Source organism: Colius striatus, chromosome 12 (assembly GCF_028858725.1).
Source record: "Colius striatus isolate bColStr4 chromosome 12, bColStr4.1.hap1, whole genome shotgun sequence".
Lineage (NCBI taxonomy): Eukaryota > Metazoa > Chordata > Aves > Coliiformes > Coliidae > Colius > Colius striatus.
This window is the reverse complement of record NC_084770.1, coordinates 4,022,775-4,083,722: the sequence shown is the minus strand read 5'-3', so window position 1 is coordinate 4,083,722 and position 60,948 is coordinate 4,022,775. Positions and strand designations below refer to the sequence as shown.

Genomic DNA, 60,948 nt, shown 5'->3' with positions numbered 1-60,948 from the left:
AAAAGCAAACACCACAGTACATGTTTCTGGCTTGCCTAATCTCTTCCTGTCCACACTGATTTATTGATTTCAGTTGAAGATTAGCCAACACTGAACTAACTGATTACATTGAGTGTGAATTAGGTTCCATACTCAGTCTGAGGATCTGGAAGTATCACCTTGTTTGAGGATTGCTCAGTTGTATTCAAACTGAAGCGTTTCCTTCACACACACATGCACCATCTCCAATTCATTATGAGATGTCACTTGATATAGCCTAAATCTATGGTGTTCAGTGCCTGGCCTAAGATTATTAAAGTCCATTAAGTCAAGCCTCTATTGATATTGCAGCCCAAATTCCACCTGTTGAAGTCCTAAGAAACTGTAGTCAAAATAGTGGATATACTTATCTGACCTGGTGATCAGTCTGTCTTCTGATCATCTTGTTTGTTTGCTTGTTTATTTCTTTTTTATTTCTTTTTTTGGGAGGGGAGTGATGGTTTTGGCAGGGTTTTTGAGGTTTGGATTTTTTTTTTTCCCCTTACAGATTGCTGCCTAATTGCATATTGTTGACATCATGGTACATGCTCCTTTGCAGAATGATACACTAGGGCTGTTTAAACATATATATGCAACAGAATGTTGAAGCAATTATTTTGATTCTTCTAAGAAGCGAGGAAAAACAATGGACCCATATTTCTAAATTATTCTTCTATTTCTTTCTAGAATGAGGCTGAGATTTAAAATAAACTTGCATAGCAACTCATTCTGATATTATAAGCAACACTAAGTATGTTTCTGAGACATTAGCAGCTGGCAGTGTTGGAAAGTTCTTAATATATAAATATTTCTGGATGTATTTGCCACCAACAATCCTTTGCTATTTCTTCTATATGCTATCTTTTAAAAAGAAACTGAAAAAAATCAAATCCATTGTCTTAATTCTGTGGCAATCCAGCAATTTTGTCATCTAAAGTTTTGTATTGTGTTTATAGAAGAAAGTTGCACATGTATAGCACAATTGCTGTTATACAAGAAAAATACCAGCATCTCTCAGTCATGTATTAGAAAGGATTGGATAAGTCACAAGAAAAAAATGTGTCTTGGACTCACTCTAGGATGGACTTCTTAAAGGCAACTCACAGAATTAGGGAACAAAAATCCATCTGTTCACACTAAATATAAGTTTGGTGAAATTTAAAGTCCAACTTATAACATTTCACATATGTCCAGATCTCAGGATTTTTACCCCCTGTCTCCCCAAACTATTTAACTATATTGCTGTAATTGGTTTCAATAACTCTGTTGTATAATATGGAATGATTGTTTCCTGTAAATGTCACACATCTTTTTTGTTGTAATGCCCATCAATATTCTTGGAACAATTTTTCACACATTTCAAACGTGGTTTGGACATACTCTTTATGAGGGTTACATCTCAGCCTGACAAACATAAGGAAGTTGGATTATAACCTAGAGGGTTTGTTTTATGGGTTTTTTTAATGTGACAGGCAATCACTGTTCTTACTGTGATAGATTCCTTTTACTTGTCAAGCTCTGAGATAGTACACTTTTAATATAAATTATGTGTTTACCTTAAGAAAGCTGCAGATATCATAATCTTAGATCCAGCCCAACATTAGCTTACTGACCTGGAAATAACTGTTGCAGAACAGATAGCAACTTCATCTAAACACTATAAATTTGGTTTTATAAGAAAGCCAACTACCCAATACTGTTGCTCAGTGCTTGTTCCTTAAAAAAGAAATCACTGAAAGATAAAGATATTTAAAAGACTTTTTTTTACACATAAGATACAAACTGCCATTTTATTAGCAACTTTTATTTTTAAATGAAGTCAACACGAGAATCCACCAGTATCCAACAGATACAGGGTCTACATATCAATTTGACTGTTACTCAAAGTTGTAAGCTTCCCTCCTTCATCCTCTTTGACAGATCATGATGGATCATATCCACTTCTCAGGATGATTCAAACATCCAAAATTGTGACTTTCATCATTTGAATATTCTTGACAACATAAAAATGAGTAAAAGACTGTGAGGACAATAGGATGGAGCAATAAGAGCTGGGCTGCTCCCTAAGGCAAAGATAGAGGGTAACCAAGGACAGCCATAATGTTGGCTGGGCAGCAAGCTCACTCACAAGGCACAATTCCATAGCACTCAAAGTGAATGATGACAACAAAGTCCATCAGTGGTCTAGTGATTGTCAGGTAAAAGCAAGGTAACAAGTCAGATTCAAGGACAAGTTGGGAAATACAAACAATAATCGATGAATAGGATTGAGAACAGGTACAGTACCTGTGATATAGCTCAGGCCCAGGTCTAGGCTTAAATAAGGCTTCTGGACTATCGGGTAAGTGGTGGGTATATCTTATAGCTGAATCCATGCTATCTCTTCTAGGACCTACTGATGAAATCACAAACCCCTACCTTCAGCATTTTCTCTCTAACATTCTTTCCCACCTCTAATGAAAACCAAGTTGCAGTACAGAGACACCTCTCAACCACTCTCTTAATTAAGTCTATACCATTATTACAGTTAATTTTGTAAGAATTACAAATAATTACAAAATAATTCATATTTTTATATTGATTACCATTATTATCATTATTACCACTGCATTATTACAGGCTATCTCTTCCTTTCTTTGCCATGACAAGTACTGGTTAGTAACTCGAGCTTGATTTATGGTAACTGTTAGTAACTTACATAAAATAATTTCAAACATCTACTCTAATGGAAGAAAGACATAAGACTAGTTGCAGAGCAACCCTCCCATCAGACTCCACTTCATATAAAAATGTGGCCAAATATCTCAGAACTTCAAACTTCTGCTCTAGTGTGGTTGAAACACAGACAAGGAATCAAACTGTTACTGATCTATCCTCAGAACTTGAAAGACAATATGAAACAAAGTCAGTACTGTACTACACAGCTGGATTTAGGAACATTTGTATTCTGTCTGGAGAATCTTGGAGCACATGCATATCACATAATCACACACAGACTTGGCTTTGTGAACATGTAATAGGCTACTGCTTTGCTCACTTGGCAAATCCAAACTAAGATAAGATTCAAACATAATTGGGGGAACATTGTGTGCAAGAAGAGAGAATATATTCTTAGCCAGAAATTCTTGTCTTTTCAGAGATGGAAATTTAAAACACTGTTTTCAAAGAGATAAAATATTTTGTAGTACCTTTAAAACCCAGGGTTTTGAAATGTAGGCAACATTCCTACTGCTTTATACAGAATTTCTATTTCATTTACTGAGGGAAGAATACAACTTGTGAGACATGTTTTATCATGAAATTGGGATAATCAATGAAATTTCTTCATCACCTTGTCATAGATAAAAATAATATATATATCTTCCCATCACAGTTACTAACAATCTAACTCCAAATCCAGTCAAGACTTGAAAAATTAATCTGTCTAAACCACTTCCAACAGATCTCACTAGTATCACATCACAAAAAATGTTGCTGTTCAAATTCATCCAAGCTGCAATTTCACCAAGGCAAAGGGACTTGCAGCATGATATGAGTGCAACTATTTGAATGTTTTTTGTGTCTAAACATATCAAAAAAGGGTAAAATATTTTCCAAAGTATTTTCAAAGAACTCACGGAAAAGAACACCTTTAATTGGACTGTTATTAGAAAATACTTTAAAGAAAAAATTGAGTTTGTGCTCCCCAGGAGAAAAAATAACAGCTCTGGTAAAGCACAAGTTATTGAGGCTTTGTATCTGGGGTCATGATGTATTCACAGAACTTATATGAGTAAATGTGCTATACAAACTCCAGAACAAGCGAGGTTTTCATTTGTCTGACCTGATGCCCTGCCTCAGAGCCATTAATTGCTTATCATAATCTAATTAAGATGTTCTCAGAGGTCAAGTAAATCAGTATTCTACAAAATCTTGAATAAAACAGATCTTGTAAATTTTCTTTTTTACACCATTGAACATTTTTAAAATCAGCACTGTTTATACTGTAAGTAGGTGCTGTTTCTCACAAGTGCCTCTTCTTGGCAAGGTTATCTCACAGGTTGTTCAGAGGCAGAACATCAGCTACAATCTGATGACCTACCACTTCTTTAAAAAAAACAAACTTTGTGTGTATGTCCATGCCTTCTGGAAGTAATGGAGGGATTGTCAGAAAAATCTGTGAATATGACAGGTCATTTCCATAGCCTACAGAAGATAAAGAAGTCTTCATATATTGAAAATTAAATTTGAATCAATGTTTGTCTCATTAGGATAAACAACATATTAACAATGCTGTACATCCTAAATTTGTCTCAGCAGCTAATCTAACAGTTTCCGTTTTAGTTATGGTTGCTGCACTTCAAAATTAAAGCTCTAGTGGAGCTTTATATCACACAGATAATATGAAAAGTACAACTCAAAAACCAAACCTATGCTGTGCAGCTATGTACCAAAACTTAAAATGCCTTATCTCTTGAAAAAAGCAAAGCTTCCCTTCAACGTTTCCTTTTATTACCAATAATGAAGCTTAGCTCCCTAATGCACACCCAAGTCAGCAAATTCCTTGTCCTGGCTTAGACAAGCTAGAGAATTAACATCTCCTCCAGATGGAAATTAATTATTAAGCCACATTTATCAGGTGAGAGCAGCCATGTGTCTGACTCACTAGGCAACTGCTAGTGGCATGAAAACATTTATATAGCACTCATGCACTTTTAAGATGGTTGGATTTGCTCAGTTGTCCAAATCAGACTGCGTACATTAGACCCAAAAAGCCCAACTTATCACAGAGAATAACATGCTGCTGTGATTCCTCCTTCTACACAGATACCAAGCCTCCTCCAATCAGCACCACACTACTATTAAGCTCCCTAGTTTTGCTTACACCAGCTGTGTAACATCTATGCAGTCACACACTCATCTTTTCTAAATGAGTTGTTGCTCCCTCTGCCTTTTGTTGGAAAACTGCAGGTATTCTGCTTCATTCTGTTTAGGACTAAATTTCTCAAATCTTTGAAAATTTTCACATCAGGAAACTCACTTCTAATCCATGAGGCATTGATTACACACCACTCTCAAAGGAAGCTACGGACAGAAGCCTGTGCTTTAGAGATAGGCTGAAGCAGATTTGTTTGACAGACTTGCAGCTTTCAAAAGAGGGATGCCTTGACAGGGTAACCTACTCATATTTCACAACTTGAGACCCATCTGAGCATACAGTGAGGTGCATACAGTACTTTAAGTCTTACATTTTAGACTCCAGGTACTATAGAAAACCACATCAGGGACTCTCACTTCTTGTTCTCAACCTGATTTTTTTCATGAACTCTAGTAACTTTGCTAATATTGACCTTTAGCTTATGCAGGATTTTACTTTTCTGGTCTCTGTAGTTTATACCCTTGACATATTTATAGGCAGCAATCATATCTTGTCTTAGCTTTTATTTACACAGTCTAAACAGACCAAATCTTTCAAGTGTTCTCCGATATGATAAGCCATCTATTTTCTAGATAACTTGAATGGCTTTTCTGTAAACCTAGTTCAGTTTAAATACACCTGTCTTGAAAACTAACAGCTTAAGACATGCAAAGTGTTCTTCATAGCTCTCACAAGGGCCAACTACAAGAGAATTAATTACTTCTTTGTCTCTTGAGTAAGTATCTGGAAGTTCCCAATTCCAAAATCCAATTTTCAACACATAGGGTTTATACTATCCCTAACAAGTACTTCCAGGTATTAGTATGACCTGTGCTGTCTTTGGTCTTCATGTGCAGTCATCCTGCCTTCTGTTCTTTCTCAGTCTCGCATATACCACTCTCCCAGTCCTCATTCTCGTGCTGTAGATATCCCCATTCCTTTTTTTAAGGATTAGCTGGTCCTCTCTTCCTTTTTCCCTACTTATTACCTTTTTTCCCTGTCCTCTTTTGTTTTACCTTCTGAATATTTCCAAAAATATTCTATAAGCTACAAACTTCAGACAAACAAGCCACTGAGCAAAAAACATAGAAATATATATTCTCAAGGAAAAAAACTGCTCTATTCTCAAGAAAAAGAAGGCCTACACAATGTATCATGTAATTTAACACCGTCTCCCTGCTGGCTTTCTTGGTCAATACATTCCTTCTTAATCCATCAGCAATCTGTCCAATGGTTTCAGACAAACCTCTGACTTGTCTCATTTTGCTTCACCGTTTGTGAAATGGAAGTACTATATTAACATACAGATTGATAGAAGAATATTATTAAAATCACAGCATTTTTTAATTTCTCAGAGTTAGGTGGTCAGGTTTTGCCAGGATGGAGTGGAAATTGTCCAATTATACTTGTACACTATAACACAAATTTGCTTCTACTATTTCAGAAGGCCAAGAATAACATACTCATTCACTTTCAGAATCAGTACACTTGGGAGCTGAAAAACATTCCTTGTAAAGTTGTGCTGTGTTTCCAGGTCCATTATTTAAAATATGCCCAACTGCTTGCTGGCAGCAAATAACCTGATCTCATCATTTATACTGGTGGTATTTATCAGACAAGTCGCATGAGTTATTTATAGGACAATTTTATAGGGAGTTTTATGCCTAAAGTTCTTTTCCCTTCATGGAAAAGCTCTTTGAACATGTTAGTAGAGAGAAAAAGATGCCATATGTGAAAGTATAAGCACTGCCTCCCCCCATTTTGAAGAGTTTATGGAAACAAACTAGGTAAGTACCAGTTTTGTGACATTTTAAGTAAAAAAAAGAAAACCTTAAGGTAACAGTAAAAGCAAGAGTCCAACACAGTAGTTCCAAATAGAAAGACAAATGTGAACTTTATAGATCATATTGAAAAACAGTAGCAGAAATGCTACAACATGGGAAAAACATACCATCCCACCTTCGGCTACCATAGAAGAACAGGAAAAAAATAGCTGTTCCAGAAAAAGTAGGAAAGTTTTTCTATTGATTTTTTCTACACAAAGCCTTTGATGAAACTTAAGAAAAGGTGTTTTCTGTTCAAAGCCTACAAGAGGAAAAGGGCTGCGCACACCACATGGATAGTGTTCTCAGAAAAATTCAGAGCTAGAAAACATAGAAACAAGGGCTCAACTCATCACACATTTTGCTCCTTATTGCAGCTTTGTTGAGTCCTATTACACACCACATTTATATGAAGCAGATAGGAAAGTTAGGTGTAAAATCCAATAGAAAAAGATTTTTATTACTATTCCTAAAGAATCATGAGGTTAAAATGACAGAGGATTCGCTAGGACAGTTAGTGAGGATTTACAACAAAATTATGGGGAAAAAAAAATAGAATCTGACAAAGCTTCAGATGAACAGGACCTTTTGAAAATGGCACCTCAGGCAATTTGGATGCATTTATTTATGTTCTAAGCTATCAAGCATGATGCCATATGGCATTTCCTGTCCACACTTCCCTCTTTCTGATGGATGAAATGGGAAATATCGTGTAAGAGTCCACATCCATCAAACTTTATGGGATCTGCAGTCCAACCAGAAAGTCCAGCCTAGAAAGAAGAAAAAGTAGTGTTGAAATAAAGCTCACAAGAAATGCTGCAAAATAACTTTGAATCAGAGTGCTTCAGACTCCTAAAAAAAATATTTCAGTTCAGGCTTTTAATTGCTTAAATGAAATATCTAAAGTTTTTATTAAAATATACAATTTTTAACCTACAAAGCATCTAATACCATAAATAAAATGTTTCAATAGCTGTACTTGTTCAATAAGCATTCAAAAATAACCATATTTCATTTTTTCATTTGTCACAGTACAAATCATAAGTGCCAGAAGTTAATAGCTCCCAGATCAGGAATTCATCTATACAGACACAAAAGAAAGCAGTCTTTGTCTGATATTTAATCTTCTTTTGAGTTCACCAGGACATGTGCTCATTGGATGGCATCACACAATCTGCAGAAGACCCATCTTCTGTTCTCTTTTAAGCCATCAAGGGAATTGAGAAAAAATTGGACTCAGGACTTGAAACTAAGTATTTGGCGTATGACCCTTCATCTTTTCAGGATCCCTTAGTAAATTCACTAGTAGAGTTTACTACTGATCTTAAAATAATTTAACTGCTTTAATTAGCCTGAATTTACTTACTCTTTCCAGTGTGTTATCTTATGCCAAACATGCACATGATCCTTTCTTATTTTTTGAATGTTAAATTCAACGTGTATCATGTACATAATACTACAGGCTTCTGAAAGTCTCATCTGTCTTTCCCTTTTGGAACAATTCCCACTCATTTATTTCATAGTTTCAACTACTGAATTTTCACTTACCCATGTATTTTTGAAGAAAAAACAAGACACAAATTATCCAATTAGCCATGGTATTCACTTCAGAAATACTCCCAAGGCACCAGTGTTCAAATGCCTCTTTAGTGAGAGTCGTGCTTCAGTAGCTGAGGGTGTGACCTTGTGAAGAAAGACAAGGGAAAAGGAAAGCTAAGGCTACAAGCCTTGCTAAGACTCCACTTTTTGCATGCTGAGGAAACAAGAGCCACTTATTTTCCTCTTCTCAGCGTTTTCTAGGATTGCCATACATGACCTTCCCTCAGGGCCAATACATGCCTCAGGAACAAGGTGAACTGCGCACCCTCCCCACCCCACCGAATAAGGGTGAAAAAAAGAAACAAGACTTTCAAGAAAGACGTTCACAGTAGGAACACCAAGTACCTTGAGGGCCCCAATCATAAGGGCATCACCTCCTCAACTAAGCCCTCACCGCCGGGAACCGAACCACTCCCTCCTCGGCCCGCTTATGAAACAGAGCGCCTGCACCTCTCCAGCCAATGGCGGCCAATGTTTACTTGGGGAGGGGCGGGGGAGGGAGGGGGCTTGTTGCATATTCATGAAGAAGGACTCCGCGCCTCAGGCGCTGCCGCAGCGGCTCCCAGCGGGAGGCGGAGCGAGGCTGCCCGTACCCCCGCGCCCTGCCCCGCCTCGCCCCGCCCCGCCCCGCCTCTCCCCGCCCCGCCTCTCCCCGCCTCTCCCCGCCCCGCCCCGCCTCTCCCCGCCTCTCCCCGCCCCGCCTCGCCCCGCCTCTCCCCGCCCCGCCCCGCCTCTCCCCGCCTCTCCCCGCCCCGCCTCTCCCCGCCCCGCCCCGCCTCTCCCCGCCTCTCCCCGCCCCGCCTCTCCCCGCCTCTCCCCGCCCCGCCTCTCCCCGCCTCTCCCCGCCCCTCCCGGCCCCGCCCCGCCCCGCTCCGCGGCAGGAAGCCGCGCGGTCGCTGTGCGTATTTATGCTGAGCCCTGCGAGAAGCGCTTCGGCTGAGCGCGGGGCCGAAGTGCCCGGCACCCTTCTTTTTCTCCTGGGCGCCAAGCGACGAGAATGAGTCAGAGAGACACACTGGTGCACCTTTTTGCAGGCGGGTATGTGAAATCATTGCCTAGCGGGGCTGCGGGCACGCTACTAGCCCCGGCCCTTCCGTGCGGGCCGTCAGGCGGGGCCGCCCGCCTACTCTTCTTAATTCTCTGGCGAAGTAAGGCATGTGGTAGATGCCGCCCTGCAGGTGCCACTGCCGCCGTAACCCTGGAAAGGGCTTCTGCGGGGTTTTTCTGTTTCCCCTCAGCGGGCCTGCGGGGGTCCTGTCCTTGTGCTGAGCCCACCCGCTCGCCGCGGCCTTGCCCGGAGGGGCGGTCGCGCGTGGCACAGAAGCCGGGGGCCACACCGCGGCCTGGAGCGGCTGTCTGATGATGCCGTTAGGGCGGGAGGGCCGCATAAGGCGCCTCGGAGCGCTGCGAGGATCTGCCGTCCCTCCTCTGTGCCCGAGGGAGTACGGAGGGGCGTGGGGAGCGTCCTCGCGGCAGGCCGCGCCGCTTCCCGCCCAGTGCCGTGTTTCGGCCTGGCCCCGCGGAGCGTCTTGGCTGCCTGGGCAGGGGTCCCTAGGCCTCGTTGGGAGCCTGGGCGCGCTGCGGGGCCTGCCGGGCCCGCCCTGGGTGCTGCGTTTTGCTACAGGCTGAATGCGGATGGTACGTGGGCCCTTGGTGAAAACTGCGGCGAACGTTTACCTTAATAATACCCCTTTCCCTTTGACCGCCCTTCTGGGAGTTTGTCTCTTTTTAAGCATTTACCTGGAGAAACATGGTGAGCTCTCTGTGCATGGTCCCACCACTCCCTTCGTGAGGCTCTCCAAACATGCTTGTTCTCAGCAGTGTACAAGTGGCTATGTGGTAATGCTAGGGTGGAAGGACCACTGTGTCACTTGAATGTGTTTCAGCACTGGTGGGTACTGGATTTAGGTATCAGACTTGACACAGTCTTGCTGCCCATGAAGACAGAACAAATCAGAGGGAAGAATATAGTTAGAAATAAAGATGTGGCCCATGTAGCTGTGGTTAGGTTTGAAGTCACTCTTGTACATTTTGTAGGTGTTAGACTGTCTTCATCATTTTAAGCTTTGTAATGCTGGAGTTTTCACTGTTGCATACCTGATTTAGTGCTTATATGGGTGCTTTTTCACCCTCCTTATTTCTGGCACTCTAGGAGGAGACAGATTATGCAGCAGAAGGCCCAAGATGTGGTAGTGTGTACTCTTTTTCTTCAGGATTCATATTCCTGTAAACATTCAGAAAGAGCAGTAGAAGGAATGCTGCCAATATTGTAGCACTCTTAACTTGATAGCTCTGTGCAGGGGGGACTAGGAAGCAAAATTGTCCATAGAGACAGATATATAAACCTGGAAATTAAGATTGAATGAAGATTGCTCAGTTTCACTTGTTCATTGCTGTTTTTTTTCAGAGAAGTCTGGTCTACAGTTAGCTGCTGGCCAGGTAGGTCAAGAGTTACACTGTGAGGAAAAGACTGAATGGCAATTCCTCATGTGCCAGCTACATTTTTCCTGTAACTTTAGTTCAGCAAAGCTAACAGTGCCTATTTGGTCATATTTAGTAGGAGGAAGGGTCATCTCATGACTGCTTTGCGAACATGGTGGACTACAGATCATCTGAGTGATCTTCAGTCTTCAGTGAAGCTTGAAGAAACAGGAAGGAAGCTTTGTTTTCCCTGAGGTGTCACTGGAGGCAGTATGGAAACAACATGATTCTCTCAGTCTGCTGGCCATTTTATGTAATGTCTAAATTCAATCTTCAGTTCCTGCTCTCTGTAATTGAAACTATAAGTGATGACGTTGCTGTTTTAGTAATGTGGGCGGGGCCATCCTGGGATTTTTTCGGTAGCTGCCTAGGTTGTTTCATAACCAATTCAGCTGTCAGATTGCAATACTTCTGGGACATTACAAGTTTATGTTAGGAGTTAGTTTTATATTCCTAAGACTTGTTTTCCGCTTGTTCCTTTTTTCCTGTTTCTGTATCCTTAGCAGTGCTTATGAGGGAATTACTCAGCAATTACTGCTTGCTTTGTTTTTCTAAAGTAATTTTTACTCAAGTAGTTTCATTAAGAATCCCATCTTTGTTTCTTTACTGTATGTTAATTGTAAATACAGCCAGTTTTTTGTGTAGAAATAATTTAACACTAAAAATAAATAATTTAGTGCTCCTTTTGAAATGGCTTTGATGTAGTTTCTGGCACTGTCATTGAAGTAGTGTTTAGGGTGTTTTGCCTAGAAAAGAAAACCCATCTAAATGGTTGTGCTGTGTACTAGACTATGTATCAACAAAGTACTACCTCACTTACATGCAAACCGCCCACCACTCCAGCCCCCGTGTACTAGTTGGACCTTCTTGACTTTTAAAAATAAGATATTCATTGAAGTTTGATATGTAAAAATAACAGCAATCATGTTTAGAAGTGAGAAATACACAGCATGAGAAGGACATCACATTTTCAGCAAATAAGGCTTAAAGCCCCCATTTTTAATTAAAAGCATTGTTTTTTTCTGTAAGGAATATTTTTAAAAATTAGCAGTTTTAGCTGCTGGAATTTGGAAGCAATTGGTTCCTCACAGTGACTTTGACACATAAAGACACATAGCTTTCTATGCTACATTCAAAACTGCCATTGTGCACTCCAATCTGAAGAGTAACTGCAGAGAGCATAGCTGAATGGATTGATAATGTAGCTGGAGTTCAGTTACATGCTGTGACATGTTTGATATCACTTACTTGACTTGTGTTTTGTCACGATGCCTCTATTTGTCAGGTTCTATTTCCACAAACCATGTAGTTATCACAGCTCCATTTCCAAATAGTATGTGTGAGCAGGAACTAGCTGGATGCCTGTAGTGTTGCATCTTGTTACAGAACTGTGCTTTAGGCAAAACTTGATTTTTATTTTTTTAGGAATCCAATAGTGGATTTTTTTTTTTAATGTATCTTCTGTTTTTCCATCTCCTAGTCAAATAGCAACTGTTGTCAGTGTAGACAGTGTGTTGGTAGATAGTTACTCGAGTACTTTTATTCCAAACCAAGAGGAATCAACTAAAATACTCATCTGAAGCCTACATTTCAATGACAAGACTTCATAATTTAAAGATAAAGAATGTTCAAGTATATAAGTTGCACAGTTATGTTCTAATTACTAGACTACTTAAACAAAAAAATAGTAGGAAGACCTCAATATTTTGCTGTATAGGGAAAATTAATATGTTTTGGACATGCTTGCAATCATAATTAATACAGAAATTTATAAAAGTTATACAAAATTGCTACATCAAATAAAAATTCAGATGTTGGTTACAAAAGTAATTTCCAAGGTCTGCTGATTGATTCTTCATTTCTAGAAAGCTATTGGCAGTATTTCTGTATTATACTGACTTCATCAGGGCAAGATAATTTGTCTGGGCTTTGTTCCCTCAGCAGAAGGAAGGACTATTGGATTAGGAGGCAGACAGCTGCTTTCTTGATTTTTGGAGCTGGACAGTCTCAGATTTACTTCATTATTTCTTTATTCTTGGTGTTTCTTGCAGGAAGTTGTCTGTTTCCTAATTTAATATATCAGGGAGTATGGGGAAGAGTCTCCATGTCCTGGTTATAGAACTGTCTCAAATTGATATGCAATTGAAATCACTCTGACAGAGAGTAAGCCCCTGCGATAGCTGAAAGAGTTAAGACTTAGAAAATATATTTAAGATAAATGTTTGAATTCTTCAGAAAGATCAGACACTTTTGAAATATATGAAGTAAAGGTGAAAGACCCTTGGAATCTTTTATGTAAGATAATATTAGTCAATAATTTAGTAAGTAGTGTGGTGATAGTCCCTTTCAGAAATTACCACTTGAGCCATAACTGAGTTGCCAAACACTTGGACTGTTCTCTACCTTGAAACACATATCTGGCATAACTCTGCATGCTTTTTGGACCAAGTTCCTGTTTTAAGGCATAGAAGAAGATTAGTATTTTCCTGTCCAAACTTAAGGTTATTTTTATATTCAGATACTCTTCTGTGCAGAACAAGACACTGTTTGTTTAAAGTATTAAGAAACTTGGGTTTTGCTCCCTGAGCTTACCAAATTGCGTGAAAACTGCTGTCAGTACTTGAAAAACTGAGGCTAGTGTGTTTCTCATATTTCCTTCTAGATGACTAATATTTTTCCATCTGTTTTTACTTAATACAAGTGGTGTTGTAAATACTCTCTTTCCCAATAGAAGCTATGCTATACGAGTTGGTGTTTGTTTAGGTAATCGAACCCAGCGGTGCTTTTACCACTTGTGCTTTTCCTGTTTTCATCAGGTGAATTTTATTTTTACACTGTTACTTAGAAATAGCAAGTTTGGTTAGTATTTTTAGCTTAAGAATGTTAACTTAGCTTAAACTTTTGAAGTTTAAGCAAAGAAACATAATCAGTGAATAAAGAGGTCAAAGGTTTCTAGCTACTAGTACTTCTGGTCATATTAATGCTAAAGATGGAAAGATGTGTAACATGCAAGTTTAGGAGTATAACAGAAAAAGTTCAGGATTTATGAGATACATTCTTGCTGTTTCTGAAAGCTGTACTTGTTAAAGCCATCTTAATCCCCAAAATATCCCATACTGTAAACTTAATATCCAAACTTATCTGTTGTTGTGAAAGTTACTTGTGTTATAAGACAGCTCTAAGAAATTGCTAACGGATTTGGGACCTGAATTTGAAGGGAGTGGTGAAGAGATTAGAAGGAGTTCTGTTTGCAAGTGACTTAGATTTTTTTTTTTTTTTCTTCTGAAAAAAACCTCAGTTTTCTCAGTTTTCTTGCTGTTTCTCTTGGCACCCTGTATTTGCATGGAACTTTCATTTTCATACAGGAAAGAGAAACAGACAGTAAAGTATATGAATGAATGTTGACCCAAGATAACAAGGTCAAGGGTTATCTTTGAGTCTGAAGCTGTGGTTACAAATACTGTGAAAGGTGAATATGAGACTAGTACTATACAGACTCATCTGTTATTTGTATAAAATACATAATTAACTGAAGGAATTAAAAAATTCTTTCACTGACAGTTTCAGTTCCAGGCCAGTGAACAGTAGCACTGGGAATGTTCATCTGCTTTGGAGCATTTTTAGACAGGGCAGCAGCTTAAGTTGAGCCTCTCATCTATACTGGAACAATCTCTGCTTTTACTTGCAGGTGTGTAAAGTAACAGTAGAAGATACTCAACTACCTTGGACAAAAGCAATGATTGCTTAGCAGATACTCTCAACTTTTAGTAATAAGATAAAGTTTTCTTGTGCAGCCATCCCTGGCTGTAGCCCAGAGTGGTTTTGGGTAGTAAAAATTTCTGAAGTAGTTTACAAAATCCCACCTGTGCTATTGAAGAGAAGAAATCTAATAATTTGATAACTCTAAAAACTTCTTTTCCAAACTGTGCTACTCTAATTTGTATTAAGCCACAAACTAAAAACCTTCCTTTCAATTTGAGCCAGTGAGGAGGGTAGCAGGAGTGGTGGTGGCAGTCTGCTGGCAATTTATAGAACCTCTTTGCTAAGCTGGAGCTGGTGACTGGCTGTTACTGGTCTGGCAGGACTTGGAGCACAAAGAAATAGCTGTCTCTTTCACAGTTTTTCTAGTAATGTGTTAAATAAGCAAGGCCGGAAATATATTTCTGAGTGAAATACACTGTCATTGATGCTGGAGACAACAGCTTGCATGCTTCTTAGAAGTTGCTTATTTGTACAGAGTACATAGTAATTGAAATGTCTGTCTTCTTTGTTTACCTACAAACTGTGTTGACTGACAGCTTCTCTGAAACAATCTTTTTTGTCAGTCAAGTCATTCCAGGGTTTATCTTGAAGTGAAATAGATGAATCAGTGTAGTTCGTGGTTCAGTTCAAACTCAGTGGAATTGTGACTACTGAGCAAGGTCTGTTTCCTCAACATTTGGGGACTACTTTTTTTGTTCACTCCTTCAATTCCAGATGCTTTCTCTGATATGGAGTTTTTTGAGGGCTAGGAGAGCGAGGTATACATTTTGTCAGAAGTAGAAATTGGAGCAATACAGGACCACTTAGCACTATAAAACTTTTCTGGCTTCTTCATTTTTAAGTAGCAATGTAAGATCTTGAAGATAGGGACAGGTGAATTTCTATCCAAATTATCAATAGTTAGTGGAAAATATTAAAAATATTCCGAGGTTCAGTTAAGACATCTTAAACTATTTAAAGGAAAAAAACCACCATACCAAACAAACCACCCAAAAACAAAACAGTAACAAACTGCAAAGAATGCTGATCATTTGAAATTACTTAAGTGACAGCATTTGGTGCAAGTAAGAGGCAAGTGGCATGCTTCTTCCTTATGCATGTCTGGCTGCCATTATATTAGGTGGTTACCACTGAACACCACTTGTTCTTGGCAGACTTGAAAAGAACAAGCATTGAGTAGCTGTGTATCTGCCCTCCTTCCTAGTAATGTAGTAATTCATTACTGAATTAAGTTTTTCTGACCCAACCACAGTGAATGTCTGACAGAAGTGCTGTTGCAGTCAGGCATCCCTTGTGGTGATTTGAGTGTGATGCAGGAGAATGTGCAGGATACAAGCTCCAGGTCCGCATTAATCTTCAACTTTGGAAAACTTTTCCAGTGTGACAGCTGTGGAGTCAATGGCATTAAAGGCTCCAAATTCCAAGCCCTGTTGAAGAATGCAGACCAAGCTTTTTTCCTTCCCGTTTCTTTCCCCTTCCATAGTATTTATCTTATTAATATAAACCATACCATATACTTTCTGTGGCTTGAACAAGTCCTCATGTAACATATCCCCAATCAAATGCAGAACAATCTTAAAGGAAGTAGGCTTGAGGGAATCGGAAACAGGGGTGACAAGAAAAGAAATAAACTCTAAAGCTGGCTTCCTACATTACCTGCACAGACACATTGCCATACAGCAATGTCTGCTGTTGAACTGTAGGAAGTGCAGTAACTTGCAGTCTGTCTTGAAGATGCCCAAGATTTAAAGCTCCATGACAAGTTGTTCAGAGGACTGGCGTACTTGTGGTTCTCGTGTGGTATTCGTGTCTGGAACCTTAACAAGTTACAGGCTCCTACTGCTTCCAACACTGACTAAAATAAATGTTAGCACATCTAGTCTGTCTTCCTGCAACTCGTATTTTAAAAAGTCTTTGTAGCTTACTATTGGAAGAGTAAGGTCGTTCAGAAGTGTTCTAAACCTACTACTCTAAAAGCTGTGTCAGCCTGTTACTTCATGCGTATTTCCTCTTTTAAACTTTGAAGAGAGCAGACTTCAGTTTAATGTTGGGGTTTAGGGTGGGATGAGATACCTTTAGGCTTGGTAATAGGATACCTCTTCTAGGTCACCAGGTTTAAATGGAGCATTAAGTTCAGTATTATAAGTTCAATCAATACAAAGAGATTCATTTATTAGGATGCAGTGCTTTGCTAACAACTTATCATTTTCTGATGTTCTCTATGATAGAAGGGAATCAGTAGACTAAAAGCTTCCTTCCTATGAAGGTTTTTAGGAGGTCTTTGGTCTTAGCTGTTATTCCTAATTTGTACTGAAGTCTCCTTTGCATTTTGGAAGACAATTTTTTCAAAAAAAGTGTAGAAAGGTCTTACAGCTTTTAAAAGGTTTGAGGATATTTGAGCCATTTGATAAAAACCCCCTGATGTCTAAATTGAACATCAGCTGTAGTTATTGTGACAGAGAAGTGAATGCTGGGCAATAGCACAAGTTGTGGTTTTGTATTGGTTGATTTCAGACTGAGTTGTAGCATTTATTAATGCCCTAATTAAAATTTGGATTTAGTTTTATGTTTTGTTGGATTTTTCATTTCACTTTGTATGTGTGTGGTTTGTTTGGATTTATTTGGGTTTTTTGGTTGTAGAGGAATTTTTAAAAGAGTGAATATAATGTCCTGGTCATATTTTTAAGAAATGTGTTCGGCAAAGTTAAGAATACTGATCTCAGAGGTTCAAGGAAAGCACTTTTGTAATTGTCAAATTGTAATTTGGAACTGTCTTTGGAATCATAATTTGGTAGATTTTTATGTCAGATGATATGTGATTGTAGTTAGACAGGGATGTAGATAATAATAATTGGTTACGAACAAGCACCAGAAGAAACCTCAGAGCAGAGCTGTTAAAAAGGCAGAATGTTCTTGGCTGTTTTGAGCTCTAGCAGAGTGGGAGTAACTCCACTGTCAACATAGGTCATGCACGGCTTGCCTTGGCTTGGTCACAGATATGAGTCGAAGAATGAAGCAAAATCTGCATGTCTTCAGCTGATTGGAGACTTAAAGCTCTTTGGTCTTCCCAGATTCTACTCTACAGTATGTAATCTGTCTTGCTGTAACGGGCTGAATTCAGGAAACACTCAGAATCCTATGGTTCTATGGTACAATTACCAAAATACAAATGGAGTTTTGAAGATGAAGTATTTTAATCTTGTTAATTTGCCAGACCACAATTTTTAGCAGTTTTTTTGTGTAGCCCTATGTGTATAGTGCGTAAATCTTTTCTACCCTAAAGATTTTTAGCACCTTGTCTGTGGTTAGGTGTGCACTAAAAACTCAAAAAAAAAAGTTAAAATTTACCATAAGAAGTTAAACATTCAGATACTGAGCTACTTTCCAGAACTGACTTGAACAGCATGTACTCAAGACTGTGCACCTTCACAGCTTTGGGAAACTTCATTTTTGTCTGTTTAAATTTTCACTCCAAGTTGTGGGTTATTAAACTGATTTAACAGTTTGCTTGCCTTCAAGGGCACGTAACTACAGCACTGTCGTGCCTGTTTTCTTCGCTTTTATCATGCAATTTTTCTTCACTTTTTGCAATTTGAGTACGTTAAATATAATGTGAATGATATATGAATGTGTCCTTCAGGGTTTTTTCAGTTGAGAATGTGATAATCCTATTTCTTTTTGCAGGTGTGGAGGTACTGTTGGCGCAATTCTGACATGTCCACTGGAAGTTGTGAAAACACGGTTGCAGTCCTCCTCTGTTACTCTCTACATCTCTGAAGTCCATCTCAACACTGTGGATGGTGCTACTGTCAACCGAGTAACTAGAGTTTCTCCTGGACCTCTCCATTGTTTGAAGTGAGTGTACATGTTGCAAGGTTTTTGGCTTATTTTGGAGAGAGAGGAGGTTGGACAAATCCAAATGAAAGATTCAAACTCTCATGTCTGTCATGATGTTACTATGAGATGACTTTGCATATTTTAATTGTAATTAGTTGCACATTTCACTTTTCTGAAGGTCCTTTTTGCTTGAATTTAGTACCTTGAATTAGCCAGAGCACATACAGTTCACAGCTCCAAACTACATCCCCAAAACTCTCTGGAGACACTGTAACGCTTAAGTGCTGGATTATATTTTCATAGAGGCAAGAAGCCACTGCTAGAAGCCTGTGCTTTAAACCTGTCCTTAAAAACCTTGGTCTTCCCAGGAAGCAAATTCAGACAGAGGCAGAGGTAGTCCGTGATGAACTTCATTGTTAGGATTTGTTTGATTGGTTTTTTTTTACATCTACTTCTTAGACATGTTGTTTGTTTTTCTGTGATACAAGAATGTATGTCTTTTCATGCTTTTGTTCTTTGATTACACTTCTTTTCTTCCAGGTCATATCAAACAACTGAGATGCCAAGTAAATTTCCTGGTTTCAAGCTCTTTAAATACAGTAAATATGAAAAAAATCCCAAGTGACAATAAAAATATATGGGTGCAGGACATAATTGTTCTTGGTTAAGGGACTAGAGCTGTGACTGTTAGTGGGGAAATTAAATGGAATCTCTCTGGCATTCATGCCTTTACTGTCACTTGATATTTTCTGACTCTCAGGTGTCAGGGTTTGGTTGTCTCTTCTCGTACCAAATTCAGGGCAGTGCACCAAGGCTCACCAGGGTGAATCAGACAAATTATGTCAGAATTTCAATTAACTACGTGCTGTGGAATTGCATCTTAAGCATCAACAGAGGTGACTTCAAAGGCATCTCTGGCAGGAAACAAACTCAGAAGAAGTGTACAGGCAACTGCATTCTCTGGCAACAAAAGCAAATTCCCTTATTCTTAAATATCTGTCATGTGTATCATATTGCAGATGCCTTTCATAACTAACCTTGCTGAGTTTAAACCTGGAGTCTTGATAATGGAAATCTGATGGGCCTCCCAATACAGGCTTTCCCATTTGACCTAGGCAGGTCAGCTGAGGCCATATGGAGCATTTGTGCTGCTCTTCCAAGCATGGATTTGCCATTTGCTGCTTTCAATAAACTGCAGACTCTGGGTTCTGCAAAAAGATTGTGTCTTATTTTCAATGTAGGTTCTGGGACTCCTCCAGCTGGTGTCTGTGAATGTAGAAGAGTGTCAGTAACTACCACCATTATATAATCTCGACTGCTGCAAACTCAGTAGCTCTTTGTCACCCTATCAAGTTTTGAGACACTGCAGATGCAGAAGAAACAAATAGACCTGGTAGCTTCACTGCCAAGTTTCTGTTAAAACACTGAGGTTCCTGCTGCTTTGTATACAAGCATATGTTATGTGCAAATATACACATGTAACACATGATATCGTGGTGGTACTGACTTTTTAAATAGTGTTTTAAGTGGATAGAGATCATGCTAATTTGGTTCAGCTGTGCTGTAATCTGAAGTTGTGCCAATGCTGAACTTTGGAATATGATAGGATTTTTTTTTAATAATTCCTTCTGTAAGTGTTAGAAATGCTTTCAGGATGACAGACACATCTAAATAATTTGTATTTCCAAAGTGCTTTTGAGTATGTGTAGTAGGTCTGGGATGGTAGTGATTTTCCACAGCAGTTCTTGCAGTGCTGTGTTTACTGTTGATATCAATATTATGACTACTGCTTGCACGGCATCAGGGCTGTCCCTCCAGCATTCCTTCCCCCACCTTCACCAATGGCTGTGGGTGAGCACAATCTTGGGACAGACCACGGCCAGAACAGCTGACCCAGGCTGACCAAGGAGATATTCCATACCATATGACATCAGCTCGGTAATACAAACTAGGGGAGAGGAGGAGGAAGGGGAGGCAAGATTCATTTCTGGCCTTCCAAAAGCAACCGCTACACGTACCGCAGCCCTGCTTCTCGGGAGGTGGCCGGACATCGCTGCTGATGGGAAGTAGAGAGGAACAGCTTTATCTGCTTTTGCTTTGCTTCCCGCGCGCGCGGCTTTGCTGCTTCTTTATTAAACTACTTTTATCTCAACCCACGAGACTCCCATCTTATTTTCTCCCCTTCCCTGGCTTGCTGAGGAGGTAGAGCAGTGTGGTGAGCACCCGGCATCCAGTCGGGCTCAAACTACCACAGTATGTGTTCAGTACTTCAGTTATTGCTGTGGGGCAGTGCTACCCACATAGTGAAATCGTATCTAATTGTTATGACACAAAGTGAAGATGTTGCTGAACAGATATGCCAGCATTCCTAAATAGTGATGATAACTGTGCAGAAGCACAATTTTATTTTTGCTAACACAGAATCACAGAATGGTAAGGGTTGGAAGGGACCTCTACCCATCATCTAATCCAACCCCCCTGCTCAAGCAGGTGAAAAAACAAAACCAAAATGTAAACTTCCAGTTTGGTTTAGCAGCAGAACTCTGATGAATCAGCTGCTGGAAATCCGAATAGGTTTGTAATCTCTTTCAGTGCTATAGATGGCTTTTACCTGTTTGTTCTGATAGTAAATTTCAAACAAAATACCCATTGATACAAAGGTAGCTTACTTTATTGAGTAATTGACTTGTCATTAACCTGCATGCTTCTTTGAAGAAGAAATATGCAGGAGAGCTATTTGTATGTATTGGCCAGTGTTTCTAAATCAATAACAGTTCTGTTTTGCAAGATCTAGTGAAGTAGTTAATTCTTAACTTTAAATCGGGTTCTAAAGCAATTGCTAGAGCAATTTGCAGTAATGGGTGCAGATAGTCCTTGTTTCTCCCTTCATGTCCTACCATACTTTTAAAAATACCATACCTGATTAGCATCTAGATTGTTGGACAGCTTGGTTTCACTAAACCTGTGCAAGGTACCTGTACCTTGCTGCATAATGGTTTTCAACTCATTTGAAATACCACAGTTACATGGGGATAGGCATTCCAAACACCTCAGTATTAGTTATACCTTATTTTAGGTCTGAATTCACTGCTGGTATCCTTATGTTTTTCTGTGAACTGCACAAAGGTGGAAGGTGACACCCACCCATGCTACCCAAGCAGTCTTTCTAGAACCGTATTTATAGTGGACCTGGTACCATGAGATGTTAGGGCTGTACTGTGGCTGTGACTCTTTGTATGGATTATGTTCTTTTTTTCAGTTAGTCTCCAACTTAAGTGAATTAACTTGGTGAGGAGGTAAGGATTGTCTTTTCTGAATTGAGTCAAGAAGGAAATGCCATTGACTCCACATTCCAGCAACAGCACTTAGGTAGGATCACACAGGCAGTGGTTCAGAACTGATAGAAGGGAACGCGCCCCAGCCTCAAGGAAGGGCCAACTCTCATGTCAGAGGTTTTCATGTCCTGTTACTGCAGTCAAAGCAATCACTGTGTCTTACAGAAAGAATAAGACCAAGAATGGGTTGGTAGTTGAATGGGAGTTGTAGATCTGTGAGCTAGTGGATGCAAGTCATTTATGGCGATGGGGAGGGCAGGGCTTGATCTCTGAAAGGCTGCTTTCCTCTACCCTCTGACATGTAACTTACCGTACTGTTAGGAATCGTGTAGAATTAAACCAGGGTAGCACATGCAAAGCCATGCTGAGATTTCTGTCTTTTTTTGAGAAGAGTAGGTAGTAGACTGCAGAATATATTCTTGGCTGGACATGGTAAGCAGTAGAGCTAACGTATTCCTGAGCGGCTCTCAAAGGCACATGACTTGCTGTAACTGAACCTTTGTAAGTCTTTCTCTCTCCTTTCCTTCTCGCTTGCCCTTTGCCCCATGTCACTCCCACTCAAACAGTTTCCCAAACATTGTGAGCTGAAAGGGCAATGAAAAGAATGTAGAATAGAATGAAGCATTTTTGCCTCCTGAGCAATCTACAAACTACAGGAATGTAAATATTTCCGTGATCAGTATTTTCTTCCTGATAAAAGGACACATCCTTTAACTTCCTGTATGTGTTTCTCAGGTAAGTCTGTACTGATATCGTAAGGCTTTACTTCTGCGTTTAGTTCCTGGATTTCTATGGCATGTCAAGCAATGATGGAATTTTATCTTACATTGATTCTAGGGAATGAATAACTTTTTGTGGTCATCACTGTGTAGTCAGTTATCAAAGTTTTACACAGAATAAGGCTTAAAATGATGTAGTTACGGTGGTAAGTGCATTCCTCAATTTTAATGTGAATGTTAAAGTATTGTCACTTTTTGTTTTCTAGGATGATCTTGCAAAAGGAAGGTCCTCGTTCTCTGTTTAGAGGGCTGGGTCCTAATTTAGTTGGCGTTGCTCCTTCCAGGTAAATACAAACCTGCACAGTAAATAAAATCTTTTTTCATGGAATTTGGTTGCTGTACATTATTTAAGGGATTTAAGGTTTGCTTGAAGCAAATTTTGCATCTGCAGTTGTAAATACTTAATAGCACATAACCTTTGGTTCCTTGATTAGTTTTGTAGTCTGAGAAATTGAGCCACTCGTACTCTGCAGCTCCAACCCCACATTTCTGCACCTACTGTCTCACCATTTCTTGTCCTATATGCTACTATAATAGTATTTACTATTGCATACTATCCCTTATGCAGAGTTTTGCCCGGTTAAGAAGGGAAATGCTTAAGGAGTTGCATGTGTAAACAGGAAGTTTGTACCTTTGAAAATAAAAAGGCAGATTTTGCTTTCAGTTCATCCATTATCTTCAGGAAGCAATTGTGTGGCTAAAACACTAAGCCTTTCTTTCTGACTTCTGGTGAAGCACAGGCTAATGTCCTTCTGCAATAGGAGGCCTGTTCTGAAATTTTAAAAAGGGCAGGATTGGGTAGGATTACACATTTCACAACTGTCTCAAGGAAAACAGATCCAGCAGTGGGCTGAGCTCCAGAAGGTGCTGGGACAGTGTGGGAGAGTGCAGTGGATGAGGGTGTAATTGTGATCTAATTGGCAGTGGTATTGCTGCTGTCAGTTGTTCGGCACAAATACTTGAACTACTTGAGTGGTGTTGGCAGTCAGATTATGTCAGAGTTTGAATTGGTCCTTACATACAAGTGTTAGTCTGAAAATAGACAACCTAAGGAAGAGTATGGAAACAAAACTCTGTAATAACTATGTATTCTTGAGTGAGAGTATAGTTATTTTCTGGGCCATTTTTATTCCTTTCTATTCTGTTTAAGAGTCTTTTTGCAGAGGGAATATATTCCACAAAGGTTTTATTTTCCTTTCACTTAATGCCCTGCTTTTGGTTGTGTGGGTGTTCTTTGGTCTGAGAAGAAGGCATTCCTGTCTTTCAAACCCAGTAGCAGAGTATCTTAACTTTCTTTATTTAATGTCTCTGAATACTTCTGGAAAACTTTATTAAACTGGACTTTCATTCTCAGCATTTGTCGTTCTTCTACTTAGATCTGACAGCTAAGGTGTTGTTCTGTAGATCCTCATCGTAGATCTTAGGATCTGTAGATCCTAACATAATTCAGGAGTTGGAGTACTTTTATTTCAGCAGATATTTTTTAAGGAATTAGGGATACCTGAGGTATTTTGTGATCACTAATTTAGCACTGCTGTGTGGAGAAGCTGAATTAATTCCAGTAGCTTCTTTTGATCCAGACACCTTTGGAGTATCAACACTTATTAATCTGAAGAGCCTCTACTTTTTTATAACAATCTGGTGTGGTCTCAATGTTCAACCTTGATATCACTTTTTTAACAGCAATTTTTATCAGCAATGCATTCTATTTTAAGTTACCATCTTCAGTGAAAAATATCCTCAATTAGATAAAACCTCTATTTCTCTTCAGTAAATTTTATGTTAAATCTTATCATTCTCTTCTGTTCTTGCCACAAGTGAAATAATTAGATTTTTCCCCCCCAGAAATGTCAGCTTGATATAATGTGTGAAGTCTTATAAATAAGCACATCCTTGTTCCCTACTGGCTGACTGTGTCTTCATCCAGTATTTCATTTTAATTAAGCATTAGCTAAGTGGATTTAACAGCAGCTCTTTGTTTAAATAAGCTGTAGAGACGCATGTTTCGTAACACATCCAGTATACTTAACGGAGTTCAGATTCCATTTTAGAAATTACACCCCTAGAGCAAGCACTTTATCTTTTTTATAATAAAGAAAAACGTGTTTTCACAGCTAAAGAGATTAGTGTTCTGTTCATGAGAACTTGCATGTTAATTTTTTATCATGTATGAGAGGTTTAACCAATTTTTTTAAACCTTACAACCTTAAATGTGAGTTGTAGATGTGCTTGAAATAAAATTTTTAGCTTAGAGAGTGAAAACAAGCATTTGTCACAATATGTTACATTGGCATATTGACTTTTATATCTGGCTTTGTTTAAAATACTAGCTCTAAGACTTACATGTAGTACAGGTTTAGAAAACTTTTTTGTAGTGTGTTCAAAGAAAAAGTGTGTCTATAAATGCAGGGCTAGGAAAACCAAATGTGGATCACAGCTTCACAACTCTCCTTGCACTTAAAATGTAACCACAAGTTATCAATATTTACATCTTAAATACTACAATAATATGAAGTATACTGTTTGGTTTTAAAAATAAAAAGGTACGTTTTTGGTAATCCATTAGAACAGATTTGACCTCTTCTTAAAGAAATACAGAATACTCTTAACTTCAGTTCTCAATTCATCAGTATTTTGCTCTTCTAGCTAAACTTCCTAGTGTCACAAAAATCACTGCGATGTTTCTAATTACCTATCCTTCCCCTCACTAATTGTTAACTGGGGATGATGTGGAAGAAAAGGTTGTAAAGTATTGTTTTTTTGGGGTTTTTTTGCCTTTTCTATTCCTAGAATTGTCCCACTACTTTGCTGGTGTTATTCCTTGAGTAGTTTTTTTACTACAACAGTAGGACATGAACCAAGGTGATCCAGGGTTAGTTAATTTCATTGCTCAGAGTACTGACACATAAAATGTCATGTAACTTGAATTTTATTTTTGTTTTAGAGCAATATATTTTGCTGCTTACTCAAACTGCAAGGAAAAGTTGAACAGTATTTTTAATCCAGATTCTACCCAGGTACATATGATTTCAGCAGGTGTGGCAGGTAAGGATCTGTGATTTTTTTACCTTCCTTTTAAAGTCATGTCTAGAAATGAGAGGTGGTAATAAATGTGGGGGAAAAAAACCTAGAACATGTTCAGTAATTCAGGGATCTCTTTTTGTAGTGGTTACTTTCTTTGACCTCTCATTAAACAAGCTATCTCGAGAATATGTGCATGAAACTTTACAATCACTGTAAATGAAGGTCTTTATATATGTGTTTATAGTCTTTTCTAGAAGGGCACTTTCAATTGTAAATTTGTGAAATGTGAAAAATTTCAAAACATTAACTTTTTACTCTGCAAGCTATAAACAATGTCGTTTGCAATGATCACTAGTTCAGTTCTTTATCTATTGGATTTTTTTTTACTATCACTTTCTGTTACAGCTTTGTATATTTTACTTATTTTTGTCTTTCTGAAGTATGCCTGCAGATATTTGTATAAATAATATTTAAGTGCTCCTTCCTCATTTTATTCAAATACCAGTCTGTATGAAGGTTGCTCTACCAAAACAATGACATATAAGATTTCCCTATTTATCATGTATTTTCATCTCTGGAAATATACTGTAGATATAAAATCAGAATTTAACTTTGATATATTTTAGCATCTACCAATATTTGCTGATTTATGTCTTCTGGGCTTTGGGATCATTAACAAAGGGAGTTGAAGTCTACAGAGAAGTGTTATGGTAAGGACTTGTGTTGAGGAAATCAAAACTTGTACTGGCAACAACTTACCTGTTGTTACCTGTGTCTTTCCTACACAAAACCAAATTTTCAGAGGGTTTTTTTCCTGTGTTGACCATAGACACTTCACAGATGTATCATGACAATTTTATGGTAGACTGTTGATGTTCCTAATGCTAATTTTACAACCGGTATGTCTGTGAGTACTAGCAATCTGGAATCGAGTGCCAAAGTGATGTCAAAATAACGAATAGAATTAATTTTCTGTTTAATGCTGTCTAATAATCTGATACAAAGAAATTGGTATATAGCATTGAAAATTTAAGTGACATTGATTTTATCCTTAAGTAACACACTGATGCTCACCTCTAGCTCATGAGAAATGCAAATGTGATTTTTAATGTCCTTAGAGAAATAAGGAGATCAATTTTGTCTTAAATGGACAAAATGAGGTGCTCAGAGGATGCATCATTTTTTGTCACTTGGAAATGTGTTTTTGTTTGTAGGTGAGCAACATGGGGAATGGGATGGAAGGGGATTTAATGAGAAGTTCTTCCTAATCAATTTAATTGCTCTAAGAAAAATGAATTATCTTCAGCCCCTTTGCAAGGCCATAACACGTCTTCAAATTTGGGAGAGGGGGCAGGAGGGGAAGAGAGGAAATATGGATAATAGAAATAAAACTATTATGAATTGAAGATAATCTGTGTAACTCATGCAGTGCTGCAGGCAAACGAAGGTTCAGAGTGTTTCTTGTCTTTGGAAGTCATTCCAGTTATTCAGTAATGAAAGGAATATTTATGGAGATATGCTGTAGTGACTTCTCTCAAGCGCTTGCAAACACAGACCATAGTTTGCCAGGGAGTTCTGTATCTGCTTTTTAACTTGCTTCCCTTTCAGAAGATTGGTATTATGCATTTGTACTTAACATCTGCATGAGACTGGGCTAAATGTCTTTGAGCTTTTATTGCTGTTTGCCATTTTTACACTTATACATAAGTTTTACTGTTGAACAATTTTTGTGTCTGTTACCTTTCTGACATTTACCTAGTCCTTCAGTTGTATTTCTAAATCATGTAGCCATTGAAGCTCACTGTGCAGTGCAGTTTCCCACTACAGGTTACAATGTCTTGGCACTGTATACTACAGGCATTCTTTTGAAGACCTTTAAAAGAAGGTTCTTTGACAAAGAATTTTTTTATACTCAGTGCTGATGGTATTCTGATTTATGCGAAAAGGATTGTAGCTAAAATACCAGTGCTTTCTTGAGAACGTGCTAACCTTGTTTTTGTAATTCTAATATATTTCAGAAAGTGCACTTAAACCAGCTATTAACAGTTTTACCTGCAAGGTTTGTATTGCTATATGATGCAAATCAACATATAACAGGGACAAGTGAGCTTTTATTTGGTTGACTTTAACAGGTTATCACGGAAGATCTCTATAATATTTGTGTTGGAACTTAAGATTTCGAAATTGGCAAGGTGGATAAACACTTGTAATTAGCAAAAAATAATTAGTATTGGGCTTTTTGTTTTGCAGCTGCCATTGATTTCAGTAAGGAATTGACTGTCTCAGTCTTCAATGAGTTGGTTACTTTTTTTCTTTGGATATGACCTCTGTGTTACATAAGGCTTCTAATACCTAAAGAGCATGAGATGGTATTTGCATTTACAAAGTTTTTGTAGTGGTTTATAAAATATAATAGTGATGCAAAAATAGAACTAAAAAACCCCAAACAACCATAGCATACTGTTTTAAAGTACTGTAAGTTGTGAATTTTAGTCAACTAAATGCTGTTTACTTGTATCGTATGTTAATACATAAGTATCTCATACTAGACTGATGTTATTATTAAATGAGGATTATTTTGTGCACAGGGCATTTTTGGAAGAAACTGATGTTTTAAGCATTTTTGGGTTTAGGCCAGATAATTCCTTCTCAAGATAAAACATACATGGTCTTGTTATTTCAGTAGGCTTGTTTTATCACAAAGAGGATGAGTTATGCTACATATTAGTAACTGGTGTCTTATGCAATTAGAAATTAATGTTTTTCTCTTGCTATGTGCTAGCTTCCGGCGTATAATCCATGTCACCTTCATACCTACAATATCTGTGTATAGAAATAATGTATTTCTTTGCTTATAACTCGTTATATCACGTGGTTGTCTTTGCAAATTTGAACAGTGAGTACATCTGAAGTACACTGCAAGAATGAGTGTTTGCTTGTGTTAAGATAGTTTATCTCCGTATATATGAAAGTTAGGCTAAATTCTCAGCCTTTTCATTGCGATTGTTCAACTTCTTTTGCCACAGACAGTAAAAAACTGCAGAGGACTGAATGAGATACTTTGTTCCTTTATGGCGTTCTGATTTGCCTTTTGAATGACTCACAGCCTCATTCAGACAACATGGTTGCAAATCTGCTGCAAAACTTCTGTGCCTTGTATGCTGTTGCTGTTCTTTCTAGAACTCTACTGGCAAACCAACTCAAATGTAGATCATTTTATTTATTTCCTTTTTTAAAAATGAGGACCACTTCATTACTTACAGATTTCCATACTTTGGTAAATTTTTAGTAGTATGTACACAGTCACTTAATACAAGTAAAATTCCTATTTAGTTGATTACTGATAAAGTAAAGTTAGATTTTATAAGGCATCCATCTTTTTTGGTTCTAAGATAAGACTAGATTTTTTGAATGATATTTAGGAGGGAGTGGGGAAGGAAGGTTCACTTGTAAATTTGATGTATAGGTAAGTATTATGAGATATAAAATTGAACTGCTGCAAACGAGCAGAAATTTCAGTACTCAGTGCATTTTACACAACTATTTTGATATCTGTGGCCTGTTCTGATTATTTTTCTTTCTTTTTTTCCTAAACTTTTACCTGAAAACAGTTAGATCTCACAATAACCAATTGACAAATCCTTCCAATGGGATTCGATTTGTACACATGTGTCTGATGAGGTCACTGCTTGTTGTTATGATACAGAAAAGCCTGTGTCTATTTTAGGCATTTACTGTACATTTCTCCCGTGAAAAGAGTGAGATCGTGTCATCTCATGCTCCCCATCCGCAGGTCACTTCCTGCAGAAATATGGACTAACTTAAACCTCGTGAGTACTGAACTGAGCATCTCTTGCAGCCTCTAGTGTAAGAACCACACATTGGGTTTGTAATATCTATTAAATAAACAAAATAAGGGGAATTCACTTTATCTTGAACTCAGATGATGTGCATTGTGCAAGACATCACTTCTTAACTCCGTTAAAAGTAATTTTTTTCTGTGCAGTTCAGGGAAAGGTGAAAATACCTTTCACTGATAACTGCTCCTTCACTTAGCTCTTGAAAGTCCCTACTGGGTTAAACAAGACCTTTTGGGGTTTTTTTCAGTGTCCTAGAGCTGCCTTTAAATGCTGCAGCTGATACTCTGTGTTGTCATGTTATTTCAAAGACCTCTTTTTCTTTTCCTTTTTTTTTTTTTATATGCATATAATCTCCTTTCTGTCTCTTTCTGTTTTCTCTTTTGGTTTGTTTTTATTTTTCTATCTTGGATTTTTAATTCAGCATTCCATATTCACATGCGTCTGTATCAATTACATTGGCTTATAGATTTAAAAAATCCTAACCTTTGAAATACGATGCATAATAGGAATACCTGGGATCTTACCTGTCAGTAGCTATTATAACTGAAAAAGTAGATTGAGATAATTCTTTCCATCTGATACTGGGTTACAATTTCATATAAGAAAACATAAAGAAATACAGGAGTTTCTGGTATTCACTTCTAATGAATCTGGAATCTTTCTTGTGGATACAGCACACTGATAAACATTGTAAAGCATTATAAAGTTCACTGAGACTTGTAAAAAGGAAAAAATAAAGGAAACTGTTGGTAGAGCTTCACAGTAGTTGTAGAAAGCACTCCACCTTCATTTTTTAACAAGTATTTGAGCTTCAGAATTTCTTCATTTAAAAAGAAAAGCTATCTTATCTAAGTTTCTGAATGGTATGTTTCATTTTCTGGAGTGCTTTACTTGGTGTCAGAATCACCTCTTAATTTAGTTTTTTTTTTCTACTGCTAACTGTGTTTACTACATTGCCTGTAAGAATTGAGCTGTAGCTGTTTCATCTTGAAACCTGAAGTACTGAAGGTTCTTTGATTTGAAAGCTTTAGTTTGAACAGTCACACAATTTATGTCTATGACAACCTTAAAGGGGAAAAAAAACTGTTACTAAGTGTCTGATTCTACTATTAGGGGTGCTTTAGTTAAGTAATGTCTACAGCAACCCAAGGAGTGCCAAGTTTGGACAGAATAGACTGCATCCTGTGCAAACAAGTTTCACTGGCAATTTCCAGTGTACTCTTACCAGCCTGCCTAGAACTGAGTGAGGACAGTCACTACTGCCACTCACACTGCCTCTGAACAGGTATTTCCCGTTCCAGACCTAGAATCTAGAGAGACTGTTTCTTGGGGTTGAATAGGACGAAGAAAGGGCTGAGCAGATAGTGGTGTAACATATAATCTAGCAGCAGCAAAATTTCAAAGCATGCAACTTCAATAGGAATGCAAAATACTCTTTGGTCTTGTTCATTAGTACTGGAAGAGACTTAAGAACCAAATTTAGTTTTTAAAGAGGAGTCTTTCCTGAAAAAAGGGTTGGATGAGGAAATTATTTCAAAGCCTTTGTTGTAGTCCTGTGGATCCCTAGTGCCCTTCACTACACTATAGACATAGAAAGATTCTATTCTGTTTCCTTTCAGTTCTAGTTCAACCCAGGGTCAGCTGCTGTTGAGTTTATATGGCGTTAAGTGACAGGTCAGAAGGGCTCTGACTAATTAAACTACACGACCTTTTTAGCAAATGTACATTTTGAAAACAGCCCATGCCTTGTAACGGCAAAGTAGTTCCCCAGTGCTTTGAGTTTTTACAGAATTTAACTACATGAAAGGCAGATATAAAATACTTTTGGCTTGTTAGAATTTCACTCTGACATATGAAGGGCTATATATATGTACCTAGATACAGATAAAGAATAGTGTATCAAAACAAAAAAGCCAACCCAAAATGCTTATCTGCCACAGGAAGTATGTGACCTGATCTAGGTGAAACTGCTTCTGCAGGGGGTTGAACTAGATGATCTCTAAAGGTCCCTTCCAACCTCTACCATTCTATGATTCTGTGTTTTAGTCAGTTTCATTATCTGTTTATAAATATTGATATAAAAACATTAAACTGAAATCTCTATTGTGATTTTGCTGTTTAGGCACAGAAGTACAGATAATCCTGGTAGCCTCTAAACCTTGTGGTTTATCTTTAGAACTGTAACTGAAAATCATGATGACCTATTAAGATTTGGGGGCAGGAGTAGAACAAAACTTATAAACAGTTAAGATCCCCTGGCATTTCTGTGAGTATTGCAGTCATTTGTGTGCACAGTAAACCTAGATTGTGATTGAACAGAAGTAACATGTATGCAAGCAGTTCTGCTAAATATATCTATATAAGCAGTTAATGATCTCCATAAACAAGCTTGTCCATAGCCTGTTTGTTGTATAAGTATTGTGCACCAGACATGCACTGAACAAGGTAACTTGCTTTCCCACAACACCAGTCCATTCCCTTGCAGTATACTTTATAGTGATATACAAGTGATGTGTGTCACTTAGAAAGCAGGTGTCTAAATTTATCATCTCTTGCCTGGCCATGTTCCAGCTCTTCCCTTTTCCTCTTCTCTGCTGCAGACATGACACCTCATTAATGGTGCATGTATGATATTACAACTCTAGATGGTTTTTATTTTGACTTTTTTTTCAGAGCTGCCTTTCACTGTCTTCTTTTTCTCTCCACAGTTGTGCAGAAGTAAGAGTGATTCTTACTTCTCTTGGTTTTGTTTTGTTTTTGTTTTCATTTTTACTTTGGTTACTTCTCTCTTTCTTCCTTTTGTTTTTCTTTACTGAACTGAAAATCAAAGCTTTAACCCTTAGCCCTTCTGCAAGCCTGAATAATTGCTGCCTGTCTCCAATAGTTAGAAGTCATACTATTTACTTTAACAATTTAAACACTCATATGCTTGTAAAAGTATTCCTTGGCCAACCAACAATCTCTGCTTTGAATACTAAAGAAAACAGTAGCACTCAAATTTAACTGCTTTTTATAGTTGAGTATTAAAAGGTCTCTTAACTTACAGTAATAGATACCCTTTAACTGCACCAAAAGTAGTATTTATTCAGTCTGCATGCTTTTAAACTCGGATTGTATTTCAGGTAGCGAATTAAATTGACACAATGTTTTATACTACCTCAAATTGTTACAGTTGTATCTGCAATGCCTTCTTATTGACATGTTTGCCAAATTGACTAATATTAGTCTAGCTAGCTTTGCTGTTCTGTGGTGTCAAAACAGGGTTGGTATGGTTAGCTAGGCAGAGAAATGTACAGAATTGGGCTTATTTATTATTGGGGCATCTCTTACTAAGAATCAAGCTTATTCAATATCAATGTTAATAATAAAATTTGAAAATAAGCTAAATGTTTATTGGCTGTATGGATTCATAAAATAAGTCAAGGGCTACAATGAGTACTTTCTAAGAAATCAGTATAGTCCGAGTTTTTGCATCTACTGTACCTTACTGTGTGCGTTTCGAACTTGATGGCAGTTGCTCTTGTAATTCCATCACATCTAATTTTTCTTTTTAAATATTTTAGGTTTTACTGCGATCACAACAACTAATCCCATTTGGCTAGTAAAGACACGATTACAGCTTGATGCAAGGTACAGTGACAATGGGAAATCTCACAGCTGTGAGTAAGATTTCCCTTAAACGTTGCAAACGTGTTCTGCATCCCAAAATGGAATGATTTTTTTAAATGTCCAATATTTTGAATTAAGTTGATGCTTATCTGTCTACAAGTTACACTAGTGTTTTTCTCTGGTTTAATCTCTGTGTTCTGAGGTATGCTATTGAGACACTACGGAACACTGGCCAGAAAATTTGGAATGAATAAAAGGTTAACAATCTCATTCAAATTGTGTTCTACCAACCATATGCATACATTTCCCTTTGGTAATACTTTCTCTTTGTTTTTAGGTGTTAAGCTAAGCATTCCTGAAATAAGGATTTTAAGTATTTTAATAAAAGCTTAGGAAAAAAAAACACCTGAAACATCCTGGTTTATATTTTTTACATATGATGAGCTCTAGCCTGTGAGAAGCAGACTGCTTTCATGTCTCAAAACATAGGACTTGTACTTAGGCAGGATAGTCAATAGAAGTTGTCTGGATTTACTACAGAATTGATTACAGAGACAGTTTACTGTTACAAAGCTTGTGGTGAATTAGAATTGTATGTAAATAGGGAGGAAGAAAGACCTTTGCATTCCAATCTATCTTAAACTGCACGAGTCTCAATGCAACTGTATTTTTCATTTTCTAGACTTTCTTACTCAGAACTTAGCATGCAATATAAACTTTTCTTCAGCCATCCTGAATACATTAATGAGTCACATATTCCTGTTTTGGAGATGTGTTAGATTTTCTGTATTAAGTGCATATTAGCATTTCTCTTCTTAGCAGGTGTACTGTCAGCTGCAAGGTGGCTGTGGTAAATATATCCTGGAACTAGTTTCACTGTGAGATTTTTTTCTGGTGATGCAATTATACCCATCATATGATTAGGGTGATAATTTCATGAGTAATTCCAAGGGGTTTTTGGTTCTATGTACAGCCTTATGGCAACTTGTGCCTCTGCTTGTTTTTTACTGATTAGTCAGTTAAGTTGATAAAACTAAAGGGCTCTAAGGCAATTAAGGGAAATTATGGGTTTCTTGTGCACATTATTTCTGTACATTATATCAAGCACATTGTTCATGTGGAAGACCTGAAGAAGGATCTTCTAACTTTCCATAGGACATTGCAATTACATGGCTTAGTCTAGCACATACTGCATTCTCAGTTCTTAAATTCAGTTATTATTAAAGGTGTGAGAATACTTGGCTTGTGGGGTTTTCCTGGCCTGGTCTTGTTTCTGATGGAGTTCTCAGAAATCCCTCTGATCTCAGTAAGAGTTGGAGAAGGCATGTGCTTTGTCTCCAAAGTGAAATTGCTTTGGTGTTCACAACAGTGTTGGACATCTTGCACATCAGAACAACAAACTCTTACAGCAGTCTCTGTCAGTGCCTCTGTCCAGGTATACCAGGGACATATGGGGACTGAGATGCCTCTGGAGCTGCAGCTGTTAAGTCCAGCTGCTCTTCTCACCAGTTGTTCGACTCTGTTCTCTTATCTGCCAGTATATCAGTGCCAGTCCCCCAAGTTCTCTGCAGCATCAGGCATGGAGCTTACTCAAGGTCAGATATGCAGCTATGTGTGTCAACTATTTCTTATAATTGTGCTTGGTATCTTGTTTCATTGCTGACTCAGATTACAGGTTCAAACTTTAACTCAGACTAACATTTGGCCATCGAGTGATGGCCACGGCTCTGTGCAAAGTGGTATGTTGGTTTATTCTGTGACTGCTCACTCAGGGCCTCTGCTGGATGATTCTGTGTGTTTCAGGAGCCTGCATTTGGTGAAGCATATTTTATTCAGGATTGGAATGGATTTTCATAGCTGTGCACAGTATGCTTAGTGTTTCAATATGCACAATTCAATTCAGTAAGCAAGCTAAAAATGGGGGAAAGGGTTTATTTACCAAACATTGCTTGATACAATCATGTCTGATGAGCATTTTCCTTGACCCCAGCAGAAGTGACTCAGTTGAATCAAGTAATAGCTACCTGTGTTGTGTTGGTTCATATGCTGCTTCTGGATATGCTCTCTGTTTGCTGACAGCTGTGATGCTGTAAGGCCTGCTCTTTGAGCTCCTAGCGACTGCAGTTACCGTGCTATCGAGCTGTTTGTTCAAGGCAAAATTTAGGGGAGCTTCAGTCTCATTTGGAGAAGGAAATGGTAATTTTTTTCATGAGTTGCTGACATTGGCAGTTCATTTGGAAGTATGTTTACAAGCAGTTTAGTCCTTTATTCCATAAGACTTGGGAAGGCCTAGAGTTGTTCAAGTAGTTTGCTTGTTACTTTTTTCTGTAGTTCTCATGTGAAGTCTGGCTTGGATTCAGTGTTATGTTTTACCTGTGTTTAGTGCTGTCAGCCTTTGAGACCTCCACTTCAAGTTTTGTGTCTTCTTAAATGTATCTGAATTCGAGCCTGTCAGCATTAGTGAAAAATATTTCCCGAGTCCTCTTGTCACTCAAGCAAAACTGTTAAATTGTTTTCCAGTCTCAAGTTGCACCAGCTTGATGTCTGTCTTGTTCTCTCCATTGCAGGAATCGTGGAGAGAAGCGAATGAGTGCTTTTGAATGTGTCCGAAAAGTTTATCGATTGGACGGTATAAAAGGCTTTTACAGAGGAATGTCAGCATCCTACGCAGGCATATCTGAGACTGTTATTCATTTTGTTATTTATGAGAGTATTAAGAGAAAACTTCTGGAATATAAGACTGCTTCTTCCATGGACAATGAGAATGAATCGGCAAAAGAAGCTTCGGACTTTGTTGGAATGATGATGGCTGCTGCCACTTCCAAAACTTGTGCAACGTCAATAGCATATCCCCATGGTAAGTGGGGCATGTACAGCTGAGAGCCTCAATCTAATTGATCAAAAGCAGCCTTTTCAGTGATATTTGTAGCAGGCTTTGGCTTATTTGCTCAAGAACTATTTCTTGATGTAAAGCTTTTCATATCAGATTCAGCAATTCAACAAGAATAAAATGTTCAGATATGGAAGTATTTTAAAGTGGATATATGGCACGGCCTTTTCTTAGGCAGTATTTTCCTTTTTCACTTGGAATTGCAGTATATACTCAACAGTGTCACATAATTTGCCAGCAAGTTCTTTTCCCCCATCTAGGAAAACAGGGGAAAGCAGTTGTGTATATATTTAGTTTGTTCATGAATTGAATACTTAATTAGTGGCAGCTTCCAAGCTAAAATGTAAACCCAAAGTTGTCTTCTGGATTTTAACTAAGCGAATGAACCTTCCTTGCTTAGTTAGATATCTGTTAAAAAACTTAACTTGTTTCCTCTTACACATACTTGATTTCCTTTTCTGTTTGTCTTCCTCCTCCTTTTTTAAAGTTTTTTCTGAGACTGAGAACTTGGGGAAGGGGAAAGGTTACATTTTTAACGTAAAATCACTAATTGGTTTCTGGGAAAGCTAATGCTAAGTGGTGAATGTAACCACATGTGGCTTTCTTTGTACAGAGGTTGTACGAACAAGACTAAGAGAAGAGGGAACAAAATACAGATCTTTCTTCCAGACACTATCTTTGCTTGTGAGAGAAGAAGGATATGGATCCCTCTACCGAGGTCTAACTACACATCTGATCAGACAGATTCCAAACACGGCTATCATGATGTCAACCTATGAAGTGGTAGTCTACTTGCTGGATGGATAGCATCATGACAAAGCTCCTTAGAAGAAGGTGGAAGATGGAAAGACTGGAGTGGACCACTGAATGTCAATGACAATGTGGTGGGCAAAAGGAGTTATATCAGGAACATGCAGCTATGGACAAAACAGAAGGTTGATTGTAGGCAACCATGAATCATTTTGCTGCCTTATTGTATGGTCTCTTAGCAATGTGACAAGTGGGAACTAACGCTTAGAGAATGCCTTTATACATCTCTTAGTTCAAAGTTGTTCCTTTTTCTCATCTGTTAATCTAGACAAGGCCATTCAGTCATCTTCAGAGACCTGATGGATGAGGGAGAGGGTGTAAAATATACGCTTAGACAGCCTTATTCACTTCTCTTAGTGATTGCTTTCAATTAAATCTTTTTGTTCTGTTTTACTGCACAGTAACCTGTTGGAAGAATGGAGAAGACAGTACTTTTATACCTTTCCATACCTGAAACTTCATTCAGTTGCTCTGAAGATTCATAAAGAGACTGAGGTAGTAGTCAGTGTGTGAAGTTTTATGTGTTCCTACCTCAAGACAAAATGTGTTGCAGGGACCCTGAACAGAGTTATTTCTTTACTAGATGATAATTTTTTGAGTGGTAGTGAGAGAGTATCTGATTGCTGAGCTCTTCAGGTTATCAGTCTGTTAATAATTGATTTTTAGTTCCTTTTTGTTTCTGAAACTTTCTTCCTTAAGTAAGAAAGATCTATGTAGTTCTCCTGTATCATCAGTTTTCTTTGCCAATCTGTCAGGTCACTCACACAGCTAAGGGAGAAATTGCTCATTAAGAATTCTTAATGTGATGACAAATATCAACTAGTCCAGGCTACCAGTCCAAGCTACTACTACAAATATCAGCTAGTCCAGTATGAAGGATTCACTTATTTACATGCTACCTGAGAAAAAGTTGTATGACCCTAAAATGTCTAGCAAATCCTGATCTTGATTGCCAATATCTGTATGGGAGCACAGAACCAGAACACATATCGCCATGGCTAAGGCAACCAGAAAGTAGTGGTAGAAGCAGTGGTAGGTCTTTCTGGTGCAGCCAGCCTCTGTGCAGAATGATGGAGAAAATTATGATTGGCATTTTCTTGTAAGCGTTTCCCTTGATAATTGTTATATCACTTCTTCCAGTCTGAGCCTGTGTACTGAACTGCAGCTGACAGTATAACCTTGTCCTCCAAATTGTCTGGATATTCAGGCATTGTTTTTGTCACTCCTTTAAGCCTATTGCAAAACGGGGTGTTAAATTCAACAGTGAGGCTTAGAGAGCTTATTCTGTCATAATTCACAGGGATTTCCAAAACAGTACAGCTGGAGTGTTGAAATCAGCACCTTAATGTTACACAAACTTGTACAGCTTTCCAAACGTCTTTTATCTGCACCTTGAGTACTTCTCAGTCTGCATCTTTGATCCGTATGAGGAACGTGATCATTATAAATTGTGGGCAATAGCTTTCTACATATAAATGCTGCTACACTGGTGCAGACAGAACTGTGATATCAACTCCTCCAGTGTGGTACTTCAGTACTCTTAAACTGCATTGTGTGCAATGGCTTTATTTTATGAATGACTTCTTATGCACTTTTTGGCCTTTTTGTAAGGCTTATGACTTTCCTTCTTACTGGTCATCTGTAGTCAAACCGTATTCAAAATATGCAGTCTGGTTTTAAACAAAGCATGTGGTTTGATTTCTGTGTAAGCTGTGCAGGGTAAAACGTTTTATGGTTCAGAGCCATACTATCCCTGTTGCTGGAGTTCTGTAGGCTGCACGTTAAACATTCAAAGCTTACAGAACAATCAGGCTGGATTTTCTCATTTGCTTTCCTTTTTTGTTTTTGACCCTTATCATGTTGTCTACAGTGTCAAAGTACTTGAGTATTTAATGTAGTTCTCTGTACTAATTGCTCCTCCTTCTAAAAGCAACCTGTAGTGTGTACAGCAAGCTTGCAGTGGAGGCTTAGATGTATTGGCTTTGATCTCTGGAAAATGTAATCTTACCTTTTCAAAGACAGATAGCACGGTCTGTGATGTGACCAAAGGTTAACTTGATGGTTTTGAAAAAGTGAGGAGAATTCTTAAATGTGTGTTCTTAAGTGGACTGTTTTTTTTAGTGATCTCCCAAGGAAAAGTCTGGCATTTTCATAACTAAGTCCAGGAGTAGCTACTTAACTGTAGTTTGGTTTTGTAGGAAGTGGATTACTCTTCAAGCTTTCCAGATTATGCAATTGTAGCCAAAATGTAAATTGGCAAAGACAATATTTAGCTTTGAAGTTCATGAATACTATTAACACTGTTTTGTGGATCAGTTTTCCTTTGGTTACATGTTCATCTCCCACTAATTAACTGGGTACCATATGTGTGCCTTGACTGGGTAAAGACAGACCCCTCCACACACCCCCCTACCCCCAAGAAAATGTTAACAAGGACAATTGAATATGAGAGACAGCAGTTAAAAATAGACAATCATCTTATTATTACACCTTGTAATGGATGTTGAAGCAATGTTAAACTGCAGGGGTGACCTTTTTGGCTTGCTTTACATAACAAAACAAATGCACAAGTTCCTTAGTTTTCAGTGTTGTTTTGGGTTTTTTTTTTCTGAATTACCAGTGCACACAAAGTTACCTCTGAAATATTTCCCAAAGATCTTTAAATTATTTATATAGCTTTCCTGATATTTATGATAAAAACTCAGAGGGATTAAGATGCTACATGCAGTAATATCTCTTAACCGAAAGGTGTGTGTTTATACTCCCTTGTAACTTAAATTATTATATTGAATGTAGTATATTTATGCCACACTTTTCTGTGCTTAGACTTAAAGGTTTTGGATGACTGAAAACCTTTCAGTAATGAATTAATTTCCTTATATTTCTTTTATTTAGATGAAACTTAAATGTTGTTGCAAGCTGTTAATTTTGACCCAGCAACCAGTTAGATTTGGGAGATTGTGAGACTGCAGTTTCCTGAACCGGTCAAAAGATGGCACTGGAGCATGCATTCATCAGAGGGAAAAGGCGCTCCTCTGCCAGGGTTCAGCACTGGATTTCACTGATTTTCTGTGGCATATTGGGGGGACACGGCAAGGTGGCCTGAGTTTTGAAAGCTATTAAAAAAAAAAAAACAAACATTGCAGTGAATGCAGTCACATTTTGCGGCCTTGGTATCGATTCAGTCCCTACAGAGCTGTCTGACAACAGATGAGTTGTGGTGTGTTTGCAGAGGGCTCAGCCCAGCCTTTTAACTGCCTGATAGATCTGCTGTTTCTGTCTGAATTTCTGATCTGCTAGCCATGTTGTTTTAAGTAGGTTTTGTGATTATTTGAATTGTAACTGAAACATCAACTTGGCCACTTGTATATTGACATTGCACCTATCTAGTTAACTGTTTACATAATGCACTCTGTATATTTCCTTTCTGATTGAGATGTTTGTTAATGACTGTTTCTGCTGTTCTGTTTATGTTCTCATGACATTTGTAACATTCCTCAGACTGTAGCATTTTAAAATAATGCTTCCAGAGACACAAGATTGGAAAGCCTTTATAAATGTTGCTTCCCATTTAAACTGTCTAAATTCAGGAAAAAAAGCTGAATACTGAAGTGTGCCTACGTAAATGCACTGCTTTTTTCAACTTTCTGTGTGTTAAAATTCGGTTATGTAAGTTTTCAGTTCTTTTATTTAAGAGTCTGCCTACCCTGCATATGTGAACATAATTATGCTGTCAGAGTCATAGTTAAACACTCACAAATGACAGTTTGAGCATACTTCAGTGCTCATGTGAGGTTTGCTATTATTCTTGCATACATGTGGTTGGCTGTAAACTATGTGCATTTGCTCTGTATTTATATATTTTTGCTTGGATTGCTTTAAACTTCAAAGCAAATTAAAAGGTTGTGCTTCTATTCAAATGCTGCCTTCTGTGCTAAACTGTACACTGTTTTTAAGCTTTTCATGTTATTGTTCTATACCAGTGCCTGGACAATTGTGATTAAAAAAGAGCAATTCACTAGGAGACCCCAGTGAATCATTTAATATTCTGCCATTTTGTAGTAACTGAAGACAATGTATCTGTATTGTGTCTATAATGTGTTCTTTCAGGACAGTTTCATGGATGTCTTCAAGTAGTTGGACATGTTCTTGCAATGTGATTTGAATACTCTTACCTCTGCAGAATTAATTTAGTGTTTGTCAACTGAGATCCTGACTAGTGACAATAATTTGTGTCCATGTAAAGTGTCGACTACAACAAACCACTGCTGACAGAAATGAATGGCAGTAGTTCCTTTAAATGTTCTGATTTCATTACATGTGCAATTGTAACCCAGTCTGTGAATCTGAAACATGATTAGGTGTCATTTCTCTTAACAGCATGCATTTGATCCGAAGTCTGTTCTCAGAAATCATTCTGCAAAGATGTATGTAGGTTTTGTTTGCTTAGTGTGCTGTGTTTTCTGCCCCTCAGTGTGTGTTCTGGAACCGAATCCTTTGCAAGCCTTTTGATATGGAGCCAGGCTCAATGTCTCCTGATTCTTTCATCTATTCAAAACTATTTCAAATCTTGCATTAAAACAGCACATCTATGATGATTTTTTTACTTTTTGTTCAGTAGGTGTTAATGGGAATTTAACTCCTTTGTTCTACTTCTGAGACTTTCCAGCTTCCAGGTCAGCCAGGCTTAAAGGTAATCAGTCTTCTGGAATCAGTACAGAGACCAGTGTCCTTATCCCTGCCACATCTGATATAATTGTAATAGTCTGTAATTGATCTTTCACTTTAACTGTCCAAAAGAAGCACAGTGGTAGGGCAGTGCTCTGGTTACATGTTGGGAAATGTTTAAACATTTATGCTACTTTATAACCCCTTCTTCTGGCAGTGTTATATTAAGCTTGCACTGCGCAAAAAAGCGTGTATGAAATGAATCACAGAATAGTCAGGGTTGGAGACCTCTAAAGTATACCTGCTGGTATATTTAAAGTCCTAGTGGAGTTATGGATTGGCATTAATGCACTAGTGTAGTCTGACATAAGTGCAACCTAAAAGCAAGTGAGGTTTAACAATGATCTCTTTCACAAAAGGAAGCCCTTGAATTTGATAATGCACTTAACACTTAAATGAAAAGGTACTTCCAAAGACAAATACTACTCCTCATCTGTGTGCTGTTGCCAGTGAGTGTGCTTTGTGCTGACTCAGAACATGGTTATCTTCTTGCACAGCTTCTGTCAAAAGCAGGAAATGCCAGTACAGGAATCTAAGTTCCATGAGCAAATTGATGCAAACAAAATGGTGTATTGAGCTGTGGAAGATATATTGAAGAGGAGGAGCTTCTGGTTTTGTAGATGGACTATTTCAAGGGATGCTCTTAATACTGGTTTCACTAATGCAGAGATACTTGATAAAATTGTGTGAAGTTAACTAGAAACTTTCAAAGACAAACTCCAATACAGTGAAACTTAATGCCAGTTCTGGGTAAATAGCTACCCCAGGGAGCCTTTCCTCCCTTAACAGTGACTATTAGAAGTCAGTAGCTTTTCCTAATCCTGCTCCAGCAGTAGACACTTGGGATGGGACTGAGGATGTAAATGTATTGGGTCTGGGGTGGTGGTGATTTTCCCTAGCAGCCCTTATAGATCTGTGCCTTCTATTGGTAGCTAAAAACATGTATTGATAACACATCAATGTTTTGACTACTGATAGTGCAGCATCAAGGCTATCCCTACCACATTTCTTCCCCCACCTTCACCAGTAGCTGTGAGTGGGCAGGATCCTGGGAGAGGCCATGACCAGGACTGCTGACCAAGGAGATATTCTATATCACATGATACCAGCTTAGCAATATAAACTTGGGGAGAGCAGGAAGGAGGAGGCATTTCTGATTCACTTTTGCTTTCCAAAGCAACTGTTAGGTGTACCAAAGCCACCCTACTGCTTAGGACAGACATCACTGCTGATGAGAATAGCATCTTTACCTGCTTTACTTCTCTTGGATGTGGCTTTACTGTTCATCTATTAAACTGCTTTTATCTCAACCCACGAGGCTTCCATCTTATTTTCTCCTCTCCCTGGCTTGCTGAGGAGGGGGGTGATAGAGCAATGTGGTGGGCACCTGGCATCCAGCCAGGGTCAAATCACCACAAATGTGCATGCATGGCAGAAAATATTTTCAGGGTTCTGTTCATTTAGGACTGTCAGTATATAATTGGAGACTAGATAATGTAGGACCAGTATTTAAGAGGGAAGACAAATTAGGAAATGACAGGCTTGTGTCTGTTGCAAGCAGAACTCTAAGTATGTGTCTCCTGCAAAGTATGTTATAGACATGAAGGTAACTGGTCAGTAAGCAAGAATGAGTGATATTAAGCTGTGATCTCTGTTTTAGATGAAATAAATGCAGGTGTAAAGTTGTTGGGGATTTTTGGTTTGGTTTTTTTTTAACTGTATGATGTAGAGCCACAAAGGAAATATCTAGATTATTCCAACATGGGTAAGAGCTGAATAAAAAGTGTGTTGTAATGGGACTGTTGGATTGATGGTGGGTACTACAAGTACTTGACCACTTCTGAAAGTTTTTACAAGAATAGTCTTGTTGTTGTGACAGTTGGGCTATGTTAGTGTGATTTGCTTTGACTGCAAAGTAAGATTAAATAACAATGCAAAAAGTATATTAAATTAGTTACAAAATGCTAATGAGAATTTTTGCTGTAGGCCAGGAGTGTTGCTTCCTCAGTTGGAAAGACGAAAAAGACTTTGAGTATAATCTGTTCAACAATGACTGTTACTTGTTTAAACAAAAACTACAGTTCCAGGATGCTAAAGGCAAGCATAAACATCACAATATGTACTAATCTTGGGCTCACCTAATGTGGGGTACATGAACAGCTGTGGTTCATCAAAGTTATTAAAAAACAAAAGTGTACATGTCATAGAATCATAGAATGGTAGGGGTTGGAAGGGACCTTTAGAGATCATCTAGTCCAACCCCCCTGCAGAAGCAGATTCACCTAGATCAGGTCGCATAGGAATGTGTCGAGGCGGGTCTTGAAGACCTCCAAGGAAGCAGACTCCACAACCCCTCCGGGCAGCCTGTTCATGAAGGAGGAAGGCATTTCTGAATCCCCAAACAGTATGTGAAAGGGATGTCATGACCTGAGGTAACACAGACCCGAAGGGTCTCATCTGTGTGTTTAATAGGGATTAGGTGCTCTGCTTAGAGTGAAGTTGATCACCCTCTGTGGGGTGCATGTGGCTTGTTTCAGGAGGATTTACAGATGAAGTAGTATTTGTCTCTTTTTTGTTGTTGTTGCTTTTTTTCTCACACTCCACTTCTTCCTTAGAACCAGCCAATCCCAAAAACTTGTCTTTCCAACATTCTCCCTTTATACATCTTCAAGCAGTTTATCACATTAAGTGAACAGTGTCATATATTTTATTGCTGATCTGAATTTTTCCTGATCTTAGGCCACATGTCGCTTTTCTGCAAGTGTTGTACTTTTGTGACGAATGACACTTATATGCTGAGATGTTAGGAAAGAATGCATTACTTTTTCACAGAGCATGCAAGATGTCAAGGAGATTCTTGGTATAAATTTACTTCACTTGCCCTAAACTGAGACTGAACTTGCCAATTCTTACAGTTTGTACTTTGTTCCTGCTACATCTAGTTATGTTAGTTCCTGGTTGTTTCTGCAGTTTAATGAGTTGATGCAGTGTGTTCCAAAGTAATCAGTTGAATACAAATCGCCTCTCAGTCTGCTCACTTTTCTTTTTCTATATTTTCTATGAAGTAATTACTGCTTTGACTTATGAGAAATGTTGCAAGGAATGTCCTTCTGGGCTGGTTTTACTTAGTGCATTCCTTTTGCATATGGTTGTTTTTCTCTGGTGTTCCAGGAAAAGGATTTAGTAGATTTAAAATGGATTGCAACAACAAACATGCCACATCCCCTATAGAAACAACCTTCCCACATCCATGAGATACAGCAAGACTCCCATGTAATCATTCTGTGCTGAATCAGGTTAGGCTTTGGCTAAAGGTAAAATTGCAGCAACAATTGCAGTATTGCAGCAACAGATAAAGAAGGAAAATCTAGCACTTCCAAGATGATATCTAACTCAACCTGTGCACGTCTATATGTAGTGGGGACAAGTTTCTGCATTAAGCAAGGATTTGGGAATATTGAATGAGGAGTCAGTGGAGACGTTGTAAAGGGTTCAAGGGAACTTGTTGGTATAAGCTGTTCTTTCCAAGTGACAGGTTAAGAAGTTTTCTGGAAAACATGAACATCTGGAAGTTACTTTGACAGTCTCAGTTAGAGGAAGTAGTGTCTTTTCCATTACAAGAGGCAGCATGTAAAAATAAACCAGAAGGAACTGGCAGGTAATGTGATTGATTTTATTTTTATTATTATTGTAATGATCTGAGGTTACATATATATAAAAACATTTGTCAAATAACTGAAAAAGTTGTTCCCTTTACCAGCAATTCCACCCTAAGGGAAGTGAACTCTCCCAAGTACAGGTTTTTTTTTATCCCAGCTCAGCTGTGTGAGATTCTTCCATTGAGAAGGTAATAGTATGAATAACTTTTCAGGGCCACATCTGGCTTTGTAGGCTCCTCAGTCTCTCCACAATAATGTCCAATAGACATGACTGGTCTTCTCTCTTGAGAAGGGCAATCTGAGCACACAGTAATGATGTCCCTTCTGAAGAGAGAAGACCAGTTGTTCTAGGACTGTTCAATATTCAGTCTGGACAGACTTTGGCTAAAATGAGTTTCAGTGTGAGCTTGTGGATGTGGGTGCTGAAGGGAGAACATACTTCTTTACAGAAAATTCTACCCAATTTCTATAGTTTATCCCATGGACAGAAAAAGGAAGTGAATTCTGAAAAAATAACACTCTGCTCTCACTGAGAAACCCCAATAAATGTGAATCTCTTTCCAGAGGTAGGAAGTTCCATAAGGATTTCTGTGGGAGGTCACAATGTATTTCCTTAGGAATTCCCTGTTTTCAGGTGATCTGGGAAAGAAATTGATGTTTCCTTCCTCATCCTCTGGAAATGACTGAAGACATATGTCTTGTTACTCCTTTTACTGTTGACAAGTACTGTTTCTACAAAAAATTCTTACTGATGTGCCAATAACAATGTTGGTCTGGCTGCTACAGTAAGGCAAGCGGGATTTGTTTCTAATCTGGTAAATTTTCATGATAGCTCAAGTGCTTTTATTCTGTCATTGCTTGAGGTACTTGTTTCCCTTCTGTCTCTTCTGAAATGGATCTATCAGGAAAAATTTACAGAGTTTATATTTTCTTGCTCTACCACTACAGATGTTTCCTGGCTTTCACGGTGACTGAATGATTGCAAGTTGCTTTTGGGAACTCCAGCTGGATTCATGATGGATATGTTTAAAGGATTGGAAATATGGTTTGAATTACTTGAAACAAGAACGATCTATTATCATTCACACATTTTCCTAAGAGACTAGTTGAGGGAAAATACTGAAAAAATGACAACCATCCAGCAGCTATACTTGTAGGGTGGTCCAATATTGTTCCCTAATTCGTTTGGGCAATAGGCAAAGATTCAAAATGCTTCTTTTGCAATACTGAAAAAAAACCAAACCACCAAAACCAGTATAAAAAATACTCACCTTTCCCCATTAGAGAGAATATCTGCTCAAATCCCCAACTGTTGTAAACCAAGGAGACTGTTTCCAAAACTTTATAGTTTGGATGGGATATTACCCCTCGAACAACAGCAGTTTAGGGCTGTGAAAACCACACACAATGAAATGCCATAACCACACAGGAGTGAACCTGTTTGAGCTTGCAGTTCCCAATGGCTCTGTTCAGCCAGAACTGTATTTCCTTCCCATCACCTTTCCCAGGGTAAAAAATTGTTTCCTTATGGCAGGACGGGGACACTGGTGTGGTCCTCAGGCATGATGGGATAATTCTGTGGGGCAGCATTTTGATAATTCTTAGGATCTGAACTTTTTGCTTGGGCTGTCACTGATCTCACCCTTTCCACCTCCCTGAGAAGGTGTGTAGAATTAATTTGGTAGGGATGAGATTTTCAGAGATGGCTGATGTGAGAAGGCTCTGAGAGATGTGTGACAATATGAGGTTTTGGGTTACTGGAAAAGACCAAATGACATAACCACACCCTGTCCCAAATAGCTCAAGAAAGACAAATCTTTGAGAAACTTAAAGCTGTATTCCTTCCTAGCTGTGAAAAAATATCATTATTCAAATTGAGAGTTGGCAGTATGTGGTGGCAGTATCTGCCAAGCTTCCTGTTCCTTCCAAACAATGAAGTACTAAGGGATTTATAGCAGTGAATCCCATTGTTAAAGGATGCAAAGAAACAATATCTGGAGAAAACAAGGAATTACTATGGTTTATTTGAGTCCCTGGGATAAGTGAAACTGAACTCTGAACTGCAATCTGTGTTCAGTGTTACATATTCTACACATTTTAATCATATCTAGTCTTTCTAGTTCATGTTTGGCGGGATGAGTAGAGGAACTCTTCTAATATTTGGTTTCTCCTCAGCCTTGTGTCCAAATGTGACTTTGAAAGGAGGTGAAATAAAGCTGCACCAGTTCCTAGGCCCATTTGTGTACTTGGCATTATCACCCTGCTTTGTTCAAGCATAATATAGATGTAGAGTGCAGAAGGAGGTGGTTTTAGACTGTTCACAAGCAGCAAAGGAGCTTCTTAGCTCTTCTGATTTGACTTCACATCTGTTTACTGGCTATTTATTTCCTTGTATGTGGTTGTACAGTCTTTCTTTGAGTTGTAGACTTCTGATGGTAAAAATCAATGGATGGAGAAAGCAAGATTATTAAGTACACCATTTTTCTACAAGAAAATTAAAGTCAGCATTGCAAAAAAAAACCCCCAAAAAACTTCTAACATCTACAAACATCCTGAGCTGACAGACTAAACAGCATTCTTGTGACTGAGCAAGGCTGGTAGCCCTGCCTTTGGTAGGATGAGAGTACAGTGTCAGCAGAATCATACTGGAAAAAATGAAGCGGGCTACAAGTAAGAGAAAGCAGAATGTTTTTCATACCAAACCTAGCTAACTTCTTCTCTTACATTAAATTAAAGCCAAGATAAAAGGCAAAAAAAAGCCCAAAACCCCTGTGGTATTTGTTGGTGAAGCTTTGCGTAAGAAAAATGAACTCTCACTCAGCACACTCCAGAGCAGTAAATAAGCTAACAGTAGTGTTCTTACTTTGGCATAGGAAGCCATTGTAGGTTTAGGGATGACTTTGTGTATTGTTCATTTGGAAGAAAAGTAAATTTGCACTGAAAGGAGGATATTACTGTAAGCAGCAGACTTTAGCGTGTAGACCAGAACTTTTTCAAATATAGTACATTAATATTATCAGCCTGCTAGTTCGGATGAAAGCACTACTTGAATAGACTGATTAATGTTGCAGTTTTTCTTGAGCTATGATGGATGATTGCATTCAGGCATGTACCAAACCAGCAGTGTTTTGTTACTGACTTAGTGATACTGCAGCACAACATGATGATACAGCAGTAAGTCCTCAATGATATAGTGTCTCTTTTCTGGAAAGCTGCAAATGAGCTTTGTTTGCTTTCTTCTCTTCAGTTCTGAAGTTCCATCGGAATGAAAAAGTGCAGCTTCTAATGATAAAGAAGAATCCCTCATTCTTTCACTTCACATCAAAACAAAGGTTTCCTTAACTTAGCTTTATGTAATTTGTATGCCCAGATTCTTTTGTACTTGATGGAACAAGGTGGAGAAGGCACGGGAGCCTTGCTTTGCTATTGTGATACTTTTGGAAAGAGCTTGTTTCTCAAACGAGTGTGTCAGCCTAAGTAACTTTGATGCTGGAGAGCTTCCTTTGTAGCACAAGCATGGCAGCTGAGATATTTCCAAGCATCACAGACTAGAGAGAAGATAGTTATGCAAATACCTAAGGCTTTGTAGTTGATGGATTTTCAATTGTTAAATGCTCGGTGCTATAACCAAAGCTGAAAATTTACTGACAAATACTTGTGTGAAGAGTCTTATGTACTCTACAAGTTGTGGCTACCAGTATGTGATTCAACATGAGTAGAAAGAACCACAACTGTGTAGTCGTGCAGAACCTTACCTATAGGTAACCTGTGTTCTACTTCATCTTAAAGTTTAGGGATTTAAAGAGGACATATTTGAACATCTGATGCTATAAACTAGAAAAGACTTAGGTGTATAAAGTGAGACTTAGGCACTTTGTTTTGCCAAAGACCCTTTGCTGCTTCATCTTTATGGTAGGTGAACTGCAGAAATCCCCAAGCATTTTATTTTGCCAAACATCTGGAAATTATTCTCTGCTTATATCCACAAATGCCTCAGTGGGATAGGAGCATGCAGCTTGGCCCTGAGCTCAAATGAGATCCTGGAACTTCACATTTTGTTTTTTCAGGTTCCTTAGTGAACTTGGCCTGGAAATATGTATGAAATGAAATGAAATGCAAGGAATGACTACTGCTTTCCTCACTGACATGGCTGGTGGCATTCCCCTTGAGTGGGTTGTTTTGGGTTTTTTGTTTTTTGGGTTTTTTTACTTTGCAAAAATAAAATAAAGGTAAGAATGCTCAGGGAAGACAGAGGACACTCAAATTCAATTTTCTTCTCTGTCTGAAAGATTGTTGCCTTTCAGAAGTGTGTGACAGGCTGTTGCTGGTTCAGAGGAACTTTTCCTGCTTCTCTTTTTAGTATGCATCATAGCTGTAAAGAATCCAGGAAACCTGGAGAGAAGAGAGACAGACAGGTATTGTGCTGGCTGGTTCTGGCCTCTCCTCTCAAGTCACTGGCAAAAGTGGAGAACAAAGAACAAAATCTTGACTTTGTTCCCAAAGAGTGATTAGTCTTTTGCCATTAAGTTTATTTTCCTTCTTACATGCAGTTTTTGACTTCCCTTCTCCAAAGATTTTTTTCATTTCTGCACAGCAACTTGACTTTTAGCACTGGAACTTGAGACTGTCTCTCCCAAGACAGATAAGTTTATATGCATTAGAATTTCCTCTAGTGAAGGAGAGACTGTGCCAACTTGCCATGATAGACGTAGTCTGCCTGTCTTGGGATTCTTTTAAAGAAAGTGCATCTACCTTCCAAGGAGAGTTGTTGGCTGTTGTCTTGACTAGATGCATAGTGCTCCGTGTATCAATGGTCTCCAAAGGTTTGGAGGTTAAGGCCTTGCCTCAGTGTTTGCTCTTTCTTTGCTCAACACAGATATAGTGAATATTCAGAAATGTGATGATTTTATCCTAAGTTTGGATTGTGAGCTCTTGTGCTGTCCATACCTGTACATTGACTACACAGGCCCTCAGGAACTGTGTCTTGCATTCACGGTCCTTTGAGGACAAAAAACCAGTAAAGTTTTGAAAGTTTATGAGTCTTAGTGAAGAGAAAAGCATCTGATTTTATTTAACAGAGCTGTAATTTAACCTGTTAATTTGAAATGTTACTAAGTGATTCATTATGAAAAAGCAGAGTAGCAAAAGGAGACCTAGAGGGACTACTGAAAAGATGCCTACTTTTGTAAATAGTCTTTCTCAACTTTTGTCTCTGATGCTGGGGGCTTGTTCTTGACCTTGGCATTTCTGGTCCCTGAACTGATGGTGATCAGGAATATTGAAAAGAGACCTATAGAAAACTACTAGCCTTCACTCAGTATGAAAATTTATAGTTTTGCAAGTATGTGAAAATATGATCCAGTGTACAGTTTATTCTTCCTGCCAGCCAACACTCCTATTTGTGGTGTAAATGACTGAATTCTCCCTCTGGGCAAAATAATGAATTTGCTCAGGTACAAATATGTCTTTCCATGATGAAATTTCATCCACCTTCTATCAAAAGCAGCTTTTTATACAGAAACAGGGTTTTCCCACTGTTTTTCTAGTCATAAGAATTTTTGTTCATGAATAGTGGTATGGTCTTGTGGGAACTGCATACCAACTAAAGCAATTCCAGTCATTGTTCTCTGACTACAATCTCCACAACTTCCCACTTAAACTTTTCCAGGTTTGTAGGAATTCAGTAAGATTGAAATAATGAAGGAAAAATGACATTAATTCCTAGAAGGTTAATTTACTGCTATGATTTCCTTGTTTACAGACAATCATATATCTCCTAAGCTGAATATGAAAAACATAACAGAAGGAAAAGCCCAAGACTGCCTAAGAAAGCACTTTGAAGCAGAAAGACAAAGGCAGGATCACCCTACAGTCAAAATTATATACAGCACAGGTAGGGTCACCAAATGGTAGTTGATGAACATCTCATAACACATACAGAAGTACCATATAAATTGTCATTCATAAATAACACCTTGCCTGTCCAACAGAGCTCAAGGAAGTATGATAGCTCTTTCTCATCTTTTCCCTCAGTATGTGAAATGAAGAAATAACTTCTTATTTACAGTTATTTGGTATAAGGAGATATACATAAAAATTAGTAAGTTCAAGTACTTAGGGTGGATTTTAACTTTTTGTTGAGCTTTTTACAATGGAGAATTCATTCTGTATATGCAGCTTCTGATTGGTAATTATGTTGAAAAATCCAAAAAGCTTGAACCATGCTACTTAAGAAAAAACCCCACATTACAGGTATTTGGTACTGAACAGCAAGTTTTTGAATTAACAAATCAAGTAAATTATCTGCTTCCTGCTGAATCAATTTGCAGAGCTATTTGTCCGAAATATTCTTTCCTTCCAGCAATGAAGGCTTAAGGCTCTAGAAAGAGATGAAGTTGTTTAACATAACTGTTCAATATGATTCAGACTGTGAATTCTAGCAAAAGGCAACAAAGTCATGTCCAGGTCTTAGTGGAGCTGAAGTATCAACACAGTATGATGATATATGTTGGCCTGAATAGCCTGGATAGAGCTCAAGTAATACATCAGTACATGAAGATGTAAGTTGGTTTTTTTTTACATGGCTGGCAAACATTTGGAAGTAGATGTATGAGTTGAAGGAGAAGATGCTTAATAAGAACCTTGATACCTGTGCAGAAGATAAAAACTTGAACTTTTTTGTCACACTCTAGTAAAATTTCATTTTTGATATTTTGCTACAGGTTCATATTAAAGAGAATTTTTGTAGTTGGCAAACACGGTAGATTCTAGTAAGACAGTAAGTTGCTTATGAGATGAAACAGTCTAATCTTGTCATACTGTTCTGTGGCACTGCTGTTTATAGAGGTCATAATACACCTCCCAAGGACTTATAAATCTTTGAGAAATGGGGCCTTAATGTGTAGGTGTAGTATTACTACCAAGAAACTGTCATTTACAGACATTTTATAGTTTAGAAGTGGCCTGGGAATGGTGACAACAGACTACTTAGTAAAAGCTTAGGAAAGAACATTGAAAAGGTAAATAGTTTGTGCAGTGCAGAAAAATCTTTGCCCAGCTCTGCAGGAGGGGTTTCCCACTCTGTTAGCCTGGTGTGAACCTGCATTATTACTGCATCCTGTGACTTTTTTGGAAGAGCTGAGTGGAAGCCATGGCACTCTACAGGCCCATAACAAGAAATTAGTCCCTACTTAGCAGTGAAGATCCAAAAAAGGATTCCTATGTGATTAAATCCAGGTCCCTGTTGTGGAAAGTTGTGGCATGTAACACCATTCATAAATCTACCAGATTTCATTTTTAAACTAATTAGGTTACTTGTTCTACTGGGAAGTTTCCTCAAAACCTGACTTTCTTGTATTGAAACTGTGCTCTAATTTACTGTCCTAGCAACAATCCATATAAATTAGTGTAACTAGTAAGTTTAGACAGCCTACTAAAGATCAACTTTTCTCATAGATTGTTTATATTTGAGACAAGCAGTTTTCTTGATTTCCCTTTTATTACTAGGTTTCTTCTGCTTTTAAGTAGCACGGGAAAGTATCTTACACTTGGAAAAGTGACAGGCTGCCTTGCCATTTTATTTGCCATTTGATTTGTCTTTTTATTGTTACTTCTTAAAACAGTCCATCATATTTTTACAAACAATCTGAATAATCCATCAGCTATTGCATATTGTAGTTAACAAGTGGCGCAGCTGGCTCATCTTTTACACATCCACAGCAATTTGTTCAGACTGGTTCTCTTGGATTGTTTTTGCTGTATCTTCTGTCGAAATTACTGGTTTGCAGCAGGGATGCATATGTTTTGTAGAAGTTTTTCTATTATTGTTTAGACATTCAATTTCCTTTTGGTTATACGTGAAAGAATACCATTGAAATACAAACTTGTAATAACTTCGCTTGTATCTTTCTGCTATCTTAAGTTGCCTAGGTAAATCTCACTCATTTGGTCCTGTTTGACTGAGGAACACTGCTGGGTGAGGTGCTCTTGCTAGCCTGCCATTGCACAGTATCATCTTTGGCTTTTTCAGTAATACAGTACAAGGCTATCCTGAAGGGAGCACCAAACACTAGTGTTTTTTTGAGCTTTCCTTCCTTATTGCTGTATGCTTTCAACTGCTCCTATAATGCTGGGGAAAACTACTTTTGGCCTAGTATTATTGCACAGTGTCTGTCTGACCTTCAAGACTACAAAGTACTTGAGTGGTTTGGTTGTTTAAAAGTCACAGGAGTCAGCACTTCCCTTCCTGCCTGTGCAGCTGTGCCACAGCGTGCCTGGTAAATCACGGTGCCATCTCTGTAGAAATTAGCCATGTACTGACAGGCAGCAGATATAAATAACAATATATGTCTAATGTAAATTGAATTCAGCTGATCTGTCTGATAATAAAAAAATGAGTGGCAGCTGGAGTTTCTTATAAATTTCATTACTATTACTGAAAAAGCTGGCTTTTATCCTATCATTTTTTTCTTTTTCTGAGCAGTTTTTCCCTTTCACATGATTTGCTGCTGGTAACTGAGTCATAAAACAGGTCATTGAACTGTATTGATTGCAGGGATTTCTTTTTCTTGCACAAGTATCTCAGCTTCTCCAGCTATCTGTTTTTCACACTTGGAGGCTGTGTTTTCACCATCCTGCACACAGCTCTGACTGCTCTGGAGCTGACCATTCCCCTGGCCTGGAAGCAGCTGTGCAGAAGGAAAGCTGTATATGGTTGCACTTTTTCTTAGGCCAGCTTGAAGAGATTAATTTCCAGCATGGTCCGTCTGCTTGTAACCATTCACTGATGGAGGTAATTTTCCTATTAGATATGCTCACACATGCATCTAGAGGAAGCTGCTTTCTAACACAAATCATTCAGAATAATCAGAACTATGTTTCCAGTGTAGTGGGTTTCTTTGATCATTTTGTTGGGAAAACATTACAATATGCTTATATGTGGTAGTCATGCTGCAGCAAGAGACAAAGGATGGGGCAAGCTTCTGAGAAGGGGTTTGAAATAATAACGTATTTCAGTGGTCTAGATAGAACAGTCTCACCACCTTTTGAGATTTACAGCAAGAGCTACCATACCTGCAGGAGGGTACCTTCTAGCTGTGTTTTACTGTATATCTTACACTTTCTTTCTCCTACATAAGTGGTGAAATTTTCATGATGTTAAGTCTGGTGACAGATGGAGTTCATTTGTCTCAAAGGGGGAGAAGGATCCTTGCAAATGAGTTAGTGAGGCTCATAGAAAGGGCTTTAAACTAATTTTGAAAGGGGAAGGGGATAAACCCAGGCCTGCTAGAATTGAGCCTAAGGGTGGCAAGTGAGTGCTGAGGATGAATCCTACATGACTGGCTTCCTTCTTCAAATGCCTCCATATCAATGCACACAGCCTGGTTTGTTAATGGGTTGAAGGGAAGAAGGCAGAGAGCTGTGATCAATGAGGCAGGGTCTAGTTGGAGGCCTGTATCTAGTGGAGTCCTTAAGGGGTTGGTGCTGGGACCGGTACCATTCAATATATTCATTAATGACCTTGATGAGGGAACAGAGGGCACTGTCAGCAAGTCTGCTGATGATACTAAACTGGGGGAAGTGGCTGACACACCAGCAGACTGTGCTGCCATTCAACCACCCTGGACAGGCTGGAGAGTTGGGCAAAGAGAAATCTAAGGAAATTCAACAAGAGCAAGTGTAGAGTCTTGCATCTGGGAAAGAACAACCCCATGTATCAGTAGAGGTTGGAAAATGAACTCTTAGAGAGTAGTGTAGGGGAAAGGGACCTGGGGGGTCTTGGTGGGCAGCAGGATGAGCACGAGCCAGCAATGTGCCCTCATGGCCAAGAAGGCCAATGGCATCTGGGGTGTATTAGAAGGGCTGTGGGCAGAAGGTCGAGGGAGGTTCTTCTCTTCCTCTGCTCTGCCCTTGTGAGACCACATCTGGAATATTGTGTCCAGTTCTGGGCCCCTCAGTTCCAGAAGGACAGGGAGCTGCTGGAGAGAGTTCAGTGCAGGGCCACGAAGATGATGGAGTGGAGCATCTCCCTTCTGATGAAAGGCTGAGGGGGCTGGGGCTCTTCAGCTTGGAGAGCTGAGACTAAGGAGTGATCTCATTAATGTTTACAAACACGTAAAGGATGATTGTCAGGAGGATGGAGCCAAGCTGTTCTCACTGATGTCCAATGATAGGACAAGGGGCAATGGGTATAAGATGGAACATAAGAGATTTCAAAGAAATACAAAGAAGAATTTCTTCACTGTGAGGGAGCACTGGCTGGGCACAGGCTGCCCAGCTTGTATGTAGAATCTCCTCTGGACACATTCAAAACCCACCTGAATGAGCTCCTGTGTGACCTACTCAAGGTGATCCTGCTCTGGCAGGGGGTTGGACTTAGATGATCTCTCAAAGTCCTTTCCAGCCCTTGAGATTCTGTGATTCTGTGAAACAGTAGGTAAATACTTGATTTCCGATGAAAGTCATCTTCAAAGTAAGGACCTGGATGTTTGTGTCTTTGAAAATATCTCTTTTTGTTTTGCCAGTGTGCATTGAAGTCCAGCAGGCCCAGCTAATTTTGAGACACTTAACATGAAAAAAAAGTTATGGCTTGAAAATACCATCAAATTTTACAAACTTGCTTTGCAATGCAAAACTCATTCATAGCAAAGAAGTTGAATCAAAGGCTTACCACTGCCAACTGATTATTTCATGTTCTCTAGTTAATGTTTTATGCTGCCAAAAATGTGTGCTCCCATCTCTTTTTCTTTTCTCATTAGGAAGATAAGCTGATAAATTATTTTTCTGCTTGAGTTGTTTGATTTGCACTAAATTTTCTTTTGTAAGACTAAATGTCTGTTCCCTCTGTTCGTCAGCAAATTTGGGAAAATGGCATATCGTCTGTTTCCTGCTGACTCTAGAAGTGAATGCATTTTGGATCAGATTTTATCATGCTTTTCAAACAGAAGGTATTTTTTTTTAATTTTATCACGATATGAGAATACAGAAACCAAATTAAATATGTGACTCCTTGTCTCTGCAAGGTCCCTGATATAGTGATACAAAATATGATAGTTGTGTTGCTTGCCAAAGATTTGAGAGATTTGCCTTCAGTTTACTGCTGCTGTAAACTATTACAGATCCTATAAGATTGCTGACAAGTAGTTTTATCTTTGACCACCATCTATAAAAAGATTCTTCCTAACAAACATTGGAATTCAGGTGCATCCCACAGTACCACCTCACAATACCAACCTCCATCACTGTGTTATTGTTCTGTACACCATTACTAAATAAAAATTGGCATTCTGTCAGTTTCACTCAGTGGAAAAATCACTGTTGATGTGAGTGCAGATAGGATCATCTGAGTAATTCCTTCAATCTGATCATAAAGTAAATCCACACAAGCTTTTTGCATCTCCTTGTTGTAGTGTTCTAAACCAAGTATTTTTTTGTACAAGTTTATATTTTGGGATGCAGCAGCTTGTAGCCATCCCCTCTGGAGCTGTTATATCATCAGCTCTTGCAAACAAAGCATGTTTCAGATTGGTTTGAAAGCTGAGAAGGAAAACCCAGGATGTTACTGTTCCAATTTAGTAAATAGTACTATCCTTCTGTTTCAGTGCTAAATTTTGCATCCCTCAAAACAGCCAGAATATTTGTTGGATGAAGTGCCATCAGAAACTTGTTTTCCTGATGGTATGTATTCCCATGCAGTCATTTCTTGTGTTGAGATCTTGATGGGGCCTGTGATGGGCAGGTACCCCACAAAGCACTGTGGTGAAGCTCACCAGCCAAGCTGTTCTGTGCAAGGATTCAAGAAAATCTTGCTGGCCAGATTCCCAGCTTTAATTATCACTACACACTGGCTTTGGCCTCTGAGTCTTCCATTGAGATACTGACTAACCACTGTGTTAAGTTCACAGGCTCTGTGGAGATCACAGGTGAGAAGAATACATGTGTATCATGGAATCATAGAATGGTAGGGGTTGGAAGGGACCTTTAGAGATACAGGCTCCTGTGCAGTGTTTGTCAACAGGGCACAACAGTTGTAAATAAAGGCAGATCACCCAGGGGAAGATAAGAGAAATTCCAGTTTTCATCAAAACAGCCAGTGATCTCTTACATAAGCTTAGTGCAGAGACAGCTTGCCATTACCATTTGAAAGCAATCCTGAAGTTAAGCCAAGGCAAACCTGAGTTTATTCAAATAGAGCTGTTTCCACAAATAGGAAGCATTTGAGTTTGTTTTGTGGAAACTCAAGCCAGCAGGAGGTCCCTTTAGGCTTGGAGTCAAGGTCTGAGATCTTCAAACTGAGGCCTCATGACAATGCATTTCTAAAAATGTGTAAATAATCAATCTGTCATATATTTGGCAGAGGTTCTGCATGTGTCTCCATAGTGATCCTGACAGTCTTAGCACATGGAAGTGGTCAGTCAGAGAATTGAGACATTAAACTATTATACCCCAAGATATCTCAAATCCCTCATAGTTGTTTTCTTATTGCCTAAATTTAGCAGAAAACAGTCTATGGAAACAAACGTCTTGAAAGCTATCTTGGAAAATGGAACTAAGGGAGAGCTGGGGGTTTTGGTACAACTGGTTAAAGAATAGGAAAGCAGAAGCTGGCACAGCTGTATTAATTAAAAGCTTGGATTTAGCAGATAAATTTCAACAAATAGATGTGTAAGCATTCTCTAAATGCTAGAATTTCATTAGGGATAGAGAAGAAAAGAGACTACTTAATGCTGAGTTTTGTAGGCAGAGAGATGCATTGTAGTGATCCAGTGGCTGTCTAAAGTGTGGCAGGAAATATCAGATTGAGCTAAATCTTAATCCTAATAAGGCAAGAGCAGGGTCTTTTTAGTTGATTTCACTCAGTTTTGCATCTACCCCTGTTCTGTGGATTCTGAACAATTTATTTGCACAATATATTTTCCCTCATGCTACATAGAATTATAAGTAATATTCCAAAGTGTCCTTGGCCTCCAATGTGAATGTTTTGTTGGGGTTCATTGTAGCATGAAAGGAAAAACAAACTAACAAACAAACCACCAGTTACAGACATTTAGATGGTAAGTTAATTTTCATATGAAACTTTCCCTATATTATCATGGACAACTGTAAAAGCCATATACACACCACCTGCTTTTTGTGCCTTACACAGGCCTCAAAACTATGGTGTCATGATGGTGATTCAGGTGGCCTTTGACCAAACCTATTGAATTCTGGCTCTTTAGGGGCTTTACAAAAGCAATCACAACACCCAGGAGAGAAACTTTGTTAAGTAGCTTAAGTACAATCCTAAATCATTATAAAAACCTCCTGGAAGCGTGGCAGAGACTTGAGATCTTGACCTCTTGTTCTCAAGTCTCCATATTTGACATGATTTCAGCTGGAACTATACAGGCTTTTTAATAGAGAAAAACAATCTAAAATCCTCCAAGTGGTAAAAATATTTATCTGCTTCAAGACAGCTGAGCTTCCATGTGCATAGTTGCCATGCTCCTGCAGGCATCTAAGTATTGCTCTCTGCTCAGGAGGGGTGGATTATTACCTCTGTATAGACTTGTCTCCACTTGGATTCCTGGCATTATGAGGTTCTATGCAAGTTCTGATCTTAATGAAGCTTATAGAGCTAAGCAATTGGGAAATTTGGCGCAGTAAAACAGCTGCATCCTCTCCTACACTTGGATCAGCATGGATGTGTAGATGGACTCAGTGAAAGCATAATCTGAGAATAGAGGACAGTGGTCTCATAAATACAAAAGAAGAAACAAATTCCCTCATTTCAGATCACTTGTCAGAGTTTAAGTGACATCTTCCTCTGCACTTCCACAACAACCTTTCCTTTGTAGTGGTCATATTAATATCTAACAAGCTGGTGAATTAATGAAAGTCTCTGTGTGATGGATATTATACAATGGATGCCCCAGTGTCCCTTTAACTGCTCTTCAGAAGACTTAAGTAAGTCTAAAAATATTTTTTAGAGAAGCTATAGTAAAATATTTCTCAAGACAGAGCTGTTGTATTTGCTGTCCCTAGGTTTCCCTGCTGCAGTTCATATGCTCTACTTGCTATAGGAAGAAATAAGAGTGAGGAGAGATAAGAAGGCAAGGTAAAGATGCAGAAATGCATTTATGAGATGGTGCCAATTCTGGCAATCTGCACAGTGCCTGGCATTGTTCTGTCACCACTATTGCAGCTTGTAGCATCTGTTTCCCTGAGCTGGTGCTCCTTCTTGTATAGTGACTAATGAAATAATATTCTGAGCAGTACTACCATATGGTTCAGTGATGCTATCTTTGTGCTAGAACCCGTCATCTGGGTCAGTAACTGCTCAAATTTAGCTATGAATAAAATAAAGCATTTCCTATCAGTGTGAGTAGTACTCACATATCTGTATCCCTGATAAGTTGCTGTGAACATACTCTCCATTCTGAGTTGTGATTTAAACTGACAGAAGCATCTAAATTTGTAATGAAAAATTACTATCTTCCATTCATTTTACTATATAACTGTTTCCCATCTGTCTGCTTGCCTCCTAACTGCAAGGCTAGCACAATCCCTAGATTGTTTCCATGCATGCTAATTCTTCAAGATAAAAATTCACACCATTAAAGGCAGCTAACATAAAATTCAGACATGCACAGCACAAAGCAGTTTTCCAGGTCAGGCTCAGATGCTTGTGCAACTTGGAAATCTTTTGTTTCCTCCTAGTTGAGAGCCAAATAAGTGGGTGAAAATACTTAGTTACTCTGTCAATTCAGTTCTTGCATTTGTTGGCTGTAGCTCAGAAATGGGCTTGTGGAGTTTATTGCTAGTTTTACTTTTCATTTGCAGATGCCATCTATATAGAAGCAGCTAGTTTGAAAACGCAGAAAATAAAATGTGCTGTAAAAAGAAGTTCAAAAACAATTGCAGAGATAGATACAATATTTTTTTGCTTTGTAAACTGCATGTTTTATTGTAAAATACAGCCAAGTATTTATTATGTTGTTTAAAAATCCAAAGGACACAGAGCCCGAGTCAGGGACAGGATATTAATAGGAATGTTACCAGGTAAATTTAACAACTAATGTTTGGAGAGGGAGGGCATTTTCCTGTTAATTCACAAAGTGCTTTATAACCAATACATTAGACTCCTCTCTCCTGTTCTCCTGGCCTTATGTTTTGCCAAGTGTCTTCCCTGGTGCAGCCTTGGAAGACAACGTGAGGTAGAAATAGCTGTAGAGTTTTCATCAAACTCCTTTGTACCCTTGACATGTTTTGTTTAAATTTTTTGCTGTAGCATTTGCCATGTGTAACAGTCTGCCTCAAGGTAACATAGTAATGTGTGCTAGACTTAAAGGTAAATTTGTCTGCTGTCTGTGTCATTTATAACAAGATATCATGAAAGCCTCAGATCATGCAGTTTCAAATGTTCAATAGTGTGGCTTGTAGAGTAGAAATTGTCCTCCAGGGATGTCCCAGTCAATTTGCTCCAGTGCAGTTTCTTACATGGATAAGTACTTACCTGGTTTTCAACTTTCCCTTCATGAGTGCTAACAGGTAGATACTACAAAGAAATCTAGTGTTATGGACTGTCCGTTCTCTGTAGGCACCAACTGACTTCTGATCATCAAATGGGAATCTCTGCTAAATTGTTATAGTAACATACCAAGTTAGTACAGGTACAGGTCTTGCCATTGTAGCCTTTTGAAGATGTGTATAAGTGTTCAGTTTTGTGAAGGTATACAGTATAGCTTAGTTCTTTTAAGTGAAGATTTGTAGGGAAGTAGTGCTCCTTTGAAAGAGAGCTGTGTGAACACTTTGTTCTCCACTTTCCTAATTAGTCCTTTCTTCAGGCAGTGTTGTTTT

The 60,948-nt window shown here is 38.5% G+C and overlaps 1 protein-coding gene and 1 long non-coding RNA gene across 5 annotated transcripts; one reads left to right on the top strand and one right to left on the bottom strand.

Moving 5' to 3' along the window:
- Positions 1-7,086: 7,086 nt before the first annotated feature.
- Positions 7,087-8,753, bottom strand: LOC133626401 (uncharacterized). Its single transcript, XR_009819484.1, has 3 exons — positions 8,683-8,753; positions 8,287-8,421; positions 7,087-7,508 (listed from the first exon to the last, which is right to left on the bottom strand). It is a non-coding gene; the product is annotated as an uncharacterized LOC133626401 (long non-coding RNA).
- Positions 8,754-9,212: 459 nt separating this feature from the next.
- On the top strand, positions 9,213-41,322 carry SLC25A36 (solute carrier family 25 member 36). 4 transcript variants are annotated; one of them, XM_062005381.1, is made up of 9 exons: positions 9,213-9,375; positions 10,745-10,776; positions 10,895-11,071; positions 18,265-18,435; positions 22,738-22,815; positions 25,476-25,576; positions 32,979-33,045; positions 35,592-35,881; positions 36,528-41,322. In XM_062005381.1, coding segments are annotated over exons 3-9 (903 nt in total). In that variant the 5' UTR covers positions 9,213-9,375; positions 10,745-10,776; positions 10,895-11,069; the 3' UTR covers positions 36,722-41,322. The 4 variants fall into 4 exon arrangements, 3 of the variants coding, with proteins under 3 accessions (XP_061861365.1, XP_061861366.1, XP_061861364.1); XR_009819491.1 differs by lacking the exons at positions 10,745-10,776; positions 10,895-11,071 and having other exon boundaries at positions 36,528-37,219; positions 39,620-41,322; XM_062005382.1 differs by lacking the exon at positions 10,745-10,776.
- The last annotated feature ends 19,626 nt before the right edge of the window (positions 41,323-60,948 follow it).

Excerpts from the sequence above, each read along its gene's own strand:
- SLC25A36 (XM_062005380.1), top strand. The coding sequence starts at position 9,335 with ATGAGTCAGAGAGACACACTGGTGCACCTTTTTGCAGGCGG. Across the intron at positions 22,816-25,475 it reads GTTGGCGTTGCTCCTTCCAG|AGCAATATATTTTGCTGCTT; the intron begins GTAAATACAAAC and ends TTTTTGTTTTAG. Across the intron at positions 35,882-36,527 it reads GTCAATAGCATATCCCCATG|AGGTTGTACGAACAAGACTA; the intron begins GTAAGTGGGGCA and ends TTCTTTGTACAG.